At 42.1% G+C, this 59,761-nt stretch overlaps 1 protein-coding gene and 1 long non-coding RNA gene across 2 annotated transcripts; both read left to right on the plus strand.

The window, feature by feature from the left end:
- The first annotated feature begins 668 nt into the window (after positions 1 to 668).
- On the plus strand, positions 669 to 44,564 carry RAB2A (RAB2A, member RAS oncogene family). The gene is made up of 8 exons (XM_035317011.1): positions 669 to 827; positions 10,252 to 10,323; positions 13,853 to 13,920; positions 24,823 to 24,905; positions 26,321 to 26,413; positions 29,634 to 29,745; positions 40,639 to 40,707; positions 42,932 to 44,564. The coding sequence occupies exons 1-8, from the start codon at positions 782 to 784 to the stop codon at positions 43,025 to 43,027; spliced, it is 639 nt and encodes a 212-aa protein (XP_035172902.1). The 5' UTR covers positions 669 to 781; the 3' UTR covers positions 43,028 to 44,564.
- Positions 44,565 to 50,579: 6,015 nt separating this feature from the next.
- Positions 50,580 to 52,444, plus strand: LOC118161548. The gene is made up of 2 exons (XR_004748081.1): positions 50,580 to 50,673; positions 51,662 to 52,444. It is a non-coding gene; the product is annotated as an uncharacterized LOC118161548 (long non-coding RNA).
- Positions 52,445 to 59,761: the final 7,317 nt, after the last annotated feature.

Raw genomic sequence — 59,761 nt, forward strand, 5'->3', positions numbered from 1 at the left:
CAGGTAGCTAGTGATAGGACCAGAGGGAATGGCCTCAAGTTGCACCAGGGGAGGTTCAGGTGGGACATTAGGAGACATTTCTTCTCAGAAAGATCAATCAGGCACTGGAACGGGTTGCCCAGGGAGGTGGTGGCGTCACCATCCCTGGGGGTGTTCAAGGCAAGGCTGGACGTGGTGCTTGGGGACACGGTTTGGTGGGTGACATTGCTGGTAGGGGGTGGTTGGACCAGGTGATCTGAGAGGGCTTTTCCAACCTTAATGATTACATTAGATAAAGCAAACTTGCATGGGGCTGTTTGTTAAGTGTTTGTGCTGAGGCGCTTCCCCAGCTCAGAGCAGCCTTACACCAAGCTATTTTTATTTTTATATCACTTCGTTTTTTAAATACTCAAAACAGCGAGGAACTCCCCCCCCCCCCCCCCCCCCCCCCTCAGCAGGGGGCGGGGCGATGACCACGGAGGCGGGGCCATGCGCGGAGGGGGCGTGCCCCGAGGCTCGCCCCGCCCCTCCCGCCCCGTCCGCGGGGCGGACCCGGGCGGCGCCTCCCGCAGCCCTTCCGGGTCGGCGCGGGGGCGGGGCGCTGCGTGACGCTGCCGGAGGCTGCGGGCCGCGGGCCGCCTGTCATTGTTCTCGCGCTGCCCGGCGCCGCGGGGCCGTTGCGGCCGTTGCCTTTCGAACCGCTCCCAGGCGGCGGCGGCGGCGGCGGCGGTTGGGGCGGTTGGGGCGGGCGGGTGGGGGGGGAGCGAGCGAGGGCGAGGCGTGGAGGCGGCAGCGGGCGGCCATGGCCTACGCGTACCTCTTCAAGTACATCATCATCGGGGACACGGGTGAGTGCCGCGGGGGGCTCCGGGGGGCGCCGGGGGGGGAAGGAAGCGGGGCTGAGGGCCGGGCCCCGCGCCCGTTTCCGCAGTGCTGGCGGCGTCGACGTGGTGGCGGCTGCGCGCCAGGGAGGCGGCTCCTCGGCCTCCGCCCCCGCTCGGCCCCGCGCTGCCCCTCCTCCTCCTCCTCCTCCTCCTGCCCGCTCCGGCCTCGCCCCGGGACCCGCAGCCTCACCGGGAGGGGGTTTGGGGGGCAGCGGGGATGGGGGGGCGGCCGGCCGCAGGGCAGGGCGGGCTGCGGCAGCGCGACATGGCGGCGGGGCGGGGGGAGGCGCCGGCACTGCGGGGCCCGCAGCCGGCAGCGCCCCGCCTCGGCCTCCCCGCCGCTGCCGGCCCCAGGAGGCGGCCCCCGGGGCGGCCCTGGTCGGGGGGAGCCGCAGGGAGGTGTTAAAACGGGGTGTTAAAGCCTCGGGTCCTCCCCGGTTTAATTAGTCATCGTTAACCATTTCTTCCTGAGGCGCCTGTGGTCTCTTCCCCTCCCTCACCCCTTTGCTCGCCCCTTGTTTGGCCGCCCCCCCCCCCCCCTTATACCAAATAGCAAACGCTACGGGCATAAAACGCTTGGTACGCTGACAGAAACTGCTGCTTGAAACACCTCTGCCAGCACATTCAGTGCCCCTCTTCCCAGCACACTGAGGTTGCAGGTAGTGTGCTTTCATTCTCAGTGTTGTCAGGGCAAGGTGACTGCCCTAGTGACCTGTGCTGCTTGTGTATTCTGCATCCTTCGTGTTGTTTTCCTCATACCTCAATAAACGCCTTCCTCAGGAAGGTTGGTGGCAGCTGTCATTTTACGTGCTGTTCCAGGGGTAACTCTGTAATTGCACTTCATACCTGTGAACCAAATCATGCTGGGGTGTAATTATACACTGCAGTTGCATTACACATGAGGTCATTAAATACACTGGATGCAACTACTGTTGTGTTTCTTAAATTTTTTTAAACCTACATTTAAACTCTGCAAGCTTTTCTAGGCTACTGCAGTAGAAGCTGTAGTACAAATAACTATTAAGAGGTATCACAGTCTTAATGATCCCCTTGGAAACATTAGGCTTTAGATGACAACTGAAAATCCTGGGGGTTTTGTTTTGTTTTGTTTTTCCCTGAGTATTCAGGTGAGTGGCAGCTCACCAAACCCCAGGACAGGGGATTCTACCTCAGCAGTCAGAAGTGTGTCTGCCCAGGGTGATGCAAAATGGTAGTGCAGAGCTCAGAGTGACGGTGCTTTGGAACACGTGGCCAGTTCTGGTGCATCTCCAAAAACTCTGGTTGTTAAAGAGGTAGAGAGGGCAGCAAATGATTGCTTAGGTACATTGATCGTGTACTGATTAAATTTTTACAATGAGACGTCCTCAGTGTAACGGTCTGTGTTGCACTTCAGCAATTCAGTTGCTCGAAATGTGAAATGCAGAAGGGATGTGTGTCACTGCTGAAGTTGATTCAGCTGCTTAAGAGCCATATACAGGAATAGTAAGGTAGAGAAGGGAAACACGTGGAACACAGCTCACAAATTTGTTATTTTGGTTTACTTATTTATTTATAGTTCCCATGGCTTTTGTTCAGAGTTGCTGCAAGAGGCTAATTAAAACCAGTGTGATGATCATTCTTGAAGCGAACTAAACATGCCAACAATGGAAAGTTGATTTTGCTTTCATTTTAATTTCCTGTGAGCCCTTAAGTATTCTAACACAGCTAGCACTGAAGAGCCAGCTTACGTTGCGCACCACTGTTTGCTGCCAGAAAGTCTGTGCTGGTTTAGGAGTTACTGCTGCTCCTCCTCAGCCTCAGAGCGTTGAACTCACAGCTCTGGTGGTGGAAATCAAGAATGGATGGGGGCTGTCCCCGTCTGTTCCAGCGGTGTTTTGCCACAGCATTGCAACCAGTGAAGATGTGCCAGTGGCCTTGCATTCCATGTAGTTTTCATAGCAATGAAGACATTTGTCTCTGGAGCTTGATTGAGAGAGCCTTTGGAAGTGGATCAACTGCTTGGTGACTCAGCAGTTAGTTGTAAACAAACTGGAGGAGAAAAGTACGGCGGCAGCAACCGAGGGCAGATGTTAGCATTTAGCTCCTCTTCTTTTTCAGCACTACAAAGCAAAGTGGGTTATGCAAGCCAAAAACAAAACAAGAAAACTTGCAGTTATACAAGACACCTGCGCATGTCTTCTCTGTATTGTGATTCCAAATGCTTCCACCTGCTTGAACACGGGAACTCGGTGTGATCTCAGTTGCCTAAAAGGACAGCCCCAGAAACTGACTGTGCAACGCTTCCTCTTGCCCAAGAGATCTTGTCCCCTCGCCTGCATCATTGCTCATCAACATTCAGTGGCTTTTTCTTTTGCTGGTACTTCAGGCATTGGAGCTTTATGAACACGGGACTGGTCCTATTGTGGTTGTTAACGTTTTATATATATATATATATATATATATATGTAAGAGATTTAAATATTTTTTCTCTGTAGTTGAAGTTTCCTTTTGTTACAGAAGAGATCTGAAATGCTGTGACTGTTTTTCAGGTCCTCAAGCAACCTGGCTGTAAATCTGTATGGTTTTTGCATTGTGTCAGTGGGACAGCAGCTGTGGAATTCCAGTGTTGGTATCTTCCAGAGAAAAATACAAGTATTAAGGAATACTGCTGTTAATCCAGAAAAGTCTTTTGATCTGGATATTTCCAAAACATTATACGAGTTTGCAAATGCGTTCAGGAGATTACATGGGGCGTTCTGCTGAGGGTTTTTCTCATGAGACTTTTGCCTTGGTGGCTGATAACATCTTTTTCAGTTTGGGTGCCTGTAGGAGCTGCGTAGCAAAGAGCTGATGAACACACCATCTACGCTTGGCCACAGATTGAAGTTGGGGTGGACTTTGATCTGAGCCAGGGCAAACACAGCACACAAGTATTGCCAGGTTTAGCAGTTAGTGGCTGAAATTCCTTCTGTTTTTCTTACAAGTTTTTCTATATGGTGGCGAAATCTCCTTTACATTTCTATTAGTGGTGATGGGAATATGGGAATAAACTCAGAAGGCCTCTCTAAATGCTAGGGGTGGATTTATTTCCCCAGAGTATTTAATATACATTAAATAGGGTTTTCCGTTACTAGAATATGTTTAGTTCTTCCCATCAGAGACTGTTACAAAACTTTAGCATGCCTGAAAGACCAGTTTCACAATGGTTAGACTTCTTGTCGCCATCATAACTTGTCAGTTGTACTCCATCTACATGTCTGTGTGTGATCGGTGTTACTGCATCTCCCACGAGCAGGTCTGTCTTCCTCTTTTCTTCGATGTGTTGGTTCAGCAATCCTCAGAGTTTCTTGTGTAATGAGCTTTTACTTGCCTTCTGATTACAGCAAATAACTGCTGCCTGTAAACCAAGGATATCCCCAAGTTCTTTCTAGGGGAAGATGAGAGAAAGTAGGATTGCTTGGTGATCTCATCCTCCTGACAGTTTACTTTGCTTGAGAAAGTCAGCTGTTTAACTTGCCTAGGATATTCTCAAATGAAGTAATAGAATTGGCTTTGGTTTCTGTCCTCCTTGTGAAATGTTTCCAGTGCCACTGCACTTTGTTCTGGGACGGCTGTTATTACCTGGCAACGTGCATGGCAAGAGCCTGTTGCCTTTATCTTCTGCAAGAGCATATTAATAGTTCTTAACTAAACAGGTTTTCATCCCACTGGAGCTGGAATTAATGATTCATGATAGTTTTGAGATATTTTTTTTTGTACAGGATTGGGATCTGTGCTACTTACCTCTTGCCTTGAGAAGCTTTGGATGATGCTTTGATCTCTAAAAGTGCAGGCATTAGGTGTTGTATAAGTACATCTTAGTTTCATCGTAGTTTGTTGTGATCATCAGAACTCTACCAGATTTTCTACAGCCTTGTGTAGTTTAATTTTGTTTGGAAAGAAATTTTATTTGTTTTTAAAGCCTGTAGAGTTAGCAGTTGGGTATTATTGTACTAAAGGCAGAGTGATAACGCTGCGAGCTCCTTCCAGTTTGCAAATCTGTACTAATTTTTACATAGAACTGAAAAGTTGAATTACTGCTTTCAGATGCATTGTTCTAAATAATTTACAGCAGTGCTTGTTCATTTTAGCATTGAAGCTGAATCATCTTCAAAAGAGTTAAAAAGCCATTTTTACAATATTGCTGTTCCCAAAGACAAGTAGCCAGCTTGAACAATTTCAAAGGTTATTTTACCTTTTTGTCCCTGCTTAAATTGATATGTGGAATCCCTTTGCTCGTAAATAGCAGTTGGGAACTTTGTAGTCTCTCCTTCCTATTGATTTTAATAATTTTTTGTTTGTTTGATGTCAGAGTTGTGTCTGATGGACACAATTCAATATGCAACTCAACTTTGCTGAGTTGCGCAAAGACACGGTGTTTGGAAAGGAAGGAGAGGAGGAAGGAGCTGCAGCCGGTGCTACAACAGGGGCTCACGAAACATCTGGAAGCTATCTAGAACAGTGCAGGCTACCATAAAGAGCTAGAAGTAGCTCTTAAGCCAGATTAGAGATCTGTATCTTGTGACAGTTTTACTATTTAATTATCTGCTTTAAATCTGATTGAGTTTTAAAGTCTGTTATTTGAGACTTGCCTGTTGTTTGAGACTGTCTTTAGCCTATTTAAAAGTCTGCTTTTGTTTGTTTTCTTAAGGGAGGTGAGAGCAGCCAGAAGCTTGTTTCATCTCAGCTGGTACTGGGGCTTTGGTTACGTGGGAGTCTGTACCGGTAGAGGTGATTGTGGGTGAGAGGAGGAGATCTGGCTTTCCTTATCTTGCGGGCAATTTTCATACTCTACCATGAGCTGATTCAGCTCACTAATGCAGTAGAAAAGTCCCTGCTTTTGGGGTTAACGCTTTACTGGGTGGGTGAATCAGCTGAGTTGGCCCAGGGAAGTGCTTACCAAAGTCTGGATAACTCTCAAGGGAGAAAAATGGATCTAGGAGGCTGGGTGAGATGCCAAAGAGGGAGTAGGACTTCATCTCTGTACGTGGTGAGCTCATTGGTCACCCTCTCTTGTGAAGCAACAAGGGAAAAATAGTTGTGTGAGGTGCCTGAGCTAATCCAGCGTTCAGCTGCTGCCAGAATGGGTGGACCCGATTGCCACTCTTTGTCCTGCCTATGGGCTGCTCCTGCTTCCAAGCTGTCAGCATCGGTACTTGTCCAGCCCTTCAGCAAGACAAATCGTTTTTGTGAGCTGAACCAAAACCACCCAAACCAAGCAAATAGCAGGTACGACAGAGAAGTGTAAGAGCTGTCCTGAGTGAAGGAGTGGAACTGCATGGGAAGGAGGGAGTCTGCCCGTCAGAGGCAGCTGGCGGTTTCACTGAAGAGGTTTGCCTTCACAGTTCGGTTTTAATATCCGAGCTGGGATGACTGTTGCTGCACTTCTTTTCCTCTGCCACCTTTCTTGGCATACAACAGTGCTTACGTGAACAATTTAGGAAGTGACCTTAGCCCTTCCCTTCCCTCCTTTTTTTTTTTTTGGCATTGTTAGTTTTGAGACAGATTAGCTTTCCGAGACACTCAGCCAAACACCAGTGCTGCAGAACTGGACCACAGCACTTGGTTAGGTTGGTTTCAGTTGTTGAGGATCCCTGCCTTCTCGCTGTAAAATGAGTAAATGAGTTTAGTGGTTAAAAAAAAAAGGGGGGGGGGCTGGAAATGTCCCTTGTGTGACAACAGTGCACCTCTGACTGTAGCTGAAAAAAGAAAAAGGAAAAAGAAAAGTTTATTCCTTTTCCTTTCCATGTGTTATTCAAGGCAGGGGGCATCACAAGAGCTGGAAAAGGGGAGAAGGATCCAGGGCTGCTTTCTTGGCAAAAGCCATTTAACTGGTGTAGCTGCATCATCACCTGTGCTGTGGTTCTAGAGCTGCTTTTTGAGTTGCCACAAGCGCAGGATGCTTCTTTGAGAAGCAACCCTTCTCTTTGCAGTTTATTTCGTAGCCCTAGTCTCATGCACGTACTAGTGTTTTGGGTGGCTGTGGCTTTCTGCGGGATCAGTTTCTTCATTTAGCTCACTGTGTAACCTTCTGAGTGAGGTGGGAGAGGTTAGCCCTGCCACTTGGCTGCTCTGGCTTGCTGAGCAGTGAAATGAGCTCTGGTTCCTATGGGGAAAGGAGGTGCTGAAGCATCCCTGGGCCAAGGTGGGCAACAGGAGAGGTCTGGCAATGCTTTGCCTAGGGAAGTGGACAGCAGAGCAGCACACAGAGGAAGCTGTTACAGGAGGCAGAGAAATTTGGAGACCAACCGAGGCTGACGGTTTGAAATGCAGAGATGGAGAGAGGTAAAGCAGTGCTGTAGTGCGCCTTCCACATCACCGTTTGGGTCCTAAGAAGTGCTGGAGTGACCCTGGAACAGGTACCTGCAAAGAAGCATGCGGCTCCCTTCTGAGCACGTAATCTGTTGGTTTAATTTGCTCCTAAGCAAAAGCTTTTGTTTGCTGTGTGTGTTGCTGAAGAGTATCCAAGATCTGCTCATTTCTTGTTTAAGATGTTATGTTTTGTTTTTTTTTTCCTACTGGGGAAGGTTTGTCTGAAGCAACTGTTGGAATAAAATGGAGAATGAGTTAAAAGGGACAGATTCAGTCATTTATTGTGTTCTGCAAGTATCGTAAGACATGTTCAACTTCTCATCCTAGGGTGCCTGCTTCATTCCAGGTATAAGTCACAATGCTGAATGAGTGAGGTACCTGGTAAACAGCTCAAGAGTCAACCAGGGAAGTTAGCGTAAAGCATTTGTATGCAATTTAATTAGCTGCCACACAACTGTGAATTGATCTTTGCAGCGTCTTTATATCTCACAAAACAGTAAACTGCTCAGGAGTTCCTGTACAGTTCCTGTTGCTGGCTGGCTGTGATAGCACAGTCTGCTCAAGCTCCAGGAGTGCGGGTCACAAGCTATCCTCATAAGAAATGCCCTGTAACAAATTTGCAGTGTGTTAAAACTATAAAATGAAAACAAATGTTACTATTAAATGTAGGCAATAAAACATTTATGAATGTTATCTAAAAATGGATTAAAGCGTAAATTTAAGAGGCACTGCGGCTTTACTTGCAACTCTTTGAAACTTTTTTAGTCATCAAGAGTAAAACGCACTGACTGCCAGAGATTTTTTTGCTGAAAGGTTCAGAAGTACCAGGAACGGCACTGAACAGAAGCCGGTTCATTTCTTCAGTTTCTGTTGTGTGAAGCCATTGGTCTGCTCCTAAAAGGCATGCTGTGAGAAACTGCAGGTGCAGGCACTGTGGCCACGTTGTGCCAACTTGAGGCCGTGCGTGTGTCAAAGAGCTGTGCTTGTCTGTCATCTGGGCTGGGCTGTCCCCGCTGTCTGTACGTTCATCTGAACCAAGGAGCTGGTCACCAGCCTTACAAGAAGCAGAAATAGCAGATTGCTACATGAGAGCTGGTGCTGGGCCACCTAATCAAGTGGCATTTTGATTGAATTTGGAAATCTTCCCTAATGTTCATAAGATTTTTGCAGGTAATGTTTGATTGTGGATAAAACCGAACCTCAAAACTGATAGCAAAATTGCTTTTTCAGGTTAATGGCAAAAGCCATTCTGCATTCTATTTCTGGATTGATTTATAGGTTGTTTTCTGTAAGTGGGGTGATTAAGTTCTGTGGCAGCTGTAATTCAGTGGTGGTGGCATAAAAGTTATCTCGGTATGTAAACAGTGCTGTGTGAGCACAATAACTGCTGTTACTGTAAGGTTCCTTGGAGATCTGTGTTCTCTGCCCTTCCAGCCCCAGTATTCTGCCTGGTCTTCTCCCTGTTATTTTCTTACCTCCAACACTCTCCCCAGTTCTTCCACTTCTTTATGCCCACTGATTTTGGGGAGAGGCTGAATGCAGCATAACCTATACAGGTTTTCCAGCTGCTTTTGTTCTGACAGCTTGCTATCATAAGCCAGAGAGCTCCAGAAAAAGTCTGATAAGGCCAACGCTGTAAACTTTGCCTTGGGCTATAGTTCTGTGCCACTCCAAGCTGTTGATCTGCTGCCTGCTGCGTTTCTCTTCCCTCATTTGACCCATCTCTCATGCTTGTCTGCCCCTGTGTTATGCCAGTTCTTTGCTTTGTCACTCTCCAGGTCAGGTTAGCGTGCTAACCCAGCAGACAGCTGGCTTAGTGCGATGAGTTCTGAAGCAGACTGGAGAAAGGAGCAAGAACATGCTGTAGGGGAGAGAGGAGGGGCAGCACCACCGGCTTGGGCTGCTGGAATTGCTGCCTCGCTTGGGTTATTAATGCCAGAGTGGGATCTGGCAGGAGCAGGAGACTTGCATTCAATTGCATTGAAAACTGGCTGCTGTTCTTAGCTTTTAAGGGCTGCTCACCTGTCAGGTTGGTCTCAGGAGTCTCAGGCTTTGTTTGCTTGTGAAACCATACAGAAAAAAAACTTCGGGAATGTTGAAGTTAGTAGAGGAAAGATCAATGTCAGTGTATGCAAACGTCTGGTATGCATACCTTGTGTCTTACAGAATGGGTCATCTTTTTCTGCCCCCCCCGCCCCCTTTTTTTTTTCTGTGTTTTATTACCAGATACGTCACTCCTGATCAACTGTTGCTGACCTTTAATATGTGGCTGAAACAGCCTTATCTTACTGTGCAGATAAAGCTCTGCAGGAATGTGGATGCTACAATATTGTGTGTTTTGTGATATAGTTTGGAGTCTAAACACATGTAAAACAAATGTATGCCTGCTGTGTTGTAAAAGGCTAAAAATAGGAAATTTGACTGAGCAGACCAGGAAGAAGTTCTTTGTTCCTGGAAGAATGTGTCTGAGTCTGAAATCAGGATATCTGAGGGGTCAGCGTGTGTGTTACCTGTCTGCTCATGTGTGAGCCAAGTTGGTGCCAATTCTCCCTGGACTATTTGTTGGCCTATTGGGCACCATCGGGCAGCAGCACGTAATGGTCATAAGCAGATAAGCAATACCTGCTGTTACTTCACCTGATAAATTAGTGAGTGAGACGTTATTGAGGATCTAATTAGCTTAGCAGAAAGTCGAAACCTTTGGATTGGACATAGCGTTTTGAGGAGTAGGAAGCTGTGTAGTTACAGTGGTGAGGCAATGTGGAGTGGTGATTTGAAAGTCTGTTAGGACGCTTTTTCCACGTAATTTTAAAGGCAGAACTACTTTTTCAAAAGAAGGATTATTTTTTGTTGAATTTTTAAATAAAACTACTTCCGCTTTAATACTTCTGGAACTTTAAAAGCTGTTATATTATGAAAGTTGTATATACTTGGGTGGGTGATATCTGGTGTTTCAGCTTCTAGTAATGAATCAATATTAATCTAGTGATTAATCTACATTGGTTCTTGACAGATTTTTTTACACAGTTGCTTAAAACTTTTTCCTTTCTTTTTTTAGGTGTTGGGAAATCATGTTTATTGTTACAGTTCACAGACAAGCGGTTTCAACCAGTCCATGATCTCACTATTGGTAGGTTTCTTTGGTCCTCCACAATGCTAATGTGCTGTTTTAAAACATCTTTAAGGTTGATCTGTTTTGCTGGCCTTTTTTTTCTTTTTTTTTTAATGGTGTTAAGCAGCCAGGGTATCTCAGCATGCATTTATGAGTTTATGCTGAGTTAATGTTGGATTTTTTCTGTATGGATGCAGTAGCAAATCTTTATATGATTAGTATTTGTTTACTAAGAAAGCCAAACAGAGGCCTGTTTCTTACTGGGAAAATAATACAAAATCTGAAACAATTTTTAAAAATTCATAACTATCTCAATTGTCTCTTCAGAAAAGCCCAGAAAAACTGTGTATGGAAACAGGACTGGTCAAGCCTGAAATGCAGTGCTTTTGCTAGAGAACAGACTGTTAGCCTAGCCACAGAACCTTGAAGACAAGTAGTAGATAAAGCCAAAGGAAAGTTAATCTTAAAGGTGAATAAACACATCTGCTATTTAGAACTAATAACTTCTGGATAGAGAAGGATTGATGCATGATTGATGTGCATGCCTTCCACTGTTTGGAAGGGAAAAGTGGTGTTGTTTTTTTTTTTCTCAATTGAATCAGGGTATTTTGTGTTAGGTAAGATTTGATATTCATACTGTGGGAAATGAAGAAATGTCAGAATGCGTTGCCTCTGCTCTGACTACAGTAAATAATACAAACTTTTATTTGTATTTCCACAAAGTATGAGGAATAGTGTGGGACTGTGGGCAAGTTTAGTCTTCAGATCAGTTTCAGTGTTAAGCATAACAGACTCTAGCCTCTAGTAAGTTTGCAGAACCTTTGAACTTCTTCTTGGTGTTATTTCAAGGAACCTATTAAACTATCCCTCTAATTATGCTGAGCCTTGCACAAAATGTATCCCTAGACTCTGTTTAGTTTCTGTCCCGGAATAGGTAGGCTTCCTGTGTTCAGGAGTACTAAAATAGACACTCCAAACATTCTGCATGTAAGAGAATATATCAGGTTGTTTGGTTATGGCTTCCTTTTCTCAGTTGGCAATTCTCCCACACCTTGTGTGTGGCTATCTGATGCAATTCAGATTATAAGGTTAACACTGGTTTTCAAGTATTTCTGAGGTCTTAACAGCAGGTAGGCTGGCTGAATGAAGAGCCTGAGTTCTTTAAGGGAGGTATGACTTATTATTATCTCTTCTTCTTTAGGTCTGCCAAATATATGACACCTTATATATCACTTACGCCTTTGGCAGTCTGTCACATATTCCTGCTCCTCAGCAACTTGATATGCTGTGGGAAGCAGCTTCACCTCAGCAGGATGGTTGTAGCGTGAGTTCTTTGGCTGGCATCTAGCTAGCTGAAGTCTGGGAGCAGAGACTGAAGGTAGTGGGATGAGGAGGTGAGCCTAGATAGCAATGTAGCGAGTGATGTAGGAGCGAAGCAGGGAAGTTGCTTGGGCAGGGAGAAGAACAAGTATTTCCTGGAACTGATAGGGCATGTGTGTGTTTTGGCTAGAATACTTCTCTCACTTATCCCAACGGATTTAGGAGGACAGTGATAAAGAAAATTGTTTCACAGTGGTAGGAATGCCCATGCAGGGTGAGGTAGGATGGGTTGAGATTAACTAATGCGCTTCCAGCTGATGATGATAATGCTTCTGAGAACCTGTAGATTTAAAAAAAAAAAAAAAAAAAAAAGTGTTACATAGACAAACTTTTATTGATATGGTAGAATGATTTTAACAGGTGGGAGTGCAGTTTCCATTCTTGCTGCCAGCAAGCAACTCAGAAAAAAGAGAATTGAAACTTAAATTGGACACACACAAGATACTTCAAGTGTGCAAAATTCAACCTAAAAATTTAGTATAGCTAGCCTAAAATTTTATTTGTTAACTTCAGGGAGAGACCTTACCTTTAATGAAAACAAAAATAAAAAAGAGGAAAATGTCCATTCCTATGTTCCCTGTCTCTTAGCCACATTCAGAATTGTGCATAATTAATAGGAGACTCTGACTTAAAAACTTACAACACAACAGCTATCTCTGTGTAGTTGGGGAATAGAAGTAGCTGTTGTTAAAAGTGTTGGAGGAGGGAGAAGCTGCATGGTGCAGCTAACAGACAAACAAAACAAAGCTAAACCGTGATATTTGTGGACAGATAGAGATCACAAGAACAACTGTAAACTTCTGTTTTCTATGACCACTGTGCTCAGGACATACCCTTAACTGCGAAGCTTGATAGCTTCTGCTCCTTTGTGAAGAGAAGAAATGTTCTTTTAATTTTTCTGGGAGGTTGTGTGCAGAAACTAAATATTTAGGAAGACTGTTGGATTTAAATCAGCAGCTCTGTATCTTCATTTTGAGATTGAATAATACCTGAAATGGTGACACTTATGGAAGGGCCTTGCGCTGCCTCAGGTGTTGCAGTCAGCATCAGATCACTGCCATCCCCTTGCTCTCTCCTTTCTATGCCTGCCCCTCCCTGCCTTTATTTTGCATATAATTTAGGTGCTAAAGAGAGCAGAGTGTTCTTTGGCCCATGTTTTTTACTTCGCTCCAGTATCCGGAGGGGAGGTGGTTTGAGGTTTCTCCCTGTGTCTCCCTTCCCTACTCCCAGAAGTCATTACTTCTGCAGAAAGCAACACCACCCCCACAATCTTCTCAACAAGCTTTTCAAGAGATGCTTGGAATACTTCAAAATCAGGGCTAACTGATTTGAATACTTTAGTCTAGGCAGTGACCAGTTTTAGACAACACTCAGGCTTCTAGATCTTCTTTAAATCTGAAATAATGGATATGTGAAGCATAGATTAATGGAATTTATGTTAAGCCTTATAAATATGTCCACTGTCTCTGGGCCTTTGCCAGATTTTAACTACTGTAGTAATAGCCTCAAAGTTACGCTTAATTTACTGTTATTGATCATAAAATCGCTTTATAAAACAGATAAAAAAGGCTGAATTTTTCCACTGAAGAAATTCATTTTGTTTATTAGTAAGTTTTTTTCGGTTGTTAAATTTGATCTTTAGCTAGATTATTAGAAGCACTTATTTTTTTCATAAAGGCAGATGAATTCTAATTAATACAGTCATAGAATGTATCTTGTAGGTGACATTTGTATGATCACTTAATAGCCTACTGATAAAGAATTGTAGGTTTAATTTCTTCTAAATGGCCTTCAGCAAACTAACATTGGTAGAGTGTTAAAAATGATGGCGACTCTGTTCAATTTCCTGTTTGTACCCAAGCAAACATGTTTTTCTCCTCTGAGCTAGAGCTGCTAAATTGTTTGGAAAACTCTGGAGGAGAGTTTTTTTGCACTTTTTCTAATTAGCTTATTTGTAAAGCAATTGGAAAGTTGCAGTCTTCTTCCTTCTGGAAAGTTTTCTAGCTCTTTAAAGCAGCTAGACAATTAACTAAAGCAAACGGTGAAAGACTGTCAGCTACTGTGAAAGCAAGAACATGAGTTTAAGCTAATTCAGTGTTGTGTTTGTAGGAAACGTTCTTCTCTCTGGTATATGCTAATAATGTATCCTTTTGTAAAATCTATTTAGGTGTAGAATTTGGGGCTCGAATGATAACTATTGATGGAAAACAGATAAAGCTTCAGATATGGGATACGGTAAGTAATAAATTGTTTAAGCAACATGGCTCTCCTAGCTGTCTCTTCTGATGCTCTGGTTAAGCTCTCCATGATCTGCACCCATGTGAGAATATGTACTTTTACTTTGTCTTGCAGCTTTCTTTAGTTTCTCTGAAGATCAAAAATTTGCTAAAATTCTTTTTTTGATACAATATGCTCTTATAGTAGTGCAAATTTCTGTTCTTTACACTAACTCAACTTCCTCAAGTAATTCTTTGTCAGATTTATAAGACTAGAATTAATGCTACTTTACTTTTGAGGGGGAAAAAAAAAGTTACATTATTAAGAACTTAGATTTTTCTGTGTAGCAAATCTCTGTGCTCATGCAAGGTCTGGTTAATATAACTTCCGGTTGGGGAGTTGTGGTATGTCTGCTAGTCAATCAAGAGCTCTCTAGAGTACGTGTTTGCATTTTTGGCGTAGGATAAAAGATGCTGCTCTCTCTTGTCATAAAAGACTTGAAGAACTCAAGTTCACTCTAATCATGAATATAGTCAATACTTGGACAATTAAAGGATTGAGAAAAGAATAAAGTTTCAGAAAGCCTACCAAAAAAGCCCAAAAACTTTTACTTTTTGAGGGGTTCAGATTTAAGAATGCAAAGTCAGATGTTTTCTTCTTGTAGGTTGCTGTCAGCCTATGTCTATGCTTGTTGTGGTGCAGCACCTCCACAATGCCCATACCAATAGCTTTGTCTTCCTAATGTGCTGAACTGTTTCATAAGGCACAGTCCTGTTTCCTTTTCCTAAAGCATTTTAGGATACCTTTAGAAACCAGATACAGAAACAGCTGTAGCCTCATGCTTGTGCTCTTTCTGGTGTATCAAGTCAATGAAGGGAGATACATTTGTATATACATGTACGTATAAAAATGTAGACAAATGCAGTATTTTAGCAAACTTCATAGTCTAATGTGCCTTATTTATTTAACAAGTTCATAATTTGAAATGGCATCTAACACCTGTGCCTCCTTGGAAGTTGTCCAAGGCATAAGTGAGCGTGGTCAGATTGTGCTTGCTTCAGGCTTTTTCTAAGCCCAGGCATTTTTACTATTACAGCTGCGGATTGCTAACTACCAAGGTAGCTGATGATTTATAAGTTCAAAAGACAAGCAAATCTCAGCAAAAACAGAAGTGTCAGGAGCAGAATTTTAGTATGTAATATAACCATATGAGGGCAAATTTATATTGATCCTTGTTTCCTAAAATTGACAGATTCTCTGCAGAAAAAGTTACTGATTTGACTGCCAATGCAGCTGCTGTATTTTCCTGTCTTTCAGAGTGTTTTTGTTAATGTGCTATTATCTGTTCCATGAATATGAGTGAACTTCAGCTGTTTATGAGTAGATTGTGTTTTCCTTTGTGCTCTGATTTAGTAGCTCTTCACAATCTGGCTTCTTGTGTGCATGCAAAGTGTCCGGTAGCTAAAAGTTCAATGGAGTTGCTCTTGATTATAAATTATAAGCTATTTTGGGCCCAGGTTTTATCTGGCTAGATTCTTAACTGATATCATGTGTATATTAAAAATACTCGTTGAAAGCTTTCATGTGCTCTTAGTAGACTGTGCACTTGTTGTTAATAATTTATAAGTTGTAAGCAATGAGTGACTTAAAATTTTAACTACAGCCAATATGCTAACCGTATGCAATCTGATTTCAGAAACACAGTGTAAATATATTCTTGTCCAGTCTTGGATTGTAAGCATATCTAAATTCTACTGGTTCAATTCTGTTCTTAGGTGCAAAAGAGTTGAAGAAATAGTAAGATCATGAAATATACCTCATCGTATTTCTTAACATATTTTATATACGAGTTCTAAGGTACACAAATATGTCCATAATGACCAAGGTTGCTGTGGCTGTATTGTTTATCCAGGTTGAGCATTGCCTGGTAGATTTCTTGTTGTTGTTAGCAAAAGCTACTAGCTGTTGCTATCATCATATTTATTAAGATAAACCAATTTCTGTTTGATAAAGTAAAATTCATTTTACACATGCAGCCTGGCAAACACTTGAAGCATTCATGTTTCTAGTTGATACTTCTTGAGTCGCAGCAGCACGTCTCTGATTTAGTCCAAATCTTATATACCTGCTTTTAAACCATTGCTGAATGGGAAGCACCTTGAGCAGAGGCATAAGAAACAGAGGGTTAGATTCAATTTGTTAACAGTGGTTAATGATGAATAGGGACTTGCTTTCTTAAGAGAATCAAACATTTAAATTCTGGTATTTTTTGCCAGAGGTGTCAGTGCTAGGGTTATTGGTATGTTGTCCTCAGCAGATCAGCACAAAAAAAGAGGTGTTTATCTCAGTCATGGGTGTGTGTGGAAGCTGCAGCATACCTCACTGTAGGTTAACTTAGAGAGGGGCAGCTGAAGCTAATGCTGTTGTACGTCAGCAACATCTGTTTGTGTTTTCTTTTTGTGTCATAACTCAAGAATATTAGACTCTTTCATTAGCTTCTTAGTTTGATTCAGGAGTTGGGCTACAGAAAGCAGCTCTGCTTACTGCACTCTGAATTTCACGTGGGAGTACACAAACTGAATTCCTTTTGGATGAGGCCAAACTGTAAGATATGCTCCAGGAATGCATACGTGCCCATTAACAATTGTAGTCTAGTGTTTGTTCCTGTGTGCTGATAGGCTTGTAAAACTAGTCTGAAGTAAAATAAAAAATAAAATAATGAAGGAAAAAAAAAACTTCCATGAAAGATAATCAGCACGGACATTGTGTACTTAGTGATAGCTGTTGTGGTACATCAGTACTACTCCTGTTCCTGTGTCTGGATCAGCAAAACAGTGCATCCCCTCATTGTCTTCCAGCTGTGTGTTGCTCCTGGACAGGCTCTCCCTACTGCCAGGCTCTGCAAGCTTGCTGCTCTGTGTGCTGTTCCCTGCCAAGGTGCTTAGGTCTGTGAGTCCTTGGATTTCACTTTACTTCCAGATGCTTTTAGGTCAGGCCAAGGGTAGTACAGATATTGGACCAAAATATTCATTTGTGTTGTCTATCTTAGCCTCTGGATTATGTTTCCTGTGATTTTTATCTTAGTAACGATTTTCTTTACTCGTGTAGACAGAGAAATACTTCTTTTCAGAAGTGGTTAATTGATAACTTCCTAGTATGAGTAGTTTAGCTTCTCATCTGTCTGATACTTGAGCCGCTGCCAGTTGCCATCATCCCTTTCTAGGGAACTAGAAGTCTTCTTTAGAAGCTGGTAAGAATAACCATTCTGGGAGCTATTAAGCTTTCTGGGTTTAAAGAAGCTGTGTAGGTAAAGGTTGTTTGTCTTGTGGCAGTATAACACTGAGAAATACAAAAAAAAAAATCACTTCTCCCCAGAAAAAAAATTTCTTTGTTGAAGAGTATTGGGCTTGTTACCAGGCTGAGTCAGTATCCTTCATTTTGTAGTTGAGGGGGTTGTTCTGTATTGTATTTGTTGTTACTAACAAGTCATTGTTGACAAGCAAAAATAAGCAGCAGTTGAAAGAGGGAATTGAAGTTCTCTCAGATGCTGCAGGGGAAGAGATCAGTGATGATACTAAGCAGTAGTATTTGTTTTCTAGACTAAATTAATGTGAATGAGATTTTTTTTTTTTCCTATGTGTTTGTATTGAAATGTATCCTGTGGTACATTTCAATATTTCTGCTTCATTTCATGGAAATCTGTCATCAGAAGTTTATTTTATTCACTCTTACGCTTTACTCTTGCATTTTTATGGTGTATTAAAAATAAACATCGTTCTTCTAGTTTTCTTCATGAGTTTTTACAGATGTGGGGGATAGCAGTTCTAGATAGTAAGTCTATGTTTAAATAAACAACGAAAAGAGAAACAACCTTTATCATTTGCTAAAGAAATAGCTGAAACTTTATTTTTTTATAGGCTAATTTCAAATACTTTTTGTTTCCATACAAGTGATATCTCCAATTGAATTGACCTTTTTTTCTTTTTTTTTAAGTAACTGAGAGCTTGCACAACAAATGTGCTTATGCAAGATGGAAAGCATAATTGTTGAAGGCTTACTGACACTATGGTATGACACCTCCATCTGCTTTCAGATATTCAGACTATACCAATCCTTTTTGGAAAGTCACTTATCGTTAATGTATTTGTGAACACCTTGGGTCTAGTAGAACCAAGTAAAGTTCTCTTAATGCACTAAATGAATATTCATTTCATCTTAGTGAGACTGAAAATCGCCAGGGTTGAGTGCCTTTCTCCCCTCTTCCCACCCAGCCTGTCTTGTTAATGGTCTACTTTGACATTTTCTACTCACTTTGGTAGTTAGAGCATGGGGGGGATTTGTCCATTTGGACATTATTGCAGTTTGTGTAATTAGGGCCATCATCTGAACCTCAGTGCCAGTTGCTAAGTTATTGTTCACATCAGTGATAGCAATTTAGGAAACCAGGGTAATCTGATCTACCTTCTAGCTTAGCGTTCCCAAACCTTTGTCTCTAATGTGCTTAAATATATGTAGTTATTGAAATACTATATTGGTGTTTTATTTTCTCACTTTTTCTTTCTGACTCTTCTTGTCAGTTCTTCTGCAGCTTTTCCACAATAACAGAGAAAGATCTTGCTTAGAATAACGCCTTTTGTCTGCAATGAAACTTGAGTTCTAGTGAGGATAGTTACTTAAAGGTTTCAAATATATTTATAAACTGAAATAATTCATGAGGGTACTTCTAATAATGGAGGGCTGAAGCGTTCTGTTTCTGTTGGTGTGTTGGGAACTGCTTTGGATGTCTAAATTGCATGCATTCAACAGCATCAGAAACGAAAGGCATATGTACAGACAATCTGCATTTGTACATATGTACAGTTGCACCCTTGGGTATCTTTATTCCCCTTGAAATTTCAGTTCTTATTAGGTTGCTGGTGGTTGTTCTGAAGCAACATGTAACTTGGCTGAATTCTCCACATAAACTCTGACATTTTTAAATGTTGTTATGAATCCATCTTCATAAGGGTCTTTTAGTTCTGTCTCTTCTGCAGGAGGATCTTGCTATGGAACATTTTTGCTGGAAGGCAGCAGGGTGGTTTTCTTGTTTTTATACTACCTTTGTGCCTATTCCTTGTACTAATGCTAGCAAGTGACTTGAAAATTCCTCTTATTTCAGAGTGAGACACATGACTGCAAGACATTATTGCATTTATATCAACAAGTTGCCATGTGACTAAAAGGCTATTAACTTATTTATAACTTTCAAAACTATACTTGAGCATGTATTGCACTTCTCTCTTTCTGGAACATTTTGTTCCAGGGATCAACTTCTTGTAGTAGTTTCCAACTGGCAGTTGTCATAAGTAGTCTGCGCTTGTGTGAACTGCTTGTTTCTTAGATGTCTTACCATTTCCTGTACAGCTTAGGAAACCATAAACTAGTTGAAATGAGTAATAATTCCCAAAGTGAAAGAGACGTTCTGTCACTGGGTTTGAACACACCACACAAAAGAGCCCCTTTTAAAAGAAAAGATAACTGGAGCTACTACCTATATGGTACATGATAGTTTTTTCATTTTTCATGCAGACATGTACTTTAAGGTTTCCTCCTAACAAAAGCTATTTGTCTTCTGATACATTAAAGATATGCTGGGATGTACTCAAAAAAAAATTTGTTCTTAAAGAAACTTTTGAAATACTTCACCATTGGGAATGGAGAATTCAGTAAAATTGATGACCTGTTTCCAGGGAGGCATGCTGTTGAGATATTTCATTATCTTCACACTTTGTTCTACTGCATCATATGTCTTTTTAATGTTTTCTCAGAATCACAGAATCATCTAGGTTGGAAGAGACCTCCAAGATCACCTAGTCTAACCTCTGACCTAACACTAACAAATCTTCCACTAAACCATATCCCTAAGCTCTACACCTAAACGTCTTTTAAAGACCTCCAGGGATGGTGACTCCACCACTTCCCTGGGCAGCCCATTCCAATGCCTAACAACTCTTTCAGTAAAGAAGTTCTTCCTAATATCCAACCTAAACCTCCCCTGGCGTGACTTTAGCCCATTCCTCCTCATCCTGTCACCAGGCATGTGGGAGAATAGACCAACCGCCACCTCGCTACAGCCTCCTTTCAGGTCCCTGTAGAGTGCAATAAGGTCACCCCTGAGCCTCCTCTTCTCCAGGCTGAACAACCCCAGCTCCATCAGCCACTCCTCGTAAGACTTGTTCTCCAGACCCCTCACCAGTTTCATTGCCCTTCTCTGGACTCTCAAGCACCTCAATGTTCTTGTAGTGAGGGACCCAAAACTGAACAGTACTTGAGGTGTGGCCTCACCAGAGAGGAGTACAGGGGGACAGTCACTTCCCTGGACCTGCTGGCTACACTGTTTCTCCATTTATAGATTCAAAAATGTGCAATTCAGGATCTTTTAAGGAATGCTTTTTAGGTAGCAAAGACGTGTCTGTACATTTTGCAACTGAACCCTACCTGACTACCCTGCACCCTTGGAAATGCTATTGAAATTTTCTATAGGAAAAGTAACACTTGGAGTCTTTTCTCTAATGTGCTACAGATATGTCAACTGCAACATGGTTACATGGCTTAAAACTTAATGAAAGCTTTAGCACAGGCCCTGAATCTCTGTGTAGCTTATGGCCTAAGGGGACGAATAATGTTTCATGTTCTGCTTACATCGTTATTTTGGAGTCATATTTTGATCTATACACAGCGGTATATTTTGAGAAGAGCACAGAATGTATATCCACACAGTTCATGCAGGGATTAAGATTTTTAGTACTATTTTGAAGACTTGTAACTCAAACTATGATTATTAAAGTCTCTTTCAGAAAGTTTGTATTCATTAGCCTATATGCTGTGAATTCTAAAAGCTTATAGTCCAGAAGACAACCAGAGAGTGTTTTTTTAATGCTTAAAGCATGACTTGTTTATCAGAGGCCCACCTTTTCTCATTTTTAGTCAACTACTCATGTCAGAACTAGCACCTGCCCCAGAAGAGAAAGGAGGCATGGTCAGGCCTCTTCAGTATGCCTGAACATAGGTCCCTGTAGGCTGCGCCATCTGAGCTGAGGTATCTATACGTCAAATAGCCTCTGTCTTCTAGTTGTTACCAAAAAGAACTTCCATCTTCCCACTTCCTCTGAAACTAGGTGTAACCTGACATGGCCTCAGACCAAAGGCTTGTGTTATCTCCATTAGATGTAATATGGCCTTGAGAAATAGCTTGTTTAGCATTTATTTAGTGTGTACTGTCACTACTACTTTTCCCCTACAGTTCCCCTGCCCCCAGTCACTCCCTCATTCAAGTCTCTGGCATATGTTGCTGAATTTATTTCTGACACAGCTATTAAATTATTTAATTAGCGTAGCCAGCAGGTCGAAAGAGGTGATTCCTCCCTGCAGCACTAAAGAGGTCCCACCTGGAGTGCTCTGTCCTGTTCTGGGCCCCCAGTACAGGAGAGACCTGGGCATAGAAAAAAGAGAGTCCAGTGAAGGGCCTGGAGCACCTCTCCTGTGAGGAGAGGCTGAGAGCTGGGACTGCTCAGTCTCAAGGAGAGAAGATAAGAGAAGGTGCCAGGGGATCTCACCGATGTCTCTAGATACCTGAAGGAAGGTGCAAAGAGGATGGAGCCAGTGGTGCCCGGTGCCAATTTGTGCCCATGGCCTCTTGTCCTGGAACACAGGAGTCTCCATTTAAACAGCAGGAGATGCTTTTAAAAACAAACAAACAGTGTGGGTGACTGAGTGCTGGCACAGGCTGTCAGAGGGGTTGTGGAGTCTTGTCCTTGGAGATCTTGAGGCCATCTGGACATGGCTGTGGGCAACTTGCTCTAAGTGTCCCTGCTTGAGAATCAGGGGCAGAGCAGATTGCTACCAGAGGTCCCTTCCCACTTCAACCATTATGTGGGGAAAAAGAAGGGGAAATCTGGAATTTCACTATGGAAGTGAAAAAAATGCTGTATTTTAGGAGAGCACGGAGATGATGCTGAACATGCTGTTAATTCCACTTCACAGTATATAGGGCTTTTCTCTAATATCAAACCTGGTTTTAGTTTTATACTGAGCTTCCTCACTGCTAGTTGTATCAATTGCTCCTTGAGCAAGTAGCTAAATTTTATTTGGTCCCTGTTTGCAAGACTGATGAAGTACAATTGTAACATACTTGTATTGAAAAATATTTATTAAAGTAATAATAATTACTATGCTTTGAAGTAATAGTCTGCACTTAGAATCACGGAATCGTAGAATGGCTCGGGTTGCAAGGGACCTCAGAGATCACCCAGTTCCAACCTGTCTGCCATGGGCAGGGATGCCACCCGCTGGATCAGGTTGGCCAAGGCCCCAGCCTGGCCTGCAAAACACTTCCGTGTTTCGTATTTGCCTGCCTTGAAATTAGGGGAGTACTAGGAAGAAGAGCAAGCTGTCAGGTGAAAAGTTCTTCGAGTAATAATGACATTAAAAAGAAAAAAGTGGAGAATCTCTTCTACAAGCCTAACCCCGCTAGTCTGACCTTATAGCGTGTTCATTTAAATTGATATGTAACTTACTTTTTCAAAAATGGTTTTTTTCATTATTTTATATATAACATATATAATGTCATAGAGTTTCTCTACTGAAACTGTTTTCTTCTGCTTAGAATGAAAGGGGCTTTGGTTTCTGTTGTCTTCATATATTAAACACAAATTCATTCTTGCTAAATGGAAAATTGTATCTTCTTTGGGGAAGACAGGGTAACATTTTCCAACTTTTTCTCAGTCTTTCCTTCAGGAAGCAATGATACTTAGGAAACTTCATCATAGGCAAGTAAGAAACATTAAATAATGTTGAAGTATTTTCAGGTTATAGATACCAAACTTTGGTAAGGAAGTGATTCTTGTAAGAACTCAATTCTTACATTCTTCTAAGAACTGGTAGAACCTCTGGCAATTGTGGTTGACTTGAAATTGTTTACTCTGGAGAATAAACAATTTAATGTGACACAGTGTAATTTAGGAAGGTGAAATAGGCAATCTTAATGTGGTGGGTTATGTCCAAATAACACATGATTTTTGGCACTATATAGAATACCTTGGTGATAGGAACTTATTTTCCCCCTAACTAGACAATAAATGTCTTACGCACCTACCATGCACTTGACCTAGTCATCATGTCAAGACAAAAAGGTAGACCTTCTTGGAGCTTCTGGCTAGGAAATCCAGTATTGAGCTAAACCCTAGGGGTTTTGTATGGTTTTGTTTGGTTATTCCGTGGTGTGCTCTAGTGGACTGTCTGTATTTTGTTGCTTTAGTTTATATAAAAACGGTCTGGGACTTCTGGCCAAGTGCATGTGCAAGTGTATTCTAACCGTCTTAGTCACTTCATTGAGAAAAGTTACAAATGACAGAAAATACATTCAATAGTTTCAGTACAAAGTGCTTTCTTAAACTGGAGTAACTGATCATTTTGGAAGATTAGGATGATTTCTAAAGACTGAGCACGTAGAAATGTGTTGTGCTAGTGTTACTGTTCAGTAGCAGAATCTAGATCAAGTCTTCCTTGAATTCAAGAGGACCTTATACTAAGAAAAGTACAGTGACTATGGGCAGAGAAAGTTCTCTGTACACTGATTCTGTAGGTCTGGCTGAAACATAGCTTGTATTTGATAAATATTCTTGGTTTTCATGGTTTTAAATCAGACTAATTTCCTATAGTTGTGCAGATAACTATCTTACTGCATACACTTTTTTCAATATTATTGTTTCTTAATCATGTTCTGTGCTGTCTTTGAATTCAGCTAAAGCTTCTGTTAACACTAAAGAGAACATTTATTCTAACAACCTTCATGTGCTAGGTAGCACTTCTGAAAAACAAGAGCATGAGGAACTCAAGGTCTATAGCTGTTAATTTTTTTTTTCAGGGCTGTGCTTTTTTTTATATGGGAAGAAAGGGTTATACCTCTGCCCTTTAAGTGCTCTTTATCCATGTAAACTGTGTTGTAACTGCTCTCCCAAAAAAGTGATTTTATAAATGCAAAAGTTTTGTTTTAATTGTTGGATATTAGTGAGGGATCTCTTTTCTGAATAAAGAGGGCTCAAAACAGCTATGGGATGTTTGAAGGTGATTAAAGTGGAAGTTGATGAGCATGTTCTTTTAAGTGCTGAGATTTTTATGGAATATTTTCCTGTAAGAACTATCTAATTTATCTAATATCTGAAGTTTTTCACCAGTGAATATGAAGATGACTCTTGCATCCTGTAGCTGTTTGACACATGTTATTTATCAAGTACAGGGGAAATTGATTAACTGTGGAGCAGAATTGTGTAAAATTGAATTCAGAACAGTTTTCTGTTTTTTCATAATAAAATGATTACTGAAAGAATTCCATCTGAAGACTGTTGAAAGCTGGCTGCAGTTTATGATATAACGGATAAAATCTGCATCCTTGGCCTTCCAACAACCTTTACACCAGCAGATGGTGGGCGTAAAGATGTCATTCATCATTTATTTACAATGGGCTTTATTTATTCTAGTGTCAACAGCTGCCCCAGGGAGCGGGTTATTGAATTCAAATGTGAAGCTCTGGGTTATTTGCTTCCTTTCAAATTTGTCTTCAGAGCTTAGTTGCTAGGAGTCCATTCTGTGCTCTAATAATGATTCATGTATTGTGAAGCCATTCAGTAAATTGGGTTGTCAGGGATTGCCAAAAAAGGTTTAGAGGTCTTGTTCCGATTTTTTTTTTTTTAACAGCACTGTGCTGTACTTGGTATCTTCTCACTATGTGCCTTCTTTTGCCAGTGTTAGAGACTTTGTCCCCAGTTGTCCCCTCTCTGATTTTCCCTCCATACACCACCTTGCCCTCTCAAAAGTAGTAAATTTTTAGCAATGGAACATAAATTTGAGATATGAAATAATGAAACTTTCTCTCCCCTACAGGCAGGACAGGAGTCCTTCCGTTCCATTACAAGGTCATACTACAGAGGGGCAGCAGGGGCTTTACTAGTGTATGACATTACAAGGTGAGAATGTGGAGGAAGTTATAACTGGTTTAAAATTACATCTTTTCTGTATATTACAGCACAATCCTACAGTGTAAAAATTGTTTACTTTAGCATTTTTATAAATAGGTGCAATCTAATGTTTTACTGTGTTGATTACATGCTCAAAATCAAGATACAGCCAATGTTTAGTATATAGATGCTTCAGATTTTCTCAGTATAATGGATGAGAAAAAGTATGTAAACTCTTTGGAAGAATGAGTCAAAATATTTTTGTAAACTCCTTGACCATGAACCTCTGGATTACCTTTATTGAGAAAGACCTTAAAGTATTTCATAATTTTTTTCTTGTGTTTTTATTACCTTGAACTATATTTTTTTCTTTCATTGTAGCAAACTTTTTACTAAAGTACCATTCTGGAGAGGGAAAAATACATATATATATAAAAAACATCAGTCTGATTACATAAAAATACCTGGAAACCTCTACTTACAAAATTAGGAGAACACACTTCTCATAGTGTGACTTCTATAGCAGGTGTTCAGAAGTGACTAAGGTTTTCCTGCTGCCTTGAATAAAGTGTCTATATAACTTGTATCTGCAAAACTATGGGGTGATTTTTAACTAGAGAACAATTGGTCTGTACAGATATTCATGCTCCAAGATACTATTAGAGTGTGTGGTTCCCCTTGTGAATCTTGGATCTCATTGTTGAATTAAGCAAAAACTTTAAATGGAGCCTTCCTAGGCATTTTTCCTTCTGTTCCATGTTTATTTTTTTAAAATATCAGAGAGCAATGTGTTCTTTCATTTGCCGGAAGCCAACTAGAATCTTTGATTCATAAGTAGGTGTTTTTATGCTTGTGAAATCTCAAATACACAAGTATGTGATTTAATATTTAGTGTACATACTCTATAAGATCTGTAATTTTATCTTCTTATACTTTAATGGACTTTAAAGTCTTTTAGACTGCTGAATTCATTATTGAATTTACAAATTCACAGAAAATGTCGATCTTTTTTTTTTTCTTTGCCAGCAGTAGAGCAAATATTACTGTATGAACTCATGACTACTTGTGTTGTTACTTGAATTGGTTTGAGCATGTTACAGACTTCTAATGCTCCATTCAGAGGACTAATATATATATATGTGGAATGGCAGGTTTTTTTTGCTGTAAGAATCCTCTTTACTCTTTGTAGGAAATATTTTCAGGTAGAGTCCTATTTTTATTAGAGTCAAATTTTAGGCAGGGTCCATTAAAGCTCCTTGTTTTACTAAATTTTTGTTTGCTTGTTTGTACTCTCAGAAAGGTAATATTAGCTTTTATCCCTGAAGCCTGTGTAGTATCATTGCGTAGGTTGAGAAGCTAGCTAAGGGAAGGTAAAAGAATTTCTTGAAATGCTGCTTTTAATTTTCATTCTCTTCCATACTCAGGAGGGACACTTTCAACCACTTGACAACTTGGTTAGAAGATGCTCGTCAACATTCCAATTCCAACATGGTTATAATGCTTATTGGAAATAAAAGGTAAAATTCATCCAGTCATAATTTTGTAGATAGTAGAGATTTAAAACTTGTTTTTCTCATTACCTTTTTTCTCTCTAAATGGTGATTCCATAAGTAAGCACCTAGGTCTGTCCCTTATAAAGGGACTATAGCTCCTAATTTAGGTGTTCTAAAGAAGTTCGCATTTTTGGTTAAGAATGACAGCAGAGAAAATGTCATTAAACAAAGCGAAGCCCGTACTACTTCAGAAACATTAATCAAGTGTAAAAAGTGCATACCTCAACAATTACATGAGATGTTTCAGAACTTCCAGCCTCCTTTATATTCTGTCTGTTTCAGCTAGGAGTGTGGTCAGAGAATGGTTTTTAACCATTTCCTTGTGAGTTCAGACAGCTTTTAGACACTAAGTAATACAAATCCAAAAGGTTTGGAAGTTTGTTAGCAAATTTGGAAATGATTATCTACTTGGCCTTTTCATCAGCTAGAGTGTCAGAAGTTCTAAAATGGTTCTGTACTGATGCTGAGACTTTGATCTATATTGAAAATCTTAATTTAAAAAAAAAAACACATTACAAGTAAACCTAATGTATTCTCTAATTTTTCTGGTTCTTGATCCACTAAACTGTAGCATCATGTCTAGATTTTTACTGGATGTAAAAATCTCAGAACTTAACCCATTACTTGTGAGCCTTTACCTAAATGACCTTGTCTGCCTATGAAATTCTTGAAGGTAAAGATGCTAGTTGAAGTAATAGTTTGCTTGTCCCTTGAATTTTAATGAACAGCTGGATCACTTTTAGATGCTACTGAGAAAAAGCCTTGTAGTAAATACAGTCTAGTTTGGCCTGTTCACTTCTTGTTTTATTCTTTTTCTTTCCTCTTCTTTTCATTTATTTTCCCTACATTTGCCATCTACCTCCCTCCAAAAAATCACATTAAGCAATAAATGATTATGAAGCTTACCCATATTTTTATATATAATATGGAAAATGACTAGAAGAGTTCTTCTTACTAGAGGAATGTGATAAGCAGTCTTCCAAATTGTTATAAAAGGTAATCTAATTTATTAAATGAAGACTTGGTAAGCCCATGAAAGCAACGAGCAACATTTTTATGCTTATGTGAGTACATAAGTGGCACAGAGAAATAACATGCACTGTCTTTTGCAGAAAACAAGTTTGTATACTTAGTTAAGACATCTGTAATTATTCCTGATTATTCTTAGCTGTTAAAGCAAAGTAAATTTTGATGCCTTGCAGACTCTATACCATGTGGTTGTATGTTATCTAATATGCTATTTGCAGCGAGCTCAGTAATTATCCCAGTTACAACTAGGGTTTATTCACAGAATAAATTTACTTAGATTATGTATTTTAAGTTGAAGATTATGGTGCCACGGGAAGCAAAAGTTCTTTAAGAAGCTTTTAAAGGGTATTATTTTCAAGCCTCAAAGAGGAGAATGGGAAGGAAACTCCTTTGTTTGCACAGCGTTATACTGAAAGCATGTTACTGGAGCTCTTACAGTAGAGTGTACTGCTCTAGAGACTTACAGAAAGAAGAACACATATACTAGCATAATATTTTTTAAAGAATAAATTTTAAGAGTCCCAAAAGTGCACTTACAATACATTTAATTGTACTACTAACTTAATTCTAGATTTGAAGGGTATTGAGAAATTAAGCTGAAATATAATAGCTGCTTTTTGAAAACATTACGTATACTGGAATTAAAACATGACAAATACTATACTTGATCTCCTTTCCAGAACAAAGCATAGCTATATTGATCTAGTAAGACCAAATGCTTCGAATTATTGGAATGGGATGTATGGAGAGAGGAAGACAACTGTGGTTAGTAGAAGCAGTTAAAGCTCTTATATGGATATGTTTAGATACCAGTAGTGAGTTCTGAGTGAGTTATCATTGCAGTTTTCAATGCAGCTGCACTATTTCAAATAAAAAAAGATGTTTATTTCTATTTTATCATGGAGATAACACTGTAGTGAATCAAGCTTTAGATAAGATATTTTGGAGTGTAGCATGGTAGTAGCAATGAAGACATTGTTCAAGTTCAAAAATACAATGTCAAACAGCTACCTCAGGGACATGAGAACGAACACCTTGTTTAGGTTATCTTAAGCCTGAGACGCTGGAAATGCTTACATATAATTAACATCAACTTATTTTTTCTTTGAGAAGACATTTTTTGTATCCTTGTCTTCAAATGCTCCATGTTCAAATGATGTGCTGAACTATCTTGACTTTATAACTTACCTGAGCTAGCATGTAGTTGTAAAAATAACAAAAACCAACTTTGCTGCAAAATTGATGCCACAGTGAGTATGATTTATGTTTCGTGTATGTGTAGTTACAAGAGTGGCAGCCCAGTATTAAATATCTTACTAGCACTCTGACTATAAATTAAACCTCTATATTTGCATGCTGTTTAATTTGAAATTGTATATGTGAAGGTGTGCATTTACATGCGTGATTTTATATAAGTTGTCTTTAAATCACATGAAAAATGCAGCGTTATATTGTTCAGGATGTAATATACTTAGAAAGAAGGACAGAAAGTGTGTATCACTATTTTTTTTAGAACTAAGGAAGTTCTAAGAAGTTGGAGTTAAATATTTATGTGTCCCTATGACTTAGAAGTGGGTTTGTCTTTCATTGTCCAGTCCAAGAAGGTTTTCTATGTTCTTTTTTTTTTCTTTTTTTTTGTAATATTTAACTTTCTTACAGACTGGAAAGCAGGAAACAAGAAAATGTCACTTTAAGTCACTTTAAGTTCAGCTGCTGTTAAAGGGCTAGGTCAAGCATGGAGTTTCAAAACCTTAATGCTAGGTTGTCAGGAGGGGGTAGCTAATGTAGTTGAAAATAACGTTTTTGTTCATAGATAACATGATACTAGAAAAATGGTATTTACCTAAAGTGACAGTGTCTAAAGTTAGCATTTGAGGAATAGCTAGATAAGTATATACCTATCCTGTTGAAAAGCATTTCATGAACGCTTTAAGATCTGTGTCAGCCAGAACTGGTAACTCAGGTGTGATGTCTGTGGCTACTCCATATGTTGTAAGTGCAAAGCTTAAAGTAATTCTACTTTATGTAAAGGTTTGAATAGATCTTTGTATGTACATAAGTTGTAATGGGGACAGTTGGCTTATAAGTACATCTCTGAAGAATATTTACCTGGACAGGTTAAACCACAGGAATAACTTTTTTTTTTCCATCTTAGTGATTTAGAATCTAGACGAGAAGTCAAGAAAGAGGAAGGTGAAGCATTTGCACGAGAACATGGACTTATCTTTATGGAGACGTCTGCCAAAACTGCTTCCAACGTAGAGGAGGTAACTTTGCTTAACATTGGTACTTTAGTAAAAACAGTTGTTTTGAAATGCATTCTGTAGTTTGTACAGATATTATTCCTCTAGATTTTGGCTTTTTCCACTTGAATCAGCTACTCTTTAATTTGTAGTATGAGGAAGATAATGTCTAAATTGTATCTGATTGCACAGCACCAAAGATATTTTTGAGATTCCATTAACTAATATACTTAAAAATGCATAATCAGTGAAATGGGTACACCTGTCTGTTTTGTAATCTGAAAACTGAAACTGGAATAGATTTGCTAGTGCAAAGCAAGAAAAGCTATCAGTGTCTTTGACAAATGTCAATCTAACCAGGTCTTAAAGACCTCTTATATTTCACGTGTTCTTCAGAGCAAGCTATTGCAATGCTTTGGTATCCCTACTGTAAACAGTTTTCATCTTTCGCCTTCACTACCTAGCAGGAATCTTCTTTGTTGCAATTCACACACACAATTTCTGTCCTCCAGAGAGTTTCCAAAGAGGTCATTATCTTGTTACTGTAGTCTGTTATGTGTTTGAATGTTATGTTTTTCAGTCTTTGCTATTTTAGAGCAAAGAACTTAATTCCATTTGCATATAGTTCATATTTCTGGGTATATGTGAGTTCTTAGATATGTCACCTTGATCTACTACATGCCTATCTTGAAGGATGGTTATGGTGGGTTGATCTGAGTCAGCAATTCAGCACCTACCCAGTTGCTCACTCACTCCACTTATCCAGTGGAATGGGGTAGAGAATCAGAAGAGTCAAAGAGACTCATAGATCAACATAAAGACAGCCTAGTAAGTGAAGGGAAGGAGGGGGAGAGTGATGGAAAGGCAGTCACTCCCAACTTCCCATAAACAGATCGATTCCCAGACAGTCTCTGAGCAACAACTGTTTAGAAAGACTACATCTTGTTTTTTATTGTTGAGCATTATCATCGTATAATATGAAATATCCCTTTGGCCAAGTCAGGTCATCCATCTGGCTGTGTCTCCTGCAACTTCTTGCCTACCCCAAGCTTAATTGCTGAGGTAGCAGAAGCAGGAAAAAAAAAAAAAAAAAAAAGAAAACCTTGACATTGTGCATGCAATCTTTAGAAGCAGCTAAAACATTGTGTTACCGATGCGGTTTTAATCAAAAATCCAAAATACAGCACCATATAAAGAAAATTAACTTCATCCCAGCCAGACCCAGTACAGTGGTGGACAAAGAGCTCCAGATGATACGTTAGTGCTGTATAAAGCAGAAAGATTGCTTCATTTCAATTTCACTGAATTGCACTGAAACTCTTCACTCAGAGGGTGGAGAGGCACTGGTATAGGCTGCCCAGAGAAGCTGTGGATGCCCCATCCCTGGAGGTGTTCAAGGACAGGTTGGATGGGGCTCTGGGTAACCAGGTCTGATGGGAGGTGTCCCTGCCCATGGCAGGAGAGCTGGAACTGGGGGATCTTTAAGGTTCCTTCCAAACCAAACCATTCTATGACTTGTCTTTCAGACCTGTACTCAGTTCCTGCATCCCAGCTTATTAGCCTTTTTAAGCAGCATGCCATAGTTCAGCTTCTCGGACTACATAATCTGTTCTTAACCTTTCCAAAAAAAGTCCTAAATTGTAAGATGGTGGGCAACCAATTAGATCGTGCTTTGGTAGTAAAGCTCTCTACTTTTGTAATTTTGAGAAGTTACAGTAAGAATAGCATACAGCCTTCAGTTACTTCGTTCTGTTTTGTTACTGTGTGGTTCTAACATTGTCATCTATTTCTGTGACAAAAAGTGGATTTCTAGTGGGTGACTTGTCTGGTACCTAATGCACCTACGACTATCAGAAGGAACATGAGCAGAGAGTTTGTTCTTAAATAAGTTCAAATAGAATCTTCTCTTCCTGATTCTATGAGTGAGTGATTGTACTAACTTTCTTAACAGATGGAAGAGCTTGAGGATTTAATTCTTTGTAGTGACAGTCAAATGCATTCCTTAAATGGCATTCTCAGTCAATATTAAAAGAGGTAGCATGATCTGTTATAGTTACAGCTGAAAGAGCAAAATCTTAGCCTTTGAGTTAATAAAAATAAGTGAGGAGAAATAGTAGGCACAGGAGATGAAAGTTACCACTTCATGGACAAACAAAGAAACCACTTACATTTTTGTCATTGTGCTGCTTCTGGACTGTTCAGTATCAAAAAATCGGGAGAGAGGCAAGGAAAGGAATTGTGTGAAATGGGCAGCATTAGAAGAAAGAACAAGAGGTATGCAGAGCTGCGGCAGATGTAGAAAGCCTTCAGGGACTTCGGGACTGGAAAGATACGGTAGTTCTGTGACTGGCTCAGGATGTAGAAACTAAACAAAGAACAGCATTTGAGGTAATTCAGTGAAAATTAGATGAAATTTTAAGCAGAAGAAGTCTGTGGTCATGTGTTCACAAATCTTATGTGGTAACAATGCAAAACATTTTTACTGATTTTTTGAGGGGGGAGACTAGTGGCTAAGAAATTAAAGTTTTTGACTAGAAAAAGTGTGTGTTAAATTATGCAAAAATAGATAGGAAATGGATTGGATCTAAAAAGCTGGACTTCTGTTCTTTTTACCCTTCAGTAGGAAATATCCCCCAAAAGGGTGATTTGGAGAAAAGACGCTATTACTATAAGACTCGCGTACATATGGAAATGCATAGAGAGAGCAGGCTAGAGCATTCATAGATAACAGCCAGTGTCTTGTTTCCTTTTTCTGTTCTCAAAAGAGGGATTTTGCCTTGCTGAGACTATACAGTTGACTAATATAAAGCCTTGGCCTACTGCATTGGTCCCAGTGCTGCATTTGCTTTAGTGGCTGCTATATAAAACCAAGTAGTAATGGAAGTGTGAAGTGATGACAAAGAAGCTACACAGTATCCAATAATAAGGCTTTAACTATTCTCTACCCATATGAGGGAAATAGATTGAATTTTGAGGTATCTGTCCTAAGTAAAATTGGGAAGGAGATCCATTTTTTCCTGGCCAGATATGCTTTGTGGCTATAGAGCTGGTGCTCTAACTGGTTTCTGAATCTGAGGCTTGTACTCATGGCAAAAGACGACTGTTAAGGGTTAGAAATAATCATCACAGATTGTTTGTACGTGCCCTTCTCTGAACCACCTTTAAAAACATGTAACAATTCCTGTGATTCTCTGGAGCTTTATCCTCAATATATGGAAGCTGTCGATCTCATTATGAAGATGTATAGCTTGCAAGTGTACAGCTTTCATTCCACTCCTGTGAAGAAACTATAGCAGGTACTTTTTATCCATTTCAGTTATTCTTGAGATGCTGTTTGCTCTACAGGTACTTGTATTCTCAGCCCTTTTGGTATCTAACCATGTTCCACGTTATATGAACATCTACTTTAGTGGGGGCATGCCATTGGATACTGATCAGTTCTGTCCTATTAGGCAGAATGGACAGAAGCTTAGACTGTTTGCCACATGAGGATTTCTGCACATCTAGTTTAAGACCTGGCATGCTTTTCTTAACTGTATTTCTGGTCCAGACTAATACCTGGCCATGCAACAACAGGGCTAATAACGCTGCGGCTCTTCTATGCTGAATACCAAGTTCTTGTCACTGGGGGATTCAGAAGGAGCAGAGTGGCAGTACAGGCTGGTGATGCTACTTGGGTTAACAGATCTTCATCGTGAAGCATAAGCAGACAGCTGTTAAAGTCCTGTGGTCCTAGTCAGTGCCGTTCAGTGTACAGACTATTCGTGTTTCATGAGGCTGTGTTACTGAAACACAGCAGTGCATGGATGTGTCTGCTGTCTTGTACCAGAAGCAGTTAAATGGCCAGAGGAAACTTATCTCTAACAGATTCCTTTTATCATTCTAGTTGAAAATACATTGTTCTTACAGAGTGATGAAGCAAGCCACCAGATAACATGATCAGTTCAACGTTGTTTTTGACCTAACATCATCTTAACATGCCTCATAAACATCTACAATAGAGATTTGTAAGATAATGGTAGTCTTTGGCTGTTTCTTTAAATGAACAAATAGGCTTCTGTCATTAGTGTTATTTTTGCTTCCCTTGTCTAAACTCGATTTCTGCCACTGTGTAGTGCCTTAGTCAGTTCCTAGCTGTAGCAGTGCATTGTCCTGTTCGGTGCTTGGATCTTAAGACAGTTTTTAGAACGTTCATTCTGTTCTTCAGTATGATCTGTTAACCTCCATCTTGGATGACAACGTTTAGCAGCAGAGAATATCCTGTTAGCTGTTCATGTAGTGCGAGGCTGTTAATGGGATGTTTATATCCTGTTTGCACAATAGGTAATTAATAGCTGGGAGCAGGAAGTAGACGTAGGCCCTTCCTTCAGAGCTTCTATGGAGGCGTGTAAGAATTCAGTGTGGCCACGGAGTTAAATCATCACGTGTAATGTGGAATGTGTTGAGGAGAGTTTCTTAATCACTAGGAGGGTAAAAGGACTGGGAGGGGGGGTTATTTGACTGGCTATCATTTGGCTGCTGCCACAAGACAAGTTATACTGCCTCTTCAGCCATATCATGCTTGTAGAAAGAGTTTTTTTTGTTATCAACTTCCCTTTAGCTTCTGTCTAAAGCCACCAAAATAGATAGCCTACTATCAACAACCGTTTTTTTTGCATTTTTCTTCAGTGCTTTCCAAGCTGTGTCAACATCAGTTGCTTTTCCACCTTGTATTAAAACTACACATAGTATTTAAGACTTTTCTCTCATTTGCAAGAGACATTAACAACTCTCATACTTTTCATTGGTGGTTCAACAACAGTATTTGACTGTTAGTTGTAGTCTTATCTGAAATGCGCAATTCAGAGCTTGCTGTGTGGTTTCTGCTTGGGCAATGTTTTAACACGTGCATGGGTAGAATAGGGTCATCTGCGTGAACTGTAAGGTCTTATACAGCACTCGGAAGTTATCTTTGCATCCCTGGAATGTAATTTGTTTGAATCCTCTTACAGGCACTGATTGTAAAGAAGTACAGATGCCTAGCTGTATTTGGAAAGCTGGAGTAACTTTGTGCCTTCCTCTTGTGTTCCATACTGCTAGTTCAATAATGACTAACATGATCAACCTTGAGCAAAAGAGTTTTCTGGATACTGGTCAGACCAGCACCAGGCACCACCGCTGCTCAGAAGATGATCTCACTGAGCTCTACTAGCACGTCCCTGACTGCTGGTGTGGCAGTTGGTTTCCGTAAGCTGTTTCCCATATGGATGGGATTATATAGCCCTATGCCAAGCTTTCGTTTTAGACTACTGTCTTTGTTGTTCCAGGTTGTCCGCACATAAATAGAATGCATTAATGCATTCATTGTTCAGGATGAAATCTGAATGGACTAAGCATTTCAACCCAGCGTTTAAATACCTCTGCTACATACAGCTGGATGGTCAATCGACAGTTTTGTTTCACTTGTAACTTAATTTTCTCTTCAGGCGGTTTCTTTCATACTTCTGTTTAAACAGAAAGTGGAGACTCAAAACCCCTGTAGTTTCAACAGGGCTCAGCCACATTTAATGGAAGGATGAGGGCCTTTGTAATATTGTAAAGGGCAAAAATGAAAATCCCACAGAGATGAGATTCTTACCAGTTCCAAATTAGAACCAATATTTTCTATAATTTGTTTTTTCCCTTCCTTTTACCCTCTTTAAATATGGCTAAGTGCTGGTACGCAAACAGCTGCTTGACCTGGTGATCTATTTAGCAAGGATTTAGTTGATGAAATTTCAAAGTGTTAGTAGCTTTAATAGTAAAGTGACGTAAGATGCAATCTGACTAGAACTTGCAGAACAGTAGGATTACTTGTATGTGAAAGGTGTGTTTTTTAAAAATTTTATTTGGTTTGCCTTAAGTTGTATCAAAAACAGGATTCCTTCAAGTTAATTGAAATCAAAGTTCTGTGACCCTTCAGCTGTGTGAAGCTGGCACTTCAGCCGTTTTCTCCCATGAGAAAATAGAGGTATCAGTTCATCTGTAGGGTAGAGAAGGGGCAGGACACCTGACTTCAGTGAAGATTCACAGCTTTTATCTCCTTGTGGGAAATCCTTGGACAGCGCCCCAACTCTGCTGCAGGGAACAGTGACTCTTCTATGGTTCTTGGGGCTTCTGGGCATCCTGAGGTTTAATCATAATAAAATTCTCAGTCAAGGGTTCCAGGCTTTCAATAACAGCATGAAAAGTATCATATGGCTGTCTGCCTGAGCCATAGATTTTGCTCTGTAAGTAGTTCCTTAGTTATGTGTTTATCTTTTCCTCAGGTGCTCCATCTCTTGTAACTGTTCAGCAGCAGCTGCAGCTCTTCTTGAGAAGCTTCAAGCTAGTAATGTGCTTCTTCCTAATAAGTTTGTCAAAGGCAGCACAAGCCAATTACTTTCAAGTTCTGTTTTGGGCCTGTACACCTTTTCTTTAAATATAAAGCCACAAATGTGTAAGGGCACTTCTTGGGGCGTGGGTTCGTTACATAGCACTTCCCTGCTGCTTGATAACTAACCCCTGGGTTAGTTGTGTCCTGGGCTTCATTCTGAAGGATCATTTACTTGCAAAAAGTATTGTCTTGCTGTGCATGAAACAGCTGCTCAGAGCTTTAGGATCTCACTCCGTAAGTGACCATCCAGCACCACTTACACTCTGGACTATTGAATGCACTACTGAGTAAATCCATTTGTGGTCCGTGTCATTACTGTTTCCAAATGCATATTTTAGTACTAGAGTAATGAATTAATCTTAACTACTGAAGCATAGGAAACTGGGAGGAGGACAAAGCTCTAGGTGTTGGCTGACCACAGAGGTGAAGGTCATGCTCCAGAATTTGAGATATGTTACAGTTAAGTGTTCTTGATTTAAGTGTAGGAAAGCGTTCAGAAATAATGAACTCAAACCAATTTGTGTTTCAAAGCACTAAATTGAATACAGCCACCAGAGGGCAGCATGTTACACGAACTGGAAATGCAGAACATGATACATTTTGATTTTTAAACGAAGATGGACTTGTAAAATCTGAGTTTTGAAAAGTATCAGTGATTCATTTACAAGTTTTTGTTGCACTCAGCTGGGAGCTAACTCATCAAATACTCATCACAGCAATAACTTTAATGTCTGTAAAACATTATTTGCACATTTTGTCACATCTGCCAAATCTAAACGTAATCGTCCTATAGCTTGTGTTTTGGTGCCTTCAGCTTATTGTTACTCCTACATACAACTTGCATATGACAGAGGTAACAAGCTTACTCCCTTACTTCCTGCATTATTTTTTTTACTACTAACAGAATGCATTCTTCCTTGTTTTGTCTCAAGGGCAGTAAACCTACATTGTTTGTTTACTTTGATAAAATAGATGTCAAATAGCTTTTGTTTTACAGTCAGTGGTTTTAGGATTAATTTATCTTAAATGCAACATCTGAGCTTTTCGGTTGTTGTTCTTTTGGGTTTGCTTGTTTGTTTTCTGAGGTGGACATTTTGAGACATCGTGATTTCCATAAAGCAATGTGACCTAGGAAACCCCTTATGTAAATATCTGAAGTGATATTTTACTCAGATATTGTGACTCAAAACCCTCCTTCGTTTGCTTTGCACTAGGTACAGGTGTGACACAACAGGCAGATCGCATCTTACAAGACTCGCTTTCCCTGTTTGCACAGTAATGTCATTTTCCTCAGCAGGGTGTTACCGTTATCAGTGTTGGCAAACCTAGTTATAAGGTGAACACAATAGGAAAATCTTTTATTGAAAGAAATCACTAAATCAATTAACAACTTCTACAGAACTTTTTTTTTTTAAGTGCTGTGGTACAGGTACATTCAGTAGGTGTAAAAGCATCAGTAACTTGCGATTTAGGAAGATTAAAACCATGCTGAAGTGTAGACCTATTCCTAAAGATGCAGTGATGTCTTTAATTTTCCTCAATTGTAGTTTAGAATTTGTGTATTTGGAAGTCTACTCATAAAAGGAAGAGAGGTTTTTGCAGACTTATGTTAATGTAGGAGCTGTGTAGCAGGGGCTTGCCATCTTTCAGGTGACTGCATGTAGAGCCAGGCAGAACCTAGTGCTGCCTGTCTGGAGTTGCTGAGAATAAACTGGGATGGACCTGAGTTGGTGGCGGGTGGAGAGGCTTGAGCGTCTTTGTATTGTGGTTTAATAACAGCAGCGTTACCAGGATCCATAGGGCAACTGCAGCAGGCTTGGTAGGCAGCCAGCCTGGGTCTGTGTGGGCTTACTGGTTGAAGTCTTGTGTTGTGTGGAAGTGGCTAAGCTGCACCTGGATCCAAGTTGGCATGTGAAGTGCTACAGCTGTGTTCCTGCAGTCCCCTGCACGTGGTCTAATAAATGCAAACTGGATTTGAGGGGAAACAGCTCTGTCTCTTTGCATCCGTGGCTCAGTTAATCTGCAAACAGGATAAACTGCCCATAAATAATTGAGAGTTTATAGTAGACTGCATGTTCCAGATAAGAGTTAGAACATGCAGTGTAAAAAGAAATTTTTAGAAGAAGCCAATTACACAGAGTTCACCTTCTTGCCCTTGCTAATTGGGGCACGAGCATACAATGCCAAAATCTGATACGATATTCTTAAAGTGACTAGAGTGCTGTTTTTAGGAAGGTTCTCAGGTGGGTATTTTAGGTCCACTTACACTTTGAGGCGTAAGCTAACTTAAAATACATGGATGCAAGAAACAGATGGAAGTCTTTAGGGATGCAAGTCTCTTTTCATTGCTGAATAGTAGTAATTTTTCAGAATCCGTACTAACTGAAGAAAACAAGGCATAGATTTTTTTAGGTGAGATATTCTTGTGAAACCAGCATTTTCAAATAGGAATTATTTATGTGACCCAGTGTAGCCTGGCACTTTGCCACGCAGAATACCTGTACGTGCTGTTCTAACGCTAATATTTAGTGTACCAGAATCACGGCAGAAATTTGGTAATCAGATTATATCTTCTCTAGACAAGTGAAATGATAGAACCGAGGTGAACTGGAATCTTTTGATTTTTCAGATCAAGAATTTCTCAGGAAATTTACTTAGTGTTAAAATACACCATTTGTACTGAACTCAGCATGCTTTTATGCTTTGTACAGTACATATGTAATAACCCTGTTGAATAGGGGGTGCATTTCATCATTTTTTGTGAGTAGATGCATTCTCATGGTGATCTCTTCTTGAATGTAGCATCCAGAAGATACTTCGTTTGTTTGGAGTTGGTAGTCTGGCAAAATTCTAGGTGGTTGGTCTAAAGTAATTTTTATCGATGTAATTTAATTCTCATGAAATTAATTCCAAGAGCCTAAGTGTACTTAGCCAGCTCTAGTTCTAGAATTGTTAGAAGTGCCAATTGTTAAGTGCTTGTTTACATGAAGTTATCATAACACATTTTTAAGACTTCAAGTTCTGCTTAGTGTCCTACTTAAATGGGAACGAGCAAGCATCCTCACAGATCCCAGCTGTGACTTTCCAAAGTTTTTGGCTTATACCTTTCAGCAGGCCCACATATGAGCCTGTTACAATAATTAGTGTGTTATCAGAAACCAAGATAAGTACAAATGCTTTTTCTTGTATTGAAAACTTCAATTTCTGAGGAATTTGAATCAATTCATAGTTGGCTGAAAGCCAATTTTTCTCCTCAACTCTAACGCATGTTTGAAAAACGAACTCGCTTCCTAAGTGCCTTGTGAATCTGCAATGATTAATTCTTCTCATTATTTTGCTGCAAATTCTCATGACCCTCTGTGATGATTCGATCACCCACTTAGAGTTTATGCATATTCATATCTTTCTGCTCCTGCTGCAGTCGTTCAAGTCTCCTTCACTGGCTGTGGTGTGTGCTTGGTGCAGTAATTGAGCTGCAGTAGATTGATTACTCTGGGGAGCTGTAAGGCCTTTAAAGGTGAAAACATATCAGTCCTGTTAATTAGGAAACAAAGCTCTGGTGGCAAGTTCAGCAGTCAAATGCTTCCAGTGTAGAAATGAGGAAAGGTATGATTTGTTCCTCTCCATGAACCCTGTTTACTTTTTTATATTTGAATTAGATCTGTATTTGCTGTAACGGGCTTGAGCAGAAGATAGCATATCTTGTATGATTGTGTGCTGATGGTATTTTAACATAAAAAGAGGCAGATATTTGATTATTGCTTGTAATTATTAGCTGCTGTTAATCACCTCTTGAATTATACATTGTCTTAGGCATTGTTTGACCTATAAACGAGAGATGAAAAATGGAATCAGTGGTTGTGAACTTTAACCAAAAATATTTATTTATATCATTCACTCTTTCCGACCTAGCATCAAAGAGTCTTTTCTCAGAATTAACACAATAGAATTTGAGAAATCATAATAAAATCTGGAGTATTTCTTTTCTGCCATTAAGATGTCTGCTGCCCCATCATGTGCAAGATTAATTAAAGAGAATACATTCTTAAAATTAGGTGAATATTAAATGATAGCATAAGGTTTCATCCAGCAGACAGCATCCTTACATCATCATTGTAAGTACCCTGTGGTTTTATGTTGCTAAGCACTCTAATCTAGAGTGGCCTATTACAAAGATATTAAGGGTAGGGGAAACCATCTGCCACACAATCTATCCATAAGGGTCAGAAATAAATAATTTAAAAGTAATTTATATATCTTAAAAACCACTTTTTTTCCCCTGTAATTACTGGACAACAGATTGTAGAATATAGTTGTGAAAATGCCTCTTTTTTGTAAATAGCCTGTGAGCCATTGCTACTTCAGGGTAGGTTGTAGGATGCTGTTGTCATACCTGTTCCTCCTGAGGTAGGAAGGTCTTGCTGGAAAAGAAAAATACACTAACTGGAGTCCAATCTCATGTATGTCTTACACCAAACGATATCACATCCACTGGTTTACTGTTGTTTTCCCCTCTGTTTTAGGCATTTATTAACACTGCAAAGGAGATCTACGAGAAAATCCAGGAAGGAGTTTTTGACATTAATAATGAGGTAAGTTGTAGTACTCAAAACGCTTTCTTTTCTCTTTTTTTTAAGTGCCAAACCCACCCTCCCTGGAAGGCTGGACAGTAAAATATTTGTCTGTTACGTTTAGATATAGAACTGTCTGCCATTGTGGTAAAAATGGATTAAAATAAGTGACCCTATCCATCCATGAAGCATCACAAAATAATATAAATCCCCAAAAGAGAAGAAAATCCACTTTCATCCACTTCTCCATATGGTGTCATCTGTTTTCAAAGATAATTTTCCACTATGTAAATGGAAGACCATGTTGATATGCCAGATGCACTCCATGAGCTGTCCAGTGTAGGGGAGGGATTGCTTTGAGAGTTACATAAAAGACTTTTGAAATGTTCCTGGTTTAGGTGGCTGGATTCTGTAGGGAATAAAAGATTAGCCATTTTGTCTATGCACATTACTGAAATTACAGATTATCAGGGCCAGTCTCTTTGGCTTGTTTTTGTGAGGTGTGAGGCATGGATCAGGGAGCACTTTTGTAAAAGAAGACTCTAGAAAGACAGACCCGTTTCTTACATCTCTTACGTTTTAGAAGGATTGTGCTGTTGAAAAACTTGAGCAGCTAGGAGGTAGGTTCATGGCTGTAGAAAAAGCAAATCAACATTCAGTAGTAGTAGATAGAAATATGTTAGGATCATACAAGTTCTCAGTTAATACTTACATTAGAAGTAACAGCCCATAGAACGGTTCAGCTGTGACGGTGTTAAGGGGTCAGTCATCTCTGGTTCACAAGTTTTCTACCCCGCATCCCTAAATATTGCTGCTAAGCTGCTTAGTAAAGCCACATGGAAATGAGTACTGCCGCAGCTCTGGCCAGGACTGTGAGCCTGACACTTCTCCGAAGCGCGATGGTCCTTGCAGAAGTGTTCGAAGAGCAGGGAGGAAACTGGCAGGACTCAGGCTCACCTCTTTCCACGTAATATATCTCAACATAAGAAAATGTTGACTAATAAAAATATTGCTGTTATGACTTTGCAGCGGAAGTAATGAGAAACTTCAGTAGTATGAAGAGTATTTGCATTAGGAAACTTGTAGCTAAATAAGACTTCAGTAGTAATCATTCAGACGCTGATTCTGACTGAAAAACGTGTGTGCATAGATAGTGTCTTGGTAAAACACCTCTTGAGTTCAGTCTGGTGACAAAAGTTAAAATTTTCTTTAGCATATTTTCTAAAGAAACACATGCAGTGCAGTATAAATTGGACAGTAATCAGCGTCTGGAAAAGCAGGCTCATTGTATCTGTCGAGTTTCATATAGTAGCTGACTGCTTTACTGTGCCTTACGGAGCTTTGATTGCAATATGCTGTCAAGAGCCAACAGTCCGTGCTATTTATTTGGCTTTGTGCCAAGTCTGGCTCCTTGATTCCTCAAGAAGTTGCTACCAGCCCAGAGGGGGCAAAACCAATGAGCCATAGGGCATGCTTTTTATTAAAGAGGAGTCAAAGAGCGAAAAGAAACCACATCAGCTGCTGTCAATACTGAGCTAGTGCCAGAAACCCCAAGGCTACTACTGTTGCAGAACAACTGCCAAGCACTATAAATCTGAGATTTACTGTGACGCAAAGTTTCCTTAAGAGCTTAATTTCTGAAGCTACTGTATTACTTTTCTCAAAGTGCTGTATTTTTAGGTAAAATCCACTTGAGGGAGTGAGGGTTAAGATATAAGTGTGATTTTGATGAATGAAAGAGCTACGCTGTGTGTGGGTTCTTGGCAAGTAGCCACGTCTTTCGGGATCATAGAAATTATTGATGACACAGAACACTCGTATGCCCTTAGCCTGTACAGCTGATTCAACACAGAAAGAAATGCTGTCTGGAGAGGAAAAGTTTTATACTAAACTATTAAACTAGTGGAGGCTTTGGTGAGCGGGGGAGGTTTTACATTCCTAGCAAATGCTTAAAGCCTTGTGCCAAGCAGTACTCAACTTCAATTCTCACTCAGTGTTTTCAGGTTAGGAGTTTAAGGTACAGGATTTAACATGCAGGTACCGTTTAACTGAGGAGGAAAGCATCTTTCTTTAATTTATATTTAATTGCCAAGGACGTTTGCTTTTTTTTTTTTAAAAAAAAAAAAAAGGCATGTTAGGAGAACTTATCATATGATTGTCTTTTTTTTAAAAAAAAAAAAAAAAAGCTTTTTGAGTGTATTTAGTTTTCTCCAATAACCATACTGTGTATTGAACTTCATTTCAGGCAAATGGCATAAAAATTGGCCCTCAACACGCTGCTACTAATGCAACACTTGCAGGCAATCAGGGAGGACAACAAGCTGGTGGAGGCTGCTGTTAAGCCTGTTTTTACTTTCTAGCTGCCTGGATGGGGCCTACTAACTTGTTTGTTCACCCTTCCCTCCCTCCCCCTGCCCCGCTCGCCTCCACTGCAATTCAACTGAGACATGAAACTTGTAAGTTGGTTTCCTGTTGCAGAAGAAGACTTTATCCTTCAAATTCTTGTATAACTTTGAATAAATGGTTAATGTTCACTTAAAGACAGATTTTGGAGATTGTATTCATATCTATTTACATTTGATTTCTAGGTCAATTGATGTGATTATTTTTGTTAAATGTTGTCTTGTGCCCTTGACTACGAACTGAATTGTATTAAACACTACAAAGTCATCTGAGTATTTTAATCAGTTTGTGTAGTTAGGTTTCCCAGTTCCTGCGGTTACCTAATGTTTAATATTGTAGAGCTGTCCTCAAGTTTTTTGTCAATTTTCAAGGCTATAAAGAGAAGCAGAAGGACTCTTTTAATTCTGTATTTATCACTTTCTGTATATATAGTTTAATAACCTGCTTGGGTGTACTTGCCAAGCTAGAATTCTTTAATGCATTTGCATAAATTCTATACTACTTAGAGCTTGAAAACTACAGGAGCATTAATAGAAATTGCTTGGACGCTAAATTTTAAGCCTTTTTGACATTGTTAGCATGTTCATCCTCCCCTGTCATTATCCTGAAGTCCAAGAAAAAATGCTTAATGTATATTACTAGAGGCTACATACGTGCTATCTATTTTAATGCCAAATGTTTGCTGTTTGTCCACAATTTCCACAGCACCTCTTCAGAAATGGATTAGCTGTTTGCCTTAACGAGTACTATAGGTGAAAACAGAGTATGAATGAAAAGCAGAGGAGGAGTTGAAAACATGAAAATGGCACATTATAAACGCGTTAATCTTTTCTTAATGTTTTTTCTTGTTTACCACTTGATTTCTAGGTATATTTTTCATGCAAGGACAGTTTTTCAACCTAAATGTACAGTGGTTGTGTAAAGCTTTCTTTTAGTGACAACTTGTAATCCTAAATATATGGTAAGCATCTTGTCTATTGTGAAGAGGGTGTGAAAATAAAATCTGCCAGTTTGGAAATCTTGATGAAAATCAAAACTAGAAATGCTTTGGTACTTTTTATGGTGGGGAGGTGTGGGGGGAAGTTTTGCCTCAAATGAAAGGGTTGCCACAGTACAAAACAAAATCCTGTGTTTAAGTGTTTATTATTAAGTACAGAATGTTATGTCACTTTTCCTACAAATGAGGGAACAACAGAGTTTCCACCTCATCCTGTTTATATAAATTGCAGATAAAAGGGTGACATTAATGCTAGGCCATGCTTCACGTATCTTAAAAAAGGAAAAAAAAAAAGACTGCAGAACTCTTTGTCTTACTGGACCAATACTGACTGCACCACAACACGGGGGGGACGTGGATCCTTGTATCATCCATTCTTATTGTCAAAACTTTAACATCAAAATTAATAAACTTCAGTCTGACAGGTGTAACGTAGCAGTGGTTCTGAGATTAAATAAAGTTTCAAAAATGTGTGGAACTTTTTGTTTGTATATTGGGGGAAGGGACAACTGATCAGGATATCTGTTGGTTGCTGACTTCGCATCTTTCTTGCACATTCAGGAGCGTGATAAGCAATGCAGTATAGTTGCGTTAAACTATTTACATTTTTAAGAGGGCTCTATTTACATATTGTTAACTTTTTATTATGTATTTCCATTTATAAAACACCAACACTGCTTCAACTGAAGTCTGAAACTTGTGTTGCATGATGGTAAAACCGTAGGGCTGAATTGCATTGATGCCGGGAGAAAAAGGGCTTGTATTGACGAGGTGCTCACAAGAAAAAGAACAAATGAGCAAGAGTACTTGCTTGAATTAATTGCTTGAAGGTGTTCTGGAACTGGCACCATCACAGAACTAAACTGCTTGACAAGAGTTTGGAGCAGAGTATGCCCTTCTGTAGCAACCTCAGCTGTGTTACAGTGACAATAAATTGATCTTAAACATAAACATTGCCACAGTTAAGAAAGCAAAGTAGGGGAATTTGTACCCTAATTCTGACAAGAACAAAAGTGCATGTTTTAAGTGATGATGACTCGAGGGTACTATGCTAAATCTTCTGGCACCCACTTGTTTTCTGAAAGCGTGGAAGGCATAGAACTGACCAGGAATCTACTACAATTGGTTTTTTGTGATTTCTTTTGGGGGGGTGTGGGGTATGAGGTAGGGGACAGGGGCAATGTGGTGTGACTTATCGTCACAGGTGGATAATGATTGTGATCCTGCTGGTTGGTCCTGCCTTACGTGCTAGTCTTACACAGTGCGTTATCTCAAGAATCTGGTACTTCCAAAGAGGAACTAGAATAAAACAAGTTTCCTCACACTGGCTGGCGTTCTGTCACGAGCTTTATGCGCACACAGCCCTTTTGTTGCCTGTCAGAAATCTGCATATTTTTGTGGGTTTTGAGAAACCACTGATCCTATTTCATCCTACTAGAATTTGAAAATTATATAGTACAGAACCCAGCAGGATTTACTTGTGCAGCATGTGCTTTACAAGGTTATTGTGTTACAGGTTTCGGTTTTACTTTTATATGAGTAACTGATAACTAGCTTTCATGTCGCATTCCAGTTGCTTTTATTGATTGTGTTTTCATAACCAAAGAATTAAAATATTTCAGTATTCCCCAGCAACTTGTAAAGCTGTAATTTAAGACCTACTATCAATACTGAAAAACCATACCCTGGTGCCAGTTTCCCTGTAGTCCCAATTTACCAAATGGTATAAACCACGGTTAACTTACAAAAGAGTAAATTTGGAGTGACAAATCCTCTAAGCATGACTTAAGACCTGTCCCTCCTATTTGTACTTAAGACGAGAAGCTCCAGGTATTTTGGCAGTCATTTAAAACAGGTTAAACTCCCTCTCGATCTTCTACCTGTGTGTTTCTGTTGACTTCGATCATTCTGATTTATTCTTGTGCAAGACCAGATTCAGCACTGACTGAAGGTAAATGACTGCTCACTGATAAGCTAAAATAATGAGGCTGTCTGCAGCCCCTAGCCAGCACTGCTCCAGAGATGTCTCCTTTCTGTTACTTACGCTTTTTGTAATGCTTGGTTCATTGTCTTGCTGGCTAGTTGGCGAGCCTTCAGCCACAACATTTGTGTAGTGTGGGATTTTATTTTTTTTTAGGAGGCCACAGATTAGGCAAAAGGGCATTAAGGGCATATGCTTAACTTGGGAAAATTATTTCTGCCTTAAGAGTTGAATGCTGTGTGTTACAGCACTAAAAATGTGCTTGGGATAGGGGGAAAGTGTAAACTTACCAGGCTCTAAGTTACAGTTAATACAGTTTTTCATTCAAAGTTAGTTTAAAATTGTCTTCTGATTTCTCATTTTTGGTATTGAAGGACTTAGTAATACTTCTAAGTGATGGCACCACGATGTGCCTGTGCTTCCCTCAGGTGTAATGAGAGGGCATTGGTTTTGCAAATGTTTGAACCCGAGGTGGCAGTTCCCATCGAGGGACTGACTGTTCTTTTGGCATGGCTGATTGTCCTACAGCTTTCTCAGTCATCTTCTCAGTCAGGTTTCTCTCGCGTATTAGCTCCTTTTTGTCTTGCCTGTTCTGGTATTCTTTCATCCAAATTGAAAGCCAGTGAGAAAGGTGCTGCTCCCTCCCCATGCTTACTGCTCCACGTCCCTTACACCTACGCTTACGGGAATTTGCTCTGGGGGAAGGAGCGGGGGTGAGGCGGTTGTGTTGTGTCGCTGCATGACTTAAAATCACAGGGAAAGTGTTGCATGGGTTCAGTTACACGCTGCCCATGTTACTTGTGCACTGTTGGGGGGCGTATATAATTTGCCTATTCCTCTACTGAGTGGGAGGAGGAAGGGGAGAAAGGAAGACTGACTGGTTTTATTTGGGTATCTTCAATTTGTTTGCTGATACCATGCTTCTCATTTGTATATTCTTACCGTTCCTTCCCCTAGCGCAGCCTGCTCCTTTTCTGCCCTGTTACTGCACTGTAACTTTAACAGCGTACAGTGGTGATTTATTTTAATATGGTACTGAAATCTCCATTTGTAAATAATCTGGGCTGCTGCTGTGTAAGTAGCTGATGAAATGTCTTTACTGGGTCTGCTGCGTATGAAAGAAACCACAACATTAGGCAATAAAAACTACTAACAGAATGTTACAAAACCAAGACCATGACAAAAAAGCAGCATGTTGTGGATCTATCATTTTTATTCTTGGGACAGATTTTATTATTTTTGGAACTATTACAAGACCTATGTTAAATATTGTGGATGATAAGAGGAAACAGACTCTTGGCAAACATGGAAAACCAATTACAGCGTATTACCCTATTCCCCTTCCAATAAAGGAGGGGCTAAACCAAAAGTTTATTCTTCACTTAGCAGCTGGAGAGAACAAAAAAAAAAAAAAAAAAAAAAAGCACTCCCGCATTAGGATTGGCTTGAGGAGGGAGGCTGTCAGTGTAGCAGGCTCACTGCAGGCAATCAGAGCTGGGCAGGCAGAACCAGCACGCTCCCGGGCAGTTCTTTCTCCCAGTCTAAAGAAGCACACTTGTCGTGGGAGCTCTGATTAAAGGTACCACCATTTATACTGTCAGGTGTGCTGTTCACTTCCAAAAAAAAAAAAAAAAAAAAAGTTTTGGTTTTAGTTGCAACTTTCACTGCTGCAGATCTCCCCTATCACAGCGGTGAGTATTTCTGAAAACTTGTGTCGACAAATCAGCTGGAACACGTTCCTGACGCTCAGGTTTAACTGCTGCGTGACGTACGGGTGAGATAAGGTGCAGTGGGGATCCACTCGACGGTTTATTCAGAGGCCAGCCCACGACAGCGTCTGTGCATCCACGTGAGTTCCCGTCGCAAATTACAGCTCTTGTAGAACTGTCCGCGACAGAGGGAATGCAAAGGAGCCGGTGCGTCAGCACGCGCTGTTTTGTGCTTTCCCTCAGAGAGGTGTTCTTCCTATAATTTTTTAGAATTCTTTCGCAGATAAAAGCTTTTATATTGGGCAAAATCTTGATGACTGGTGAGAGAGCATATTTGGTATAAATTATAGCGCGATCTAATTAGCCTTTCCTAAGTGAAGCTCAATACCACATATCAAATTAAGTGGAAAGCGATTATTTACTTTTCCTCGACTTGGACATATGATTTAGGAAGACAAATCTCCAAGTGAGAGGATGGTTCAGAAGAGACTGACACACCCGTATCGATGGTTAATTTGGGGTAACACTGTCCCAGCTGACGTAGTTATCAAAACAGTGCATTTTCGGATCATGACTTAGGGGAATATTTTTAGACACAGGAAATGTTTGAAATACTGTGCCTACAGGACAGTGAAGCACCAAGGGTTCTCAGGAGGACAGAAACTGTGGAGTTGCTTGCCACTTGCCAATACCATAGTGCGGGGAGAGCAAAGGAGACTTCAGGGCCTGGCAGGTGTTACCCAGCAGCTGAGCACTGCCTCCCGTGTCTCAGAAGTGCTGCTGCTGCTGCTGCAGAATCACAGAATCGTTAGGGTTGGAAAAGACCAAGATCATCTGGTCTCCTCATTTCCAACCTGAAAGCAAAGCAGCAGGCCAGCTTTGGCAACCAGACTCCAGAGTGGATACCCTGGTGCGAGCTGCACACAGGTAACAACATCCAGAGCAGAGGGGAGGCAGCCTGCCAAACATGAAGGCACGTAAGCACGGCTTAAGGAGAAGAGATGGGAGCAGAAGTAGTGGCAGAGGACGTGGGGTTAGTTAACCTGTAAAGAGGCTGGGATTGTTGCAGAAAAACACAGCACAGCTTTGTCTTGAACATGTCCGGAAGCAGAAGCATTTTTCCCTGGCTTTTCTATTGGTTTTGTAAGGATGGCCTGACCTGCCTTGGCTCATGTCAAAAGTACTTGGAAGAGAACACTGGCACAGAAAAGACCCTGTGTTTCTGGTGTCCTTGCGAGCCAAGTGAGCCAAACAACGACTTAAAAAATAACTGTCCCCAAAATCAGTGGACAGTCTGCGCAGTTTCTCCTTGTGTCATGTTGCTCACCCTCACAAGGAAAATCTGCCTGCGCAGAAAGTAAAACGCTTCTGGTGTCTCTTGTGGCATTGCTACGAAGCAGAAATGATGTTCGTGAAGTAACTTCAGAGGAAATGGCACCCTCACCTATGAACAAAGTCTCGTGTCTACAGCCATGTCATGATACGGCCTGCAGAACTGGCCACCGTGCATCATAAAACACTGCCATTTTCACTGTGATCCTCCCTGGGACTGATTCAATTTTCTTTCCAGTTAGCAAAGCTCCACGTGTTGTTTCACATTTTCGATACCACACTTTTTGTTACTTCTCTCACCCTTTCCTTTCCTTGTTTTTTGTGGGTGGGTGTCACGGGGGGATGACTAAGGAACAGGAGCCGCACGTTTTCAGTTCAGTATGCTACTGGCAGGCCTTTAATACCTGTCACTGGAAAAACAAACGAACCAAAAAGTTTCTTTGGCTTGTTTTGTGGACAGGGTCTCATTTTCACACCTCTGCTGAAGAGGAGGGGGGGTTCTTGGGAGGGAGGGCGGGGGGTGGCACAGGTCACTTGGAGCTCAAGCCACCGGCCTGCATGGAGGCCACTGCATCCCCCCTCGGCTTGGGGTGAAATGGCAATGCGTGTGTCCGGTACAAAAATGCGTCACTAATCTAAAAAGGGGGGGAAATGGAAAAAAAGGGGGAAAAAATGGGGGGGAAAGCCCCTGCCCGCTCGGTCACCGTGAGGTGGCGGCGCTCCCCATTGGCCGGCGGCCGTTGTCAATCATCGGCGGGGTGGGGGGGCAGGTAAAGCCCGCCCTCTGCGTGACGTCACGGGCGGAGTGGCCGTTGGGGGGGGAGGGGCGGTGCTTGCCCCGGGGGGGGGGAGGGGAGGGGGTTTCCCTCTGGGGGAGGGCGGGGCAGATTTTGGGGTGGGAGGGGGCCAAAAATGGTGGGGCTGGGGGAGAGGAGCCGGGGGGGAGCCCCGCGGTGCCCCTGGCGGCCCTGGGCCCGGCCCGGCTCGCCTCAGCGCTGCGGTCGCCATGGCAACGGGGGGAGGGGGCGCAGGTAGCCCGGGGCAGCCGCGATGGCCCCGCACGGCCTGAGATGGGGGGTCCCCGAGGGGGCCCCTCGGTGCAAGGCGGCGAGGGGCCGCGAGGGAACGGGGTGGTGGCACCCGGGACGCCCGGTAACGGCGCCGAGGAGAAACAGGCGCGGATGGTGCCAGGCAGCCCACCTGACAGGGCTCCCGCCGGCACCCCTACTGACCCCGCCGGCAGCAGAAACCAGCCGGGGGGGAATAACAGTAATAGAGGAAGCTCCCCACAGTCAGCTTGTCAATAAACTTTTCTGTGACGGCTCGTTACTGAACACGAAGCATGGGCAGCCTCGCCTTGCAGAGGAAATAACCTCTTCTCTGCACCCTACGTCCTAAAACGCCGGGGAGCGTTTGCCCAGACATCTCCTCCAGCTTTACTTTGCTTTCCGGACAGGTACCGCACACACACCACAGGCACGCCTGGGCCTCTTCACCGTTTTCGACCTCCCCTGGCTCGTGTGGGCATAAATAAGTGGAGAAATGCATGAAATACATGCTTCTAGGTACACACTAATCGAAAAACTATTTAATAGCAAGACAAGCAGCAGCATCTGAAAAGCACATAAGCATAATTGACTCCAGACGCAACCGGCCTGGGTTTTGTTTCCTCTTATTCCAACTTTCTGACCTTGTAAAAATTATCTTGATTGTGTTACACTAAAACAAGGCCGTGATCTTGCAAAAACTACCACGCGTGTTACTGCTGAGCGGTGTTGGGTAAAGCGCGGTGGATGGAACAAATGTTGACAGCGTCAGGCCCCGAGCCCGTTTGTTTGCTTTCCTTTGCTTGTATCTAATCACGGTGAAGCAATAGTCCGACTTCTGCTAAAAGCTGGATCTGGGTTTTTGGTTTTAAAGAGGCAAAAAAATGTGCAGCAAAACCGATGATTTGAGGTGAAGGATAGGTTTAAAGTTCTTGCAGTAGTTTAAGCTACTGGATTTTTTTGACATTCAGACTTGGAGATACAAGAAGGATTTTTTAAAAAATACTTTTTGCTTATAATTTTTCCAGAACTTTTTTTGTTTTTCTTTGTGCAGTTGAGATCTATGTTTTTCAAAAGATTATTTCTAGGGACTGGTATGAAAGTTTAAGGACTCACTGGCTTTGATGATAACTCTTACGATGGCATTGTGCCTTTTTGTAAATATATACATTAAAAAAAGAAGGCCTAGGATGGTATAAAGTGTTTGATGTGCTGCTGTCTTTGGCACTGGAGAACTTTGGAGTATAATTGTATTTTCTGCCTGACAAAAATCCGAGGCCCACCTACACTGATCCTTTTATTGCGATACCTGCTGCTGCTCCCTGTATTAGGGAATCTGCGGCTTACTAGCCTTAAATCTCTGTGAAGACTTGCGACAAAACAAACAAAAACCAAAACAAAACAACAACTACAAAAAAAAAAAAAAAGAAAAAAAATCCAGTATTTGGAGCAAGCATGTGGTTCCTGTCTTTATTTCTCTGAAGGTTCTCCTTTTATTCTTTTTCAGGGTCAAGAATAAACTATGTATTTGTGTCTTTGTCGGAAAGGCTCCCATGGGGCAATCCTCCTAAGCACTGGGATTGCCTGCTTGGCAGCAAGGAGGCTTATAAAAAGCAACTCCAGGTGGAAGTGGGCCTTTTCCTGCTCCTCCCTCCACACTGCTGCAATTCCCTGTCGTCGAGGCCCTGAGAACAGCCTGCCTTTGAGACTGAGCTGCAAGTGTAAGAAAGGGGTGGCCGCTCGACCGAGATGCAATACCTACCTTCATTTACGTTGAATCGTGGACATGTAAATGTTGCAGGGAAGTTTCTTGTAGGAAGAAACATGAAAAATGTATCAGCTGATGGTGACCATACAGCAAGAAATGTAACTTTAAGGATTAAGCCTATGTCTAAAGAAAACAAGTAGCTTTTATGCATGGTTACACTTGGTTTCTAGGAAGTTGGCGTGGGTAAGGATGCGGTCCTGTCTGAGCTTTTTAGCTCCTGTATAAACATTTCTTACTGTCTTATGGACTGAAGGATGGAAATGGTATGTCATTTATTAAATAGAAAAAAAACCTGACTGCACGTGCAGTCTTCTGCCTGAAAAGTCACGTGGGCAGCCTACTACACCAAAGATTAAACAGTGAATATTAATGCTAATGCTGTATATTAGTGCTAATGCTGTACCTCTTGCCTTCCAGCCACTGCTTTACATCTTTTCTGTTAAGTTGTAGAAGCGCAAGTGAAATTCTGCCTTCTGGGAAGCGGTGGAATAATCTGTGTGCTCAGTGCTAAAAATACGGCGTGTTCTGGCTTGCATTTTTTTCAGAGAGAAAACAATCGGTCCATTGCTTAAAAGTTGTGCCATTCGGCGCAGCGATCCTTACCGTGCGGCCTACTAAGTGTGACCTGTGGCATTACAGATGCAACGCACATCTCCTCCCTCTTCTGCAACCGCAGGATGAAGACACGAGGCCTTATTGCCTTAACTGAAATAAGCAATTTCTGTTCATCTGCTGAGAATGTACGAGTAATATAATGATTGTGCAAGGTACCGGTAATACACAAAGTATAAACAAACTTATGCATAGAGCAGACGAATCTCTGGCAGCTTTCCAGGGGAGTTCTCTCAGGGCTGCAGAGCTGAGGTATTTCTCTCTAAGCGTAGGACAAATTTTAGATGCAAGACAGAAACATTAAAGGCGCAGAGTGGAGGCACACAAAATGAGGCGTTAGATGGTGGTGGTGCTTTTAACAGCGACCTGTGACTCTAGATTTATCTCTCTGTGATTGACACTGACCGCTGTTGAACACCTCTACTTTCTAATAATGTCAGCAAGAATGACAAGTGCACAGCATCTCATGGCATCAGGTACAACATTTCTCCTCTGAAATGAGCAGCTGGAGTGAGGCTTTCCTTTATCTGTGAGCCAGTATCATCTGAGTATATTTTATTAAATTCAGTTTTAAATGTAATGTTTGTAAAATGCAATTTAACAGTGTATTGTTTTCAGTACCTCAATGGTCAAGCTCTGCTTAGCCAGGTAGTTGTTTCTTTTCTTGCAAGGAAGTGCCAAGCAAGGGATATGCATGTGGCTGGACTGTACAAAACCACGGAGATTGTACAAGTAAGTTAAAGTCCAAATATGTTTGCGGAATGTATCTCACACTTTTTGACCATTCCGTTATCCACCATACTCGATGCAGGCTGCAGTGTGTGTGTGTTACCCTTGTCCTCCCCGGGATGCTGTTTCCATGCAGTACTGATCCGTATTCAGAGCTTGGGCCCTTCTCTTCCAGCACTCAGTGCCAATGAAATGAAGATCACAGCTGACAACTTTGTTACTCCGTTGCAGCAGAACTCTCTGATGAATGTTAAATGTAACTGCATATGAAACAGCTTTCTCAGGGATAGGTCTGAAGTGGAAGGAACAATTTCTTTTGTCTCCTCCACACGAATGTGTGGTGGTTTTTTGTAAGTCCTGGTATCCTTCTGAAGCAGAACTCTCCGTGTACACCCTTCTTGCGAGGGAGAGAGACAGAAGAGATGTCACCGATCGCTCTGCTGTAACGCTCTGAGATACTACTGTGATAAATGCAGTGCAAGAAAACACAAAGGGTAGTATGGATTGCTGTAATGCAGAGCATATTTAAGAAATGTATAAATTACACCAAACCAGGGCGGACCGTGACTGCTGCAGATGATCAGTTCAGAAATCGAAATGAACTTAACAAACGGAAAAGTGAAATTCAATTAAAACAATCACCAATTTCTTGGAGAAAACAAGTTAGATGGTTGTAGGGGGTGTGCAGAGAATCGCTAGCAAAACAGCAACAGGCAACGCAATGCTTTTGCAAAATACAATGCTCTCTTAGGATTTATCAATAGGTGGCATATGTAAGTCATAGAGTAAGAGGTAAAGATGACTCCACTAAGTGCTGGTGAGGCCTCAGCTGTGCTATTGCATTCTGTTTCGTGCTCTCTGCTGAAAAATAAAGAATAGGGCAAGAAAAAAAAAAAAAAAAAAAACAAAGAGATGTAGAATATAAAAGGATGTGTTGAAAGAAGTAAGTATACTGAGTCTGGAAAAGAAGTTTGAGAGGGATTTGGATAAGTTTTCACTATGTGCAAAAGGCTAGAAGAGGTTTTTGAGTGCTGAGGTAGAGGTGGGCAAGGAGGAGACGTTTCAGACTGGCTGTTAGAAGGGTGGGAGGATGCTTTAGGTTGGCAAGAGTAACTTTTAGATTGTGGTAGTGAAACACCACAACAAGCCCCTTAGAAAGTTAGGGTATCTGCTTCCTCGAGAGCTTCTAAGAACAGGTTAGACAAACATCTGATGGGGGTTGCCTGGGACTCCTTCATCCCGTCTCTCTGTGGCCAGGCGACACCAGATGCTCTCTTCAGAGCCCTCTCAGTCCTCTCTCCAGAGGTTTACCGAGCAGTGAGAGGACTGGACCCGAGTTCAACGGGTCCTCTTTCGGGGTAGAGAAAGAATCAGAGAAAAACACGCCTAGCTGACCTGGATGAGCAAATTACTTTTTTTTTTTTTTTTTCTCTGTTTCCAAGAAATAGATGGTAAAGTTATAAAGCTTAACACATTCCTCTCTGCATTTGTAGTCTAATAATTCAAGGAACAATTTAAAACACATCTTTTTCTCAGCGAACCTCCGTAGCAAAAATAACCAGTTTATTTTTCAAGGATATTGTAAATGCCTGTTTGGTTGTGTTTTTTGAATTGCCTCCCATTTAAAATAAGTGACCACTGCTCATGTAGGTATTTCTGACCGTACCCTAGAATTTGGCACCTGGGTGCTTCTTGAATGTTTAAAGCCAGGAAAATAATAGCAACAAATCGCTCCTGCTCTCCAACCCATAGAAAACACGAGTCATTCGGTACCTTGTCTAAAAAAAAAATGGTTCTGGAAGGAAAGCTGACGGGAAACGTGAAAGTCAACCTCTCACTTCCTTGGCAGGTGAACTCTGCGACTGCCGCGGCGTTTCCCACACTCACCAGCTCCCTCCCTCCCCCGGGCTGGGCGTGAGGAAGTTCCAACGAAACGTAGCTGCCGCGGAAAGTCCTGCTCACAGAGAGGAGACGTGATCTCTCGGCTCGTCAGATCCAATTTTACAGGCGGCTCTGAGTCAGGGTGGAGCCCTCGAGCTGAACTTTGCGTTGAAGAAGGAAGTGATGTTGGTGGCAGCTTGTGTGGCTCAGCAGAGGAGTTGCCGTATTTTTATGTCAGCTGATGCTTGCACTGGGGTGTGTGACTTCATTCTGAGATATGATGTGTTCCATTTATTAAGGACAAAGGTCAGAAGCCGGCGGCACCGTGATGGCTGTGGCTCTCCATACAGGACGAGGCGTGTCCCACCGGGCGGGCAGGGATGGGGATGGCAGCCCTCAGCGCTGCTTCTGCGCGCTGAAAGCGGGGCTGGCGGAAAAACTGCCAGCTCACGTCACGGCCCGCGAGCACATGTCCTCGCAGGTGTTGTGGGGCAGGTCAGCTCCCCACGGTCGTTCCGTTCCTGTAAGCACTCTCTGTCCTTGCCCCTCTAACTGAGCGTCCTGTCGCCAGGGGTGCTCGGAACCAGAGGGCTGCGGTGGGCGGTCGGGCACCGACTCATTAAACCTCAGAATTCAGAGGAAAGGGTGAGAAATTTTGCTTCTTACCAAACCAAGCAGGGAGCCTATTTGAGAGGGAGAACAAGGTTTTTATTGCCCTTGCGGCCCAGCCCTTGTGTCCTCTTGCTGTCCTCAGCAAGTGGCAGCGCCCAGGCGGCATTTCAGAGACCTGCAGGCTCGGGTCATGTCCGCAACTCCCCCTTCATGGCCCTGGGTTGCCCGCTTCACTTAGCCGCAGGAGAGCCGCCTCTTGTTGTCCCTGTTCCCATACCATTAGGACACCTGAAAGCTTCCCCGGCACAGAAGGAGCGTTACTTGCTGTTGCTGGACTCCCCCCGGGGGGCTTTGTCCCTGTGGGGCCAAGTGCCAGAGCTTGCTGCCCCTCTGCCCCTCCGCCTCAGCCCCGCAGCCCAGGCGTTCCCTGCCGTGGCTGCGGCCGCCTGGGCCGGTTCCAGCCTGCCTCGCTCCTGCTGGCGTGACTTTCGAAAAGGAAAAAAAAAAAATAAAACCCGTCTACCCTGACTTGCCCTCTGCTCCCTTAGCTTGCTGGTGCCACAGGGTGGCTCCTTGTAGCACTTGTATTTCTGACGCGCTTGGCTTTGTAGCCGAAATGGTTAGCGCTGCTCGTTCTGCTGCTGCCTGATACTAACCCAAGTCCGTGTGCTTTCAGTATTTCAGCGTGCGGGAAGGTGGTGAGCAATTTCTTCTAAAGAAAGGGATATTGTTTTCCTCCAGCGTACGGCACATCATTATCATCTGTGCCCTTTGGGCCACTTAGCCCTCTCAGTCTCGTGTGCTTCCATTGCTGCCTGATTTCTGAGAAGCTTTCAGTAAAACTTTCAGTTGTGAAAGAAAAAGAAACCATTTGTCTTTCTTACTTCTTCCCCATTTGGCTGAAATAATGTCCGGAGAGGAATAAAACGTGAGTGTGTTTTGGGGTCGTGCGATTTAGGAGCCACTTCCCGCCAATCAGGGGACAAAACATAAAGCCTCAGATTGTCTGCGGCGGTGGAATGGCATCCCAAATGCCGCCCCTCAAGTGCCTGAAGGGCAGCGGCTCCGCCACACGGGTCTTCTGGATCAGGAGCTTTGGCTCCTTCACGTCTCTCCTGGCACAACCTGAAAAAAAAAAAATAAAACATAATAAAAAAAATAAAGATGAGAAGTTGCTGAGGTTTGGGCTCGTCTGTACAGAATTTCTTTGGGAATTACAAGTTCCTTCGCCAGAACCAAGCAGCTTCTGGGGAGAAGTCACCTGGAGGCCGTGGAACAAGCACGAGCACTTTCTGTGGGACCTGACGGAGTCTGGGCCACCACATTGCTGAGAGGTGAGGAGGCAGGAGTATCGGCCGAGCTTTTTCACAGGCAGGGTCACTCTGAGCTCGCTGTCTACAGTCCTCAAAGAGGCGAAACCCCCGGACTGTGTTGTCAGAAATGAGGCATGCGCTGCTGGGGCCCTGGAGGTCCATCTGTGCGCAGCTTGGGGGGGGGACTCAGCGCCATAGGATGTCATTCGGCCTTCTCCCGAAGCGACAGCATCTAGATCTCGAGATCACATTTCATCGTACCTCCCTTTTAAAAGAGATGCTGGTTCTTCGAAGTCTGCCGAATAAATAACCTCCCTTTGTGTTTTCATGTGATGCTAAATCATTTGCATTTCGTAATAGTGATGTTTTAAAACAGATGTAAATTCTGCCCCCTAATCTCCGTGCCTTGCTTCTTGCAGTGTACATTAACTTATCTCTGCATAATTATGCCCGCCTTACAGAGTGACGGGCTCAGCTTTGTACAAGCCATCCCCACCTTGAAACTTCACCTAGTCAGGTAAAGTGTAGCAATGCGTTTGGGTTTTGTTGGTACACATGCCCTTGCTCTGCAACTGCTGTTGAAATTCTCAGCCATTCATGCAAATTCCTCCTAATCTGCTAGCCAAATGGCTGCCTGCATCATATGGATTGCTCGGCTCCAGCAGCGTACGGAGGGTTGGGCGACTACAAGGGAATTTTCCTCCCTGTCATCTCTTGGATATTTTAATAAGCTGTTACCAATAAGGGTAATCACAAAGACTCCCACATCGCTGTTTCTTCACTCTCCTATGGAGCTGCCTGTCGATAACTTGGGGCATTACAACTTTCTCTTAGGGAACTGGCAGGTGAACGAGTTAAAGTTTCAAAACGCCTTCCTCCGTAGCAGCTGTGCAATGATGTATTTCGTCTAGGTCTTGTACGACCGTGGAGTACTCACATACGTTAACACAGGCCCCGTAAGGACCACCTCCCGCCCGTGAGTGTTGAAACCCGGGCGGTACTTTTCCTAGCTCCCCATTTCCCGCTGTTGATGCGGAGCTGGAGAGCTGCCGTAATTCTCCCCCGTTTTGTGAAAGCGCCATGCAGGGATTCTGTTTCTTCGAGCACTGGAAAGTGTTTGGGAATTCCCTTCGACTCCATCACCTGAGCAGTTAGCCAGCTGGTTTCACAGGTCACAGCCGAAGGAGGTATGGTTTATGGGACCTGAGCTTCTGTGCCTGCGGACAGAGGCACGCAGGAGAGACTCGGGCGGTCTCTTTTTTCTCTGAATGCAATCTTGAACTAAGACCCTACGCGTGTCCCCTCGTTGCTGGAGACGTTACACGCTTTTCAGAGAGATGCTGCGTTTCTTTGCTTGCCCGGTCCCGTCACCGCGGTGTTCTTGAAGCATTTTTTATGCTCGGAAGCTTTGCAATCTGATTTCTGCTCAACAAGAAACTGAAACAAGTTTCTAGGGGGAGCAGTGAGGCTGCTGGCAGTTGGTCTCAGAATGAGTTTCTCTGGCCCCTAAATCTTGGAGAACTTAAATCTTTGAAAGCAAGGGGTGCTCCAGGTGAGTTTGTGCCGTGCTGAGGTGCTGGGATGAGGTGTAGGGATGCGGCCAGGTAATGCGTGCAGAAAACCAGACTTCCAGGTAAGTCAGTATTTCTGGGCTGTTTACTCCCTGGTCTGTCAACAACTGCAAGAGAAAACTGAAACTTATGACACTTGGTAAGCTGGGAGGATACCTCGGCGTGCTTGTTTTCACATGGTGGAGAAATGCGCGTTAAAAATAGCATGATCGTAAACCCAGCAACTTTGGTGAAGGCATACCCGGGGCATATGCTGCTTTAAAGTTGGCGGGTTTTTTTTAGATGCTATTTCCACTTGCTATTTTTAACTTTATGGAAGACCACTGTGAAGAAGAGGGAACGCGCTGTGCTCTCGGCTCCCGGGCGAGTTTTTTGGTCAGAGCTGTGGGACAGCCCCTGGGAGGCCGCGGCACCCGCAGCCTGAGGAGCAGGCCTGGACGTGGGCCCCGCGTTCCTCGGGGTGGCCACGGCCGTGCTTTGGTGGCCACCTGGGGCAGCGGGGAGAAGACGAGACGCGAGCTTTCGGCGTTGCGTTGGCCAACGCGCGGAGAGGAGATGGGAACCAGCGAGGTGGCGGGTGGGAACCCCACGGCGGTGCCATCTCCGGTGCTCCGGCTCCTTCCCGTAGCACGAGCAGAGCCCCCAAAAAGGCGCTGCGGGCGCAGGGCGAGGAGGGGACAGCGCTCACCCCGTCGCGGTGGGATGCGGGGCCATGCGGCCCGGGGCGAGGCGCGGCCTCAAATGGCCGCTGCGGCCCGGCCAAAGTCCGCCCGGGACGGCCCCACCGGGGAGGGCCGGGACCCCTCAGGGCTTTTCCTCCTCAAGTTTGAAGCCCCCCCCCCTGCAGCCGCGCCGAGAGCGCCCCTTTGGACGGGACGGGACCGGGCTGTGCCCCCCCCCCAAATAACCCCCTCCACCCCCGGGCCGGGGCACACGGGGGCGGGCCGGGGGCGGCCCCGGGGCATTTGCATGGGGTCGCCGCCGCTCCCCCCGAACCCGACCCCGACGCCCAGCCCGGGGGCTCCGTGCCTCCCCCCCGATCCTCTCCGCCCCTCGTGGGACCCCCACGGACAGCAAGGGGGGGTGAGTGACCGTGACCCTGCGCCCTTCCCCCCCCCCCC

The sequence above is a fragment of the Oxyura jamaicensis genome, chromosome 2 (assembly GCF_011077185.1).
Source record: "Oxyura jamaicensis isolate SHBP4307 breed ruddy duck chromosome 2, BPBGC_Ojam_1.0, whole genome shotgun sequence".
In the NCBI taxonomy this organism is placed as follows: domain Eukaryota; kingdom Metazoa; phylum Chordata; class Aves; order Anseriformes; family Anatidae; genus Oxyura; species Oxyura jamaicensis.

What these genes read in the sequence shown, in the direction of transcription:
- RAB2A (XM_035317011.1), top strand. Translation starts at nt 782, where the DNA reads ATGGCCTACGCGTACCTCTTCAAGTACATCATCATCGGGGACACGG. An exon ending in CATCATCATCGGGGACACGG is followed by an intron (nt 828 to 10,251) that starts GTGAGTGCCGCG and finishes TTCTTTTTTTAG; the next exon opens with GTGTTGGGAAATCATGTTTA. An exon ending in TTTTTGACATTAATAATGAG is followed by an intron (nt 40,708 to 42,931) that starts GTAAGTTGTAGT and finishes ACTTCATTTCAG; the next exon opens with GCAAATGGCATAAAAATTGG.